Consider the following 62,000-nt stretch of genomic DNA (forward strand, 5'->3'; position numbering starts at 1 on the left):
AAAAATTATAGCGCATTGGTGACAAGTAAGATATACATGTTATAGGGGCAAGGACCACAACTGCACTGGAAATTTTACTTCAACACAGACAACAGTTGTGGAGTTACAGTCAAAAATGAGGGAAAACCAATATTTGATCAATAAATCAATAACTACTTGCCATGAGTTGCTGAATTTTCAGTGCAGTAGTTGTAGTCCTTGCCCCTATATACATATCTTACTTGTAACCAATGCGCTATAATTTTTAAGAAAAATGCAAAAATAGGCACAAAATTGGCCATGGGTGTAGTACCCCCTTAAATAATCAGGGACAAATCTTGGATGGGGGGACAGGAGCCTCTGGTCGGTCAAAAAGCAGGAAGAACCTAGGGTAGCATGTGCAAAATTTTCGTTGCCAAGGGGACCCCCACTCCCAGCCCTCCATTAGGCCAAGAAAAAAAAAAAATTGTTTGCTTGCCCTCAATTGAATTTTAACAATTGGGTCGGTCGGTCGGGATTTCCTTTTTTTTTTTTTTTTTTTTTTTTTTAATTACTAGGAAACTCTAATGTTTGTATTAATTAAGGCTCAAAATATGAAAAATCAGACAATTTTAGTGTCAAAATGAATCAACTAATATTAGAAAACAACTAAAATGTTGAACACAAGCTCTAAAATACATTTTTTTTTACATCTTCAGAATGCAAAATTTGAAAAGAAAAAAAAACTTTTTCAGGAATTTCCAAAAATAGGGTCGGTATTCTTTTGTACAGTAAATAGAAAAAAAAACCTTTTTTCTGATTTCCAAAATTAGGGTCGGTCGGTTGAGGGCAAGCAAACAACTTTTTTTTTTTGGCCTTATTGATGAAAATTAATTTGTGAATGCGTACTGTTTGGTACGCAGCAAGACTCAGTGCAAGCGTAGGCCTACACACGCACTAATATCAGCAATAATAATAATAGGAAAAAACCTGTGGCCTCTTGGGGCCCCCGCACAGCAGTGCTTGATCACCAACAGTGGCGGTGCCACGGGGGCAGGGGTGTGCATTGGGTGCCGCCAGAACTCTTGCCCCTGTTTCCCCCAATAAAACTTAAAATTACAAAATTCCCACTTTTGCCCCCCCTAAAATAATTCACTTTGCCCCCCCATGCCCCCGAAAAAAATTATTGGTGCCGCCACTGATCAACAATGATACGCAACTCTGTTGTGGCCACAGATGCAGATTTGACGCCATTATTTATCAGTATGGAGAACAATTTGGGTGTATTCAGGTCTTGCTTGAGAAGTGTGTGATATGCACATCATCTTAACCACGCAATGAAAGCTTGAGATGCACACCAAGTTTATCATGTGCACAGTGGTGGAACCAGGGATTTTTTGGGGGGAGGGGGCAAAGTGAATTCCAGGGGGGAAATCAACAAATGTTTGCGCAAAATGCCGCAAAAAGTGGAAATTTACATAATTTTGGGTTTTTGCCTCAAAAGTGGGGGGGGGCAAGAAAAAAATATTGGGTTGGGGAAAATGCCCCCCCCCCCACTACTACACCACCAACTTGCTACACCTCTGTTACTCTGTAGACAAGTGGCTATGACCTGAATGCAGGTTGTTTTTATTTGTTTTCTTGTTTATTAATTCTTATAAATACTTATTTACTTATTAAGTCAAGCTCAACAGAGACGGGGGCCGGGATCTTACGAGAATTTACGACTGTCTTCTAGAAACACCAAAATCATCCAAGTGTGAAGAAGGCAGTCAACCAGTCATTACTGCCTGAGAAGGTTAACATTTGCCGAAAATATTAGCAGGTAAATATTTATTTATTTGCCTTTAGTTTCCGTTGAAAGTTTTAAAATTTTCTTGATTATCTTATTTACTTCTTTACTTTTTTGTTTATTTATTTTTTAATGTTATAATGTTTATTTATTTATTTATTTATTTATTTATTTATTTATTTATTTATTCATTGTTTATTTAATTTGTTTAGATCAATTTACACTATTTTGTTTATCTTTTTATTGATTTGTTTATGTGTATGTTTACCTGTTTACTTGTTAATCTATTATTTACTTGCCTATCAATTATTTATTTACATGTTTATATCTATTGTTTGTAAACATAATATATTATCACATTTGTTTATTTAGTTAATTTCATTTATATTTGTTTGCTTGTTTATTATTTATATGTTTGTTTAAATGCTGATATATTTACTTGTTTTCATTATTTACTTATTAGTTTATTATCTACTTGTTTGTGCATCTATTTATATGTTTACTGATTTGTTAAAACTGTGTTTATTTATTTATTTATTGTATTTTCTATTTACATGTTTGTTTAGTTGTTAAGCTATGTTTACTTGTTATTTGTTTGTTTATATGTTTGTTTGTTTGATCTTTTTTGTGTCAGTTTTTTCATGTTTGTTTGTTGGGTAGTGATTTATTTTGTTTGTTTCTTGATTTGTTTAAGTGTTTGTTTATTTATGTGATTGCTTATTTACTTGTTTATTTTTACATTTGTTATTATCCATTTATTGATGTCTTTGTTTATTTACTTACATAAATATATTTATGCTTAATTCTTTGTAAGCATTTATTATCATTATATTTGTTTACTTGTTTATTTAGTTGATTGTATTTATTTGTTTGCTTGTTTATCTTTTGTAATATTGTGTTTATTTTCCTATTATTTTTTGGGCCTAAAAAAATTGTTTGATTGGTGTAACCCGTCCTACCCTAAAGTTATTTTTGCAAAAAAAATTTAAAAAAATAAAAAGGAAATAAAGAATTTAATTTTAAAAAGAAGAAAATCAGATCCAAGGCTTTATCAAACGCAATTTACCGCTTTAAAAGTTGCATTGGTAACTTTTTATCACAAAGAATGTCCTTGAATATACTGAAAATAAAAATTATAAAAAAATCCCTACCTACCTACCCTAATTTTTTTTTCATTCATATTATGCCAATCAAACAATTTTTTTAGGCGTTATTATTTATATGTTTGCTTGTAAACATGTTGATATATATTTACTTGTTTTCATAACCGGTATTTATAAATGTGTTTACTGATTTGTTTATTTATTAACCTGTGTGTTTATTTGTTATATATTTCCATGTTTGTTTATTTATTCTTTTTTATAATTTATTTACATGTTTATAAATTTGTTACGCTGTTTTCTTGTTATTGGTTTGTTCATTTTTTTGTTTATTTATGTGTTTTTTATATTTTTGTTAATTTAATTGCTTATTTCATTCAAGCTTTTTTATTATTTAATGATTTATTTTGTTTGTTTCTTGATTTCTTTAATTAAGCGTTTCTTTATTTATTTATGTGTTTTTTTATTTACTTGTTTATTTTGCATTTATTATTTATCTATTCATTTATTATATATTTATTTATGTTTTAATATATATTTATGCTTAATTGTTTGTAAGCATTGGTATCATTATTTGTTTACTTGTTTATTCATTTTAATGTGTTTACTTTTTTATTTAGGCACCTGGGGTATTTCTATTTATTTGTTTCCTTGTTTATTTTTTATGTTATGTTTTTTATTTGTTTATTATTTATTTACTTGTTTATCTACTATTTGTGTTTGTTTACTTGTGTCAGTTTGTTTACTTATTTTGTTTATTATTAAATTACTTTATTTTGTTTGTTTCTTGGTTTGTTTATTTACATAAATATAGTATTTTTGCACTATAATTATTTATTTATTTATTTCTTATACATATTTATTGATTTGTTTATTCATACATTTATTATTTATTTGTTTAAATATATTTATCTATCCATTGATTTGTTCTACAAGTGTCTATATCTAGGAACACTCTCACAGCAAGATCATACGTATGAACAAGCAAGTGATTTTATTTGTTTATATACATAAGTATAGTATTTTTGCATTATAATTGTTTATTTCTTTATATACATGTTTATTGATTTGTTTATTCATACTTTGGTAATTTATTTGTTTAAATATATTTATCTATCTGTTTATTGATTTGTTCTACAAGCATCTATTCGCTGTCGCAGTGCACGTTAGTAACCATTGGTTACTGCTCCAAGCCTTGGTTCATACACCTGTTCCGAATTTTGATATGCCATAGGCTTTGTGTTGTGATCATTTCGATCAGTGGTTCATAACAAAGAAAGCGTGATCCAGTTGACCTGGCAACGGCCATATTGTAATGTGCACTACAACAGCGAATATCTTGGAACACTCTCACAGCAAGATCATACGTATGAACAAGCAAGTGATTTGGTTTGATTTAAAAGCTTATATTCTTTGACAGAGCCATTCTAACAATATTAGGTCTCTGCAACTCTTCCTCTCCTAAACAGGTGGTAGTACAGGGTGCTATGGGGTGATATTAAAGTTATTTGAGCTATTTGAGTTTACATTTTGTCTTGTAACCAAGGTCATGCGTTTGTGTTGTAGTTTGAAATATGCGAAATACAATCAGGGTTGGACGAATATAGCTGTTGAAAGCTGTGTTCATTCATTTGAATTTGCTACTCCTACAATGTAGTATAATTTGAAAATGGTAAATATGAATATATGTGACATGATCTGGTCCATGGGGGCCAAAAGCGGCAAATTTAAAACTGAGATAAAGGTAAAAATATGGAGTAAAAAAATACATAAGAAAATAGACATCAAAAAAGTTCAGAACCAAGTATGCTAGATGTTTGGTGTTTTCAGTAAATGCTAGCTTATTGTATGTATAATGTAATAATTACAGTAACTCAATTTTCAAAAATGCCTCCTTTGGCCCCATGGACCAGATCATGTATGAGCATGATCTAGTTTATGTTAGCCGAGTATCACAATTCAATGTCATTCACCAGATGAATGTGGTCACTATGATTTCGACTGACTGTTCTGCTTCAAGGTCTGAGGTTCAGTGTCTACCTAATAGTCGACTGACTCGACTCAGGTCCAGGGTACACACAAAATACCACTTATTCATGCTAGGATGACTACAGAGTTATGATACTAGGCTAGGATTACTGTGTAGGGTTATGATACTAGGCTAGGATGGCTGTACATAGTTATACTAGGCTAGGATTACTGTTTAGAGTTGTGATACTAAGTTAGGATTACTTTATAGGGTTATGATACTAGGCTAAATACTGTATAGGGTTGTTACTGCTGTAGGGTTATGATTGTGCTAGGATTACTGTGCAGGATTATGATACCAGGCTTGGATTACTGTAGGGTTATGATACTAGTCATAATTGCTGTAAAATTTTTCCATAAATCTGACAATAGTAAAAGTATATATTTTCGGATAGCTTATAATATAGGGATAATAACTTTTTGAGTTTCAAGTTGATATACAGGGTTGCCCAAAATATATACAGGGTGAAACAAAAAAAAAGTGCTTGAAAACTTGTCCATGTAATTTACCTATTTATAATTCACTGAAATGATTTTAGCAATAATTGTGATATATTTGAATAGTATAATGATAAAGCATTCACAAAATATACAGTTTGTTGAAGTTTTACCTAAAGTTAAAATATACAGGGTGTGCCAAATACCTGTACAAAATTTATATAAAATATTTAGATAACTGTTTTATGTACACATTTAATGAAGGTACATTTTGCGCATTAAAATAAAAACACTCTGTCGCTTTTTCAAAAATATTCTTTGGGCTAGAAAGGAAGATGCACAGGGCAATTATTAGGCACAACATCTTTTTCGGTCCTAGAGCGCTATCGGTGCCCGAAGAGGTACCGATGACACTTTTTATCGTACCCTGAACATTTTTTCAGTGCATTCGTTTTTTTATATTTAAATGAAAAACAATTACACTATGCAACTGTTAATTATTATGCTTGATACAATTTATTACATCTCCAGGGAGTGATGTTAACAGCCATCGGTACCTAACCGGGCACCGATAGTTCTATAGGACCAAATTCGATGTGGTGCCGTACTTGAAATTATCTTCTATTATGATTTTAAGGGGGACGCCCTCAACTCCAATTGATTCACATTACAATTTTGGTAAATTTTGTCCCGGTATTTCGAGCCAGGGAACAACTTTCACCCCCTGCACCCTGTCGGTATGCCTCTGTTCTCGTCCCGAGGCATTCCTTACGAAAAATACAGGGAGACACAGAGCAAATGTTTGCCTATAGGCTTACTAGAGGCATTGTAACGAAGTTTTTGGTGGAATAAAAATGATATTGTTTACTGAGAGGAAAACTATACTAAATATCATTCTTATATAACATATTATTATTTGCGACTTGATCTTACCTCGCGGAAGAACTTCATTTCCTGGTCATTTGACTGGGTCGAATCTTAAATGGCTTATAAATATTTTAAGCACAGGTTTTTAATTCTCACTGCACGGAGTTTTAATCTCACTGCACAAACGTGCCAGGAGGCACGTTAAAATAGCCCCTGGGCCTATTAGAATTTGGAAGTTCAAAAAATAAAAAAATATATTTTGAAAAGATTAGGGCCTATTTTGTGATACATTACGGTATACTATTTATACAGGTAATTCTAGATTCCTAGAGTCAGCCGGTTTCGAAAAATGTATACTCTTACTATTCTAGGGTGATTGGCTCAAAATATGAAAAAAATGTGTATGCAATGAAATTTCGCAACTTCACACTTCAAATTACTGAGTCTTGCATAAAGACAAACAAGATGGTTATGTGACGTGTATTTTCTTAAAAAATAAGATAAATAAAATAAAACAAATTTTGTTGTTTATATAGCACCTTTTCCCAGATCTCAGAGGTTTGTAATTTTGCTGCAATTGAATCACCACAATCAGATCGCACTAGGCTGGTTATCCCGAACCTGGCACAAACCTATCCACACGTAGATGGTAACATCCACCAATTATCTGTGCATCTCCCCAAATTCCATTGGGTGAAGGAAGTTTTTGATAACCAAATAACTAATAACCGATTTTTAGCTCATTGCATAATGCAATGAACTATAGGCATAGTCCAGATTTCTGTATGTTTTTTTCTTTCTCTTGCTACATCGTTTGAGCAATGGATCTGGTAATTTGAGGCGGCGATCTTTGCATGATTGTTCATGATTGTTACTTATTTAGCTAGGAAAATTCGGACGGAAAGTGTCATTTTTGGAGCATTTTGTTACGAACATTTTTAACAAATTTCATGGAATAGTCTCCTATGCAGACTGTTTGTGGTGCTTTTCATATTACAAACACTGTACAAACTCCTTGATCTGGCGATTTTGTAAAAGAGATGTTGAACTTTACTGCTTCAGTGCGGCTACAATGTTTGCTTTTCAGTGTTGCTTTGCCTTACATTCTGTAAGTCAATAGATAAAGCACCAATTGGGCTCGTGCTGTGTATAGGCCCTTACTTCTGTGCACGAGCCATGAGCAAATAGTGTCTCAAATTCTCCTAATTTGGGCTACCAAATTGTTGGTTGGCAACCCTGACTATGAACAAACATCTCACTCATTTATCACACATCTTGACCAGTCACTAAACCCAATTAGTTATGTAAACATTTACTCAAGGTGAGTAGCACTTTTTCAGTGCCTGGTATATCAGTATATGGGACCATGACAACCTCTTTCTGAGGTGGAATGTTTTAAAATTATTGTTATTCGATTTGTAAGGAAAAGTAAGTATGTTTTGCCGTTTCAACAAATGAAAACGAGCAAGTATTACCAAAGTTATGTTTGAACTAATTATGACTTTAAAAGTTCTAGGTATAGGCCTAAATGTAACAATAATAGTTAATATACAGCATCATATGGTCAGCAGAAGAAAATTACATCACCTATGATGTCATATCAGTGTCCTTACTCCTTGACCACTGAACAACGTGATATCATGTTGATAACAGATCTATAGAATCAAAATCTTCATCGTATCACAGATTCTCAACAATCTGTGATCATATGGACCCTATTGATGTGAAAGTAGTTATCTATCATATCCTGTGTCGTTTTATGGATAAAAATGACTCAAAATGTTATTGATGAAATGGTTGCTATCATAAACATCAGTTTTGTCTTTTCAACAGGAAAAATCCGATACAAAATAAAGTTTTTAGGGCCTAGCTATAATATGGGCATAATTTATTCATGTAGGCCTATAGTATTGAACAATGTACCCCATTTGACATGCACTTATAGATAAATAAATTGTCTTACTTTATTAATTTAATAACTTCTTTATTATAAATAAAATGACACATAACTTATGTGAAGTCACTTTCTATCTTTTTTATTTGATTCATAAAATTACATTCAACAAAATAATTGAAGAGAAAACACACAAGGCACTGGGCAGACTGTTATAGAATGGAGTAGGTAAGATGCCATGTCCATAGCTTCGCAGGAGTTTCTGACTAGCAATCAACATGATCAGCACATTCAGAAAAACACAGTTTAAGAGTGAAGATTGTAGTGAGTAATCAGTCCTTTATAAATGTGCTGGCCACTATCTATTATAATATAGTCCCAGGGGGAGGGACACACTTTAGAAGTGATGGGTATGTGCCTACCGGCGTCGCGAAGTAGGGGCCTATCAGGTACAAAGCGTCATTTAAAAAAGGGGGTCATTGGGTACAAACAAAATAAAAAAAAAGGGTGTCATTGGGTATAATATTTTGAAAAAAGGGGGTCATTGAGTATAAGATTTTAAAAAAAGGGTCATCGGGTAAAAATATTTGAAAAATGGAGCAATGAGGTTTGAGAATACTGAAATGTGTTTTTCAAAGTTGGCAGCCCTGTATACATAGCTATACATGGCTAGTTTCAAGTTTTATTTGGAAATTGCTTTTACATCAGTGGCACTCATCTATCCGATGGTGCATCCAAGGCATTAAATATACAAACAAAACTGTATTAAACAAAATAAAATCAAAGGATACTTGACAAGCAAAAGGTACAAATAAATAAATGCCTTGAATAAATAAATATCTTGAGAACCGTAAGTATATTTTCAAAATGCTGATTTGTGCTTGATCACAGCACTATGGTGATTTTGAGGTTTGGGAATACTGAAATGTGTTTTTCAAAGTTGGCAGCCCTGTATACATAGCTATACATGGCTATACATGGCTATACATGGCTATACATAGCTATACATGGCTATGACATGGTTACATATGGCTATACATAGCTATGCATGGTTATACATGGCCATACATACTACATAGCTATCCATGGTTATACATAGCTATGCATGGCTATACATAGCTATGCATGGCTATACATAGCTATGCATGGCTATACATAACTATGCATGGCTATACATAGCTATGCATGGCATTTACCATGAAATTGTTGTAGTTTTTAAGTTTTTATTTGGAAATTGCTTTTACATCAGTGGCACTCATCTATCCGATGGTGCATCCAAGACATTAAATATACAAACAAAACTGTATTAAACAAAATAAAATCAAAGGATACTCGACAAGCAAAAGGTACAAATAAATAAATGCCTTGAATAAAGAAATATCTTGAGAACCGTAAGTATATACATACATGGCTATGACATGGCTATACATGGCCATACATAGCTATCCATGGCTATACATAGCTATGTATGGCTATACATAGCTATGCATGGCTATACATAACTATGCATGGCTATACATAGCTATGCATGGCTATACATAGCTATGCATGGCTATACATAGCTATGCATGGCTATACATAGCTATGCATGGCTATACATAGCTATGCATGGTATTCCTGACCATAACCCATAACAAATGAGCTACAGCACCAGTGGTGCTCTTGTTGAAAGCAGGAGGAATTCAGAGATCCTGGAGAAAACCTGTGAGAGCGAGCATGGATCAAGTGCACATGAGTCCTTGGGCCGCGCCGGGGCTTTAACCCAGGACCTCGGTGGTGCAAGGCGAGAGAACAACCGCTGCTCTCCCTAGGGGTTTTGTTATAATAAAATCAATTTAATAATATCTAGCTCCAACATTTTCCCTTTAAAATGATATTTCCATAAAGGCTTGCTAACAAAAATTAACAAAATTAAAAATGATATAGTGCAAAAGTGTGATTCTGCATAGACTTTATACAGTCCCTCCTCCTAATCCTCCTCCTCCTCCTAATCCTCAACCACCCTTAGCACGTTTCATTTAAAATGTCACGAAAAAATAATAAAAGATGATTTGAAAACAGCACTTTACATGACTAATAATAAAGAATAAATTAGCTTAAATTTAAGACATTAATGAGCCTTCTAGGTGAAGAAATACTCAAGAGACAATGTTTTGTAATTCATACTGCACATCAAAATGTAACAAAACCACCTTTTTGGATACCCCAGTATATGGCACAGGACCAACTATGGGAAATAGCAGGGTAGACCAGATTGGCTGTTACAGTACACCACTAATATGTGACAGCTGAGTGACCAAAAAATTGGGCTTGTTGCTAAGCAACTCTGAAGTGGGTTTGAGAGGGCTCAAGTGGAAAATGAGAGGAATAAGCCTCGACACTCAGATGCACTTGATAGCCTAGGATCCCCTGATGCTGAGACAATCTAGTTTTTAAAAGATTTGCAACTTTTAAAACCGGAATTGAAATATGTTATATACATTAACCATACATTCATGTGACTAATATTATAAAATGTTAATATGTATGGCTATTTATTGAATACCATACTTGACTTTTGAAAAACATCTGTAGAATTCCATTCTTTTTATTTCTCAAAAATTGACTATGGCATAATTTACATGTATATCCTTCCATGTTGTCAAATCATATAAAGCAATTTTAATGTTTCACCATTCTCAATACATATTTAGCTATAGTGCATTTAGGTTGCTTGAGGGCAGTGACATCAGTATTTGGTTGCAGTTATTTTGCATGTACACATCACATGCACACACACCAGATGCGATTTAATACTGTGCAAACTGGAGCACCCACTGCCCAAGGGAACCAAAATGTACTGTAAACTAATTTTGTAATAGATTGTAAGAAATGATATATGATCAAATAGATTATGAAAGTTAAGTTACTAAAATTTTATTTTGTGAAATTTTGTTTGCAGTGATTGACTTTCCTCTTCAGGCATACAAAGTTGACAAGTGCCATGCTTTTGTAGGAAAGGTAGACGTGGCAGAGATGGCGTCAAAGTCGATGGGAGAGTACCCAGGTTTTAAGGGAGCCGATCTTACATTGATTAATGTAGACAATCAGGTAAGCAATTTTTACAGCAGGGGAGTTTTTTTTATCTTTCCTCAGCTGTTGAAAAAAACAACTGTATAATTCGTCGGGTTAATCGCAAAGTGACGTATCATGATTTTTGGTAATTTTTGAAATGTTGGGTATATATATATGTTTTACATATCACCCTCTTCAATTATACCAAATCCCAAAGCTGAAAATTAAGTAATTAATTTTAATTTTAAAAATTAACTAAATTGGCGTATGGTAAGAAAATGGTAAAGAATGTAGAAAAAAATGCACCACATAGTGGCGTATCGTATGATTACCCCGCTATGTGATGCACCTTTTCATAAATGGGATAAAAGGCATCACACGATACGTCACTATGTGATACGTTTCTAAGAAAATGTGATGCATTTTTTTCCTATTTACGAAAAAGTGCATCACATAGCGGGGTACTAGTATTGTACGATACGCCACTATGTGAAACACTTTATCCTATGTTTACAGTATTTTTCGTTTCACTTACTGACGTATAACTACCCATTTAAAAGCTAAAAGATGAAGTAAAACTAGTACAAGAAGGTGCTTTGAACACTTTGAACAGTTTTCATACAGTAAATTAGAAATTAGTGCAAAAGCACAACAAAAAAAGCGCAGTGATTTACAGTGCGCTACACACAGGCACAACGCTTAGACGTTGATCCACAATCCTCAGCACACTTTACAGGTTGTCGCTGACCACTACGGCCCCACATCATTCCATAAACCATTAAACAACAATTTAGGGACTTTGCTGCTTCAAGAGCGCACACCCTAGACATTCCACAAATAACCATTGCAACCAGGATCAGCTCCCCAAGTTTCTTACGGGTTACAACAAGACAAATTAGCAGTAAGTTCCTTGTCTAGGGGAACTTCAAGCTAACTCAATTTTTTCACGAGAGCATACTAGGCACCGCCAGGGTTCGAACCCGCAACCTCTCGCACCATAGTCGAATGCCTTATCGATTGAGCTAACTTGACTGATCACAACCTTATTACAAATCAGCATTTTTTCAAACTCATATTTTTCTCAGGAATACACTTTCCTGTTATCCTCACGATACATCATTATGTGATGAACCCAACAAATTATACAGAGCCTCATGGGTGACATGTAACAAATATTTTTTTCGAAAATTATCCTGAGATAATCAGGTTATCTCTGGATATTTATCCCGAGATAATCATGTTATCCCAGGATAATCAGATTATCTCGGGATAATTATCCCGAGATAATCATGTTATCCCGGGATAATTATCCCGAGATAATCATGTTATCCCGGGATAATCAGATTATCTCGGGATAATTATCCCGAGATAATCATGTTATCCCGGGATAATCAGATTATCCCGAGATAATCATGTTATCCCGGGATAACATGTTTATCTTGGGATAATTGTACATGTCGCAATCTCTTTAACACAGCAATGTTAGGCAAGTAGCGTCAATTTTGTAATTGACGTCCGTACAGGATGTACGGCGGTGGAGTGTACATCTGGGTAGGAGACTGTATAACCCCTTCGTACCTATTGTGTACATATTGTGTATTGTATACATGAACTTCTATTGTCACTGGCTACATGGTGCGTAACCATCCAGGAAATGACATTTCGGATGTAAACATTGCCGAAATTGAATGACAATAGTCACAAAATACAGCCTTTTATTTTCATCAGAAGTACAGTTGGATAAAACCAATAACATATTCATGAAAAGTGAAAACAAAATTATATATGTGCTGAATGATTTGGCTTGATTTGTTCAAATAAAGATAAAATCGACTCGACAGTTTTCCTCACACAAATCACGCCGAAAAATATTACTAAATTTCGCGCGAAATTGCCAACCAAACTGGTCTATCGTGGCCTCCATTTTTGATTTTGAAACCTGAAAATTAAAAATAAGCTTTAATAAGGGTTTTTATTTCAACCATAACTTGAAACGCAGGACTGGATAAGTAAAGTTACGAAGCAAAATGAACTGCAGGGTCATTTCAGACCACAGCACCCAAGTTTAACGCGAGAGTAGTCGAGCGAGCATGCACACATGATACATCGTACGGGGACCGGCCAGGTAGTTGCCCCCACGGGCTGCCGGCTGGAGTGCCGTTACACTTCTGACTTTGCATTTTACACTTTTGCATGAGGCACCACATTTTTTACACCAAGACTTAAAAACTTGTCTAAATTATGGTTCCGAATTCCCTGCATTGATTCGAACACGATTTGAACAAGCACGCTTATTCACAAGTTTGATCACAGCCATAGTGTATGATCTTAGGCCTATAGGCCTAATATAAAATTGGGTTATTTTTTGGCATATTTGTAATACATAAATGGAATCAGCCACATTTATTGTGTTTGTAGGTCATGTTGTAGGCCAACCAGAGCAATTTAAACGGCCAAAATAGCCAGTGTGATTTCTTTCACTTTACCTCGTTATTTCAGCTTAAGGGATAAAACCCTTCCCTATTAATAGCAGATTAATATCACTATCTTCAGTAGAAAGCAGTTTAACATATAGCTATCTTCAGTAGATAGCAGATCAATATAGTTATCTTCAGTAGATAGTAGATCAATATAGGCCTACACTCTAAATTCCTAAGATTTAAAAATAAGTCTAAAATGACAAAACCTTTGAAAGACTTAAAATTCAAATCTTTATTAGAGTATAATTTAAATCCATTAGATTTGAATTTTAAGTCTTTTCAAAGTTTTGTCATTTTAATAAGTCCCTGGAATTTAAAGAGTAGGCCTAGCTATCTTCAGTAGGCCTAGAAATACAGATCAATATAACTATCGTCAGTAGATAGCAGATCGACATAGGCCTAGCTATCTTCTGTAGATAGCAGATCAATATAGCTATCTCCAGTAGACATGGTAGATAGCAGATCAATATAGCTATCTTTTGTAAATAGCAGAACAATATAGCTATCTTCAGTAGATAGCCGATTAAGATAGCTATCTTCAGTAGATAGCCGATTAAGATAGCTATAGATTACAGATGAATATAACTATCTCCAGTAGATTACAGATGAATATAACTATCTTCAGTAGATAGCATATCAATATAGCTATCTTCAGTAGATAGCAGATCAATATAGCTATTATCAGTAGATAGCAGATCAATATAGCTATTATCAGTAGATAGCAGATCAATATAATTATTGATATCTTTTGTAGACAGCAGATCAATATAGCTATCTTCAGTAGATCAATATAATTATAGCTATCTTCAGTAGAAAGCAGATCAATATAGCTATTTTGAGTAGATAGCCGATTACTATCGCTATCTTCAGTAGAAATCATGTTAATATATAGCTATTTTCAGTAGAAAGCAGATCAATATAAATATCTTCAGTAGATAGCAGATCAATATAGGCCTACTCTCTAAATTCCTAAGATTTAAAAATAAGTCTAAAATGACAAAACCTTTGAGAGACTTAAAATTCAAATCTTTATTAGAGTACAATTTAAATCCATTAGATTTGAATTTTAAGTCTTGTCAAAGTTTTGTCATTTTAATAAGTCCCTGGAATTTAAAGAGTAGGCCTAGCTATCTTCAGTAGGCCTAGAAATACAGATCAATATAACTATCGTCAGTAGATAGCATATCGACATAGGCCTAGCTATCTTCTGTAGATAGCAGATCAATATAGCTATCTCCAGTAGACATGGTAGATAGCAGATCAATATAGCTATCTTTTGTAGATAGCAGAACAATATAGCTATCTTCAGTAGATAGCCGATTAAGATAGCTATCTTCAGTAGATAGCCGATTAAGATAGCTATCTTCAGTAGATAGCAGATCAATAAAGCTTTTGTCAGTAGATTTCAGATCAATATAACTATCGTCGGTAGATAGTAGATCGATATAGTAATCTTCTGTAAATAGCAGATCAATATAGCTATCTTCAGTGGAAAGCAGATATAGCTATTTTCAGTAGACAGCAAATAAATATAGTTATCTTCAGTAGATAGCATTTTAATATATAGCAGTAGATAACAGATCACTATGGCTATCTCCAATAGATTATAGATGAATATAACTATCTTCAGTAGATAGCAGATCAATAGCTATCTTCAGTAGATAGCAGATCAATATAGCTATCTTCAGTAGATCAATCAGCTATTATCAGTAGATAGCAGATCAATATAATTTTTGATATCTTTTGTAGACAGCAGATCAATATAGCTATCTTCAGTAGATATCAGATCAATATAGCTATCTCCAGTAGATTACAGATGAATATAACTATCTTCAGTAGATAGCAGATCAATAGCTATCTTCAGTAGATAGCAGATCAATATAGCTATCTTCAGTAGATAGCAGATCAATATAGCTATTATCAGTAGATAGCAGATCAATATAAGTATTGATATCTTTTGTAGACAGCAGATCAATATAACTATCTTCAGTAGATCAATATAATTATAGCTATCTTCAGTAGAAAGCAGATCAATATAGCTATTTTGAGTAGATAGCCGATTACTATCGCTATCTTCAGTAGAAATCATGTTAATATATAGCTATTTTCAGTAGAAAGCAGGTCAATATAAATATCTTCAGTAGATAGCAGATCAATGTAGCTGTTGTCAGTAGATTGCAGTTCAATATAACTATCGTCGGTAGATAGCAGATCAATATAGCTATCTTATATAGATAGCAGATCAATATAGCTATGTTTAGTAGAAATAAAGATCAATATAGCTATCTTCAGTGGAAAGCAGATATAGCTATTTTCAAGTTCTTCAGTAGATAACATTTTAATATAGATAGCAGATCAATATAGCTATATCCAGTAGATTATAGATGAATATGACTATCTTCAGTAGATAGCAGATCAATATAGCTATCTTCTATAGATCAATCAATATAGCTTTTTTCAGTAGATAGCCGATTAAGATAGCTATCTTCAGTAGATAGCAGATCAATATAGCTATCTTCTGTAGATAGCAGATCAATATAGCTTTTTTCTGTAGATAGTTGATTAATATAACTATCTTCTGTAGATAGCAGATCAATATAGCTATCTCCAGTAGATAGCAGAACAATATAGCTATCGTCAGTGGATAGCAGATCAATATAGCTATTTTCAATAGATAGCAGATTAATATAACAATCTTCAGTAAATAACAGATTACTATCCCTATTTTCAGTAGAAAACAGGTTAATATATAGCTATCTTCTGTAGATAGCAGATCAATATAGCTATCTTCAGTAGATAGCAGATTAATATAGCTGTTGTCAGTAGATAGCAGGTCAATATAACTGTCGTCGATAGATAGCAGATCGATATAGTAATCTTCTGACGATACCCATATTGATCTGCTATCTACCGACAATAGTTATATTGATCTGCTATCTACTGACAACAGCTATATTGATCTGCTATCTACTGAAGATAGCTATATTGATCTGCTATCTTCAAAAGATAGCTATATGGATCTGCTATTTACTGACGATAATTATATTGATCTGCTATCTACTGACGACAGCTATATTGATCTGCTATCTACAAAAGATAGCTATATTACTGAAAATGGCTGTATTGATCTGCTATCTACAGAAGATAGCTATATTGATCTGCTATCTACAGAAGATAGCTATATTGAACTGCTATCTACTGAAGATAGCTATATATTAACCTGCTATCTACTGAAGATAACTATATTCATCTGCTATCTACTGATGATAGTTATATTATTCTGCTCTCTACTGAAGATAGTTATATTCATCTGCAGTCTACTAGATATAGCAACATTGATCTGCTATCTACTGAAGATAGTTATATTCATCTGTAATCTATTGGAGATGGCCATAGTGATCTGTTATCTACTGCTATATATTAAAATGCTATCTACTGAAGATAACTATATTAATCTGCTATCTACTGAAAATAGCTATATCTGCTTTCCACTGAAGATAGCTATTTTGATCTGCTATCTACAGAAGATTACTATGTCGATATGCTATCTACTGACGATAGTTATATTGATCTGAAATCTACTGACAAAAGCTTTATTGATCTGCTATCTACTGAAGATAGCTATATTGATCTGCACTCTACTATTACTATTATGATTATTGACATGATTATCCCGGGATAACCTGATTATCTCGGGATAATTATCCCGAGATAACCTGATTATCTCGGGATAATTTTCAAAATGAGGCTCCGTAGAATTATGCTGTCATTTTGCTACAGAGTTTTTTCATCATGTAATGGCAATGATAAGCAATGGCTGCACTCCTGCTGCAAGGATGTAAAGATTTTCTGTTGACAATAACAGCAGAGCAAATATTTTACAGTGCAAAAGTTTCAAGTAAAATATATGTGTTTTTTAGGTTCGCCCAGTATGTTAGATACATAGTTCAAAATCTAATCCACATAATACTTGATGTTTTGTTGTTGTTTACAGGAAAAGCTCTGCTCAAGTCAGCAACATCCCCTGCTGTAATTGGTGTGTGGATATTTCATCAAACGATGCCACCCCAACCACATAAATAAACAGCAGAGCAGTGACCTGTTCACAGGGGAATGGATGAAGGCCTCATATGCCAGAGCAATAATTGGGCAAATGATAAACAGGTTTTCCAGTCAGCACCAGTGGGTCTTCACTAAACATGAAGTTGTGTAAGTTTTTCTTAATTATAAATATTACTAAGAGTGTTTCATAATTTTCAGAATTTGTGTTCTTGCTGCAACTTATCCGAATTGTACCCACAACCCTGGCGAAAAATGTTGCCACACCAAAGCATTAATTGGCCAACATCATTTCCCGCTCCCCTATTGCAATCTTGATTTGGACAACATCGTCATCATTACAGTCTTCCAACATCGAAAAATGGGGGATGGGGAGAGTGTAAGCTGAATGTGCATTTGCAACTTTTTATATTATACATATTACCCATGATAAAAGATGTTGGTACAGTTAGTTTCGATCAGTGTAAGAAGCCTGATTTGTCCTGTAAAAACGCCCCAATCAGCTATCTATGGCAACCCTCTTCACCAGGTCACTTGTTTTTGGCCAAAGTTATTGCGCATTATCACCTATATTTCAGCTGTTAATACCTAGATATGCTTGACTTAAAAAAATATTTTTAAAAATGGTCTTCTGCGGCAAACATTTTCAGCCATACAAGCCATACTTGTAATAAGAATATATTGCATAATTTTTGGTGTAGAAGTTCTATATGATATTCAGATATTCATTCATAATCATGGTCTTTGATTTGATAATATACAGGGATGCAAGTAACCCTACCAATAGAGCCAACCTCCAGCACTGGAGCTCACTTCAACTGTGAAGCCAGCCCTGATGCATGAACTCCAGCAATGAAGCAACTGATTGTGAGATGATATTGCTAACTGGAAATGAGGAGCAAAGTGATGATAACATTGACACTGAAAATGCTTAACAGCCGATGACTGCGTAGAAAGGTAAGCTTGAAAGGCACCTTGCTTTGTGTTTAATCACTAATGTTTGCTTTGATTGTAATTATGATATATTATACATTTAGGGTCACAAAACAAGTAAGAGACCTTTTTAAATGAGAACAAATCTGGTCAGCTTTTACAAGCAAATAGCATGACTGCAATTTTGTTACTTTTTTTAAATGAGAAAATATTGAAGAACAGTTAGCAAACAAATTAAAGTACCAGTTATTTATGTTCACACTTGTATTTAAACAAAGACATATGTTAGAATTAAAACCAGCAGCCAATACAGCTATTACAGTGATCAAATACCCAAAGCAATGAAATCAGAAGTTGCATTTTAATGTTCTGATCAATGTAAATCATAGCACTATTATACCATTTATCGCCCTGACGTGGTAGTGATGTCAATGCTGTTTTGTGTGCATTTTTAAGTGAGTTAACTGTTTTGTGTGTGTCTTTAAGGGTACGTGCATGTGTACAGCATCGCTTTGAGCGAACGATTTGAAGCTGCACCCAATGAAATGTGCACTGACGTCACTGCCACATCAGAGGGGAAAATGGTATAGTTCTCTTGTTCAAGAACCCTTTTTTGCAAATTCAATAGAGTATCCAATGGAGCAATTATTGACTTTTGAATTTCCATTTTCCTTGGGATTTTGGATCACTGATTTATTTCTTGACCAATTTCAGTGAGTGAGGTATTAAGTCAGCTAAAAGATGCAGCTATCAGCTCCTGGTAAATTGTCTTCTTCCAAACAAGTCAACAAAAATGAAATCTAAATGTGTCATTGGCTTTGAATTTACACCTCTTAATTTACATCTTTTATCTTAACAGGTGACCAGAATGAAGATGGCAGCCAATGATCAAGTGGCCAGAAGTAAGGTGAAAATAATATCTCATCAACTACACTTTGGTTCGCCTGAAGTTCAGAAGTAATACCACCAATGCTTTTATGTGGTTGCAGGTGAATGCCAACAAACCACCTGTATACACATGAGTGTATGCTCTACGATTGGATTTTAGGACCAGCGCACCTGCATCACTAAGCCTATAGTGAGCCTATAGATAGCAGAGCTGTATAATGTGATATTGGAATAACTGTAGTTCTAACTATTTCTTCCATACAAGTGTCTCATGACTATGTATGGTATGTAATTGTTACTACTGGACTTGGGTGCAATTCAAATTTGCGATCCTCAGCAAAAGCCGTTGTGTATTTCTTTGATTAAATGTGTTCCCAAAAAGGGTGGTAAATTCAAATTGATTGTGGATCTCCATAGAATAAACAATCATTGTGATGTTCCAAAATTTTGCTATGAAGACATTAATGTGGTGACCCAATTAATTCAGGATGATGACTACATGGTAACATTGGACTTAAAGAATGGTTTTCATCACATTCCTATTGCAAAAGATGACCAGGGGTATCTTATATGATGTGCCTTTTAATAATTGTATATAAGGCGTGTCATCTCTTTCTTTAGTTGCTCTGAAGATAGCACTCGATGCAAAAGCCCAAAAGATTACACCCTAATCATGCTTACCGACCAAAATATTAGTCCAATCTGTAAGGGATGTTAATAACACTGTGCGTATGTGACATACGGGATGGTCATAAAATATCGCATTGCCGTTTTCGGGTCAAAATTAAAGGGGGACATGTCTGATAGTGAAAACTAAATAACTAATATTTTGTGGAAAAAAAATGCTAATCTATTTTGATGTAAATGTTAAAATATAGATTTTAAGTCTGTCATTTTTACATGGCAAAATCTTTGTCATGTGTGCTACACATGTACATGTCACATCGCACATACATGTTTATGCAGGCCTTGCCGTTTGAGGCGAGCGATCCCTTTTGCTCACCACCGCTCGCCCAAACTCAATTTCTAGCGAGCGATTTTCCACTCACCATAGACAATAAATATCGCTCGCTGCGAATTACCCAAATTGAATCTAAATTACATTCAAGTTTTAGCACTTCCAATGTATTCAATTCATCTCAATAAATTAGTCTTGATTTCTGAAAGACAGGATGTCAGCAGTGCGTAAGTGCGTCATACTGAATGCTCTGTCAGACCTAGAGAGTGATTCGACCACTAGCGAGTGATTCGACCACTAGCGAGTGATTCGACCACTAGCGAGTGATTAAATTACTCGCCTAGCATCATAAGGTAGCGAGCGATTGACCACTCGCCTTTGAAATCTAGACGGCAAGGCCTGGTTTATGTGCATCAAATGTCCAACAAGCAATTATTAATTTTATAGGGTAAGCTTTGGCAAAATTAACTGTACCATAGAATCAGAAGAACATTGGCTTGTCATTTATTTCAGTGTAGAAAGTGACTGATGTTGCCATCCCCTGTAAAAGTACAACATGCTTGCAAACTAAACCCATGGTGTCATTGGCATAAAGCCAACCTCAGTCACACCTTATGTTGACAGAGTAACTGAACAAATGGAATTGTTTCCATGTGTCATACCATGAATCTGTTGCTAACAAGAGTGGTATCAATTATTTCTACCCAAGGTATATTGATGAAAGAATTTGGGATTCAATCATGTTTCACTGTTCGTCATTTTTTAACAATGATGCGAAGTAAACCACAGAGATTCGTCCGGCGCAAGTTGTTAAACAGTGGTGAACAATGGTGAATCATGATCATATCCTTTCAACAACAAATACGATCATTAATAATTGTTTATTGACAGTGTTTGTCTCATGACCATTATACTGTCAATAAACAATTACGCTTATTTGTAAGTGTGGGTCATCATGACCCGCGCATGTACACAAAATGAGGAAGAGTTGTTGAAACACTATAAAATTGCACTATAAAATTATACTTTGGTTTAATTTAATCATATTAGTTTACATGAAAAGAGGGTCAACCACATGAAACTAATTTTCATTATCATTAGAATTGGGTTTCTGATAATTTAACAGGCTTGTAAAATATTTATATAAAATTGAACCCAATACACAAATTTATTGGTCAAGTTACAAGTTTTAAAATATTGGACGAGATGTAGACGAGTCCTATATTCTAAAACTCTGATAGCGAGACCAATAAATTTTGTATCAGATGAATAGAAACATCAAATTGTATAATTGTGTTTGCAGAATCTTTTCTTGGTCAAAAACATGATTTTTTTGGTCAAAATGTGATTTTTTGATTAAACAAAATGTGGAAAAGTGAGCTTATCCAACACATTCAAGTGTTGATTATGGGACTCTTGAGCGCTGTACAAAGTATAGTGTGAAAAAAAAGTATCCAATTTTATCATTATGTTTTCAGAATCTTTTCTTGATAAAAAAATTTGGTTTTTGGTGTGGTTATGATTTTTGGTAAAAAATGTCAAAATGTGACTTTGGGTCAACAATTTGATTTTTGGTTAAATAATTATGTGATTTTGGTCAAAAAAGTAATTTAAGGTCCAAATATGACTGGGGTCAAAATGTGTTTTGGTCTAAAAATTGTTCACAGGAGGTTAAAAATCGTTATTTGAGTGTTGCTCCGTGGAAACAATGAGACACAGAAGGTTGAAAATGTTTGTCTTTCTGGGTGATAGATTCCATGGAACACTCTACACAGAGGGTTGAAACTTTTTGACCAAGTGATAGATTCTATGGAAAAACTTGTACACTAAAGGTTGTAAATTTATGTTTGTCCTTCAGTGATAGATTCTATGGAAACATTGTACACAGATGGTTGAAATCAATGAAATGTTTTGTCTTTCAGAGTGATGCATGTTAGATTTGATTGAAACACTTACAGGTAGACGGTGTATTGGGCTATTCCAGACAATCAGTGCACACCCCCTATAGAGGAGTAACTTTTCAATCAAAGGAAATGTCTGGATTTCCAGGTTTGCTTCCTGAAAACGACTGGAATTCCAGTTGCTAATGTTACTGGAAAAAGCTTGGAAATGCAATAAAATGAACAGAAATGTCCCAAATGAACTCTCAAATTGAGGATTTCTTATTTTGAACTATTTTTAGATGGATATTTTTCGCCTTTTCTAAAGGCAAAAAAAAAAGTCTGGATTTCCAACAATCGCGACTGGACAAAAGGTCTGGAAATCCGAACTCCTCTATAGGGGGTGTGAATGTTTTGCAAAAGTTAATCCTACAAATCATATACGCTGAAAACTTGCTTGATTTATTGTTGTTGATGAGTTATGTATGTTTTACAAAAGTGTTGTTGTTTCAGCCCTCTTTACAACATAACTCAAGAGCCACAGGACCTACAAAAGTATATCTGCGATATTTAAATTTTTCTACACACTAGCGATGAAATGATCAATGCAATTTTTGCCAAAGCTCACCACCATTTGCAAGATGCTGTGACCTACCAAATCACAATAGTTTAAAATAGTTGCTAACCTTATTTAGTGGATGTTTCTTAATGCATGGAAGATGTGGAAAATACAGGCTGGAATTGCATACATGGGTGCAAATTTATTTTGTTCTACCAGGTACGGTGAAATATTTTTACCCTTCATGGTATCAACTGATATTGCTATTTCTCTATATCATGTTTGTTAAAAAAATATGCATGAATAAATAAGTTTCATGATTTGGGTTCTATATATAATGCAGTGATTATTTAGGTTTTTTACTCTTATCATACATCTTACTGTCTCTATGTTAAAGAATTAAAGAAATGTGCATGAATAAAGAAGTTTAATCATTTGATTTCTATAAAGCAGAGTTGCATGTTGATTATTTAGGTGTTTTCGCTTACTATACATCTTACTGTCTCTATGTTCAAACCAAAGTGGAGGATTTACCGCTATTAATATACATTCATCTTGAGAAGTAAAGAAGTGGTCGATATCATTTCTACTAATTGGTCAAGACCTGCTGCATTCATTTGGTCCCCGAAATAAAGGTTTATTGCTTGAATACCTAGTAGACAATGATTTAAAGGGGGTGTTTCAGGCTTCTTTTTATCATGTACTACTCTGACATAGTAATGGACGTTACAAAGTGCCCGATTTGTTCACTGTTATTCAAACGTCAATATTGCAATTGATGATTTTAATCAATTCTTTTCATAATTGGAATTTCTAAATTGCAAAACGCATTAATATTTTGCAACATGATTCCCGATTTTATTGAAAATGTTCCCAAATTATTGGTCTTTCCATGATAATAAATCAGAAAAATAATAGTTTGTGCTATGTTACACGTATGTTGTCCTTTACACCTATAGCCCCCTATTCACTAACACAAGTCAAGTCACCAAAAAACGGAAGGGTAGAAAGTACAAACAAAGCAATGATGAACAAAACCAAGAAACCAAAAAAGAGATATAGCAAATGAAAGAATAAACAACGAATAGACTAAGGAAAGCTTGGAGGAAAGAAAGAGCAAATGAACAAAAGAAAAGTGGTAAAATGTTTAGTTTCTGTGAAATGCAAGTCGGGCAGCAAAATGCCATCTATATAATAATACTGGTAGTCTGTCTGTGACTCTGTCTGTGCCTCTGTCTGTCTGTCCGCCTATTTTCTCGGAGACTAGGGGTCGCACGTTCCTCAAACTTGGTGGGTGGGTGCATCTTGACCCCAGACAGAACAAGTTTGTATTGGTTAGTGGATCAAGGTCACCCAAGGTCATCCAGGGGTCAAATTAGTAAAAACTGTTTTTCTCAGAGACTGGGCGTCGCACGTTCCTCAAACTTGACGGGTGGGTGCGTCTTGACCCGGGACAGAACAAGTTTGTATTGGTTAGTGGGTCAAGGTCACCAGAGGTCATCTAGGGGTCAAATTCGTAAAAACTGTCATACGGGCATGCAACTTGGTGGGTAGGTACATCTGGACCTAAGACGGAACAAGTTTGTATTGGTTAGTGGGTCAAGGTCACCCAGGGGTCATCTGAGGTCAAATTAGTAAAAACTGTTTTCCGCCTATTTTCTCGGAGACTAGGGGTCGCATGTTCCTCAAACTTGGTGGGTAGGTGCATCTGGACCTCAGACAGAACAAGTTTGTTTCGGTTAGTGGGCCAAGATCAACCAAGGTCATCCAGGGGTCATCTGAGGTCAAATTAGTAAAAACTGTCGTATGGGCATGAAACTTGGTGGGTACAATCAACTTTTAGAGTCAAATTTTTGGACGGTCATTTTGGGGTCAACCAGGGGTCATCTGAGGTCAAATTAGTAAAAAATGTTGTATGGGCATGAAACTTGGTGGGTACAGTCAACTTTTAGAGTAAAATTTTTGGACGGTCATTTTGGGGTCATCCAAGGTCAAGTTACTAAAAACTGTCGTATGGGCATGAAACATGGTGGGTACAGACAACATTTAGAGCCAAATTTTGGAAGGTCATTTCGAGGTCACAAGGGGTCATCTGAGGTCAAATTAGTAAAAAATGTCCTGTGGGCATTTAACTTGGTGACTGAGTACAGTCACCATCAGCCAGGTAATCGCGACAGCCGAGAACCGCCAAATACGGGTAACTGCCTAGTAAAAATGAATGATGATAATGTTCCATCTTTTTAAATTTGTTTAATTGTATGAAAAACCCTGTTTAAAGTTTTGGCTTTTTTTTATGTTTACACATCAGCCAAATCTGTGATTTTTATAGGCAAACAAAGCGATTTTTAATTAATGTCTTCAAGGGGTATTTCGTGATTTCAGCATCCCTTTTTAGAATAATTATGGTTCAGTGGGTATCTCACCCCCCCCAAAAAAAAAAAAAGGCTTCTTGCCAAGATTGGAATTCATTTTATTTTGACACTGGTGAGTTAGGCCCTGCAACATGTATTACAGCGCTCCATTCCTGAGCTGGGGATGGCTCCTCACCCTCTTCCTCAATCAGTACGCCTTAGCTGTTGATGGTATACTGTCAACGTTTTTGAGGGATGAGGCTGTGGATCACGAATTATTGGAATTATGGCAAAAAGCGTATAGGCCTATTCCAAATCCCCGAGGCCTACTCATAGGCGGGAAACCTGCAGTTTGTGTGGGGAGGGTGGGGCCAATCAAAGGAGACGATCTGGTCCCCACTCTCGTCACATCCCTCATGCTATATGGTGAAGTCGCGATTAAGATATCAGACATTAGACACTCATTATTACGTTGTTGAATATTAATTTTTCTGCACCGATCTTGAGTATTGGAGTAATTTCAGAACATTTTTGGACGTTCAACAAAATTTTAAATATTCGTTATTTCGCCGTATTTCGATCCAATAACTGGTTTTCTATAGGCCTAATGATCACTTGCTCTCGATCATTCACACCATTTTTGGGCGTTCAAAAATGTTAGCCAAAAATGTCAAAATATTGAATCTTCGTTATTTTGCCAAATTTCGATATAATCACTAGTTTTATATATCGATCACATGTTCTGGAGCATTTTCAGACCATTTTTGGTGTCATATGACTTCAGGACACGCAATCGGTGTAGAAAATTGAAGAGAGAAAAAAATGAAGGTGAAAAAAGTGTAGAGCAGTGGTTTTAAGGTCAAAATTTGCCCAAAGAATGAAGATTCAAAATTTCATAATAATTTATTTTGGGCTTAAATTTTCGAATGTCCAAAAATGATGTGAAAATACTCTAGAACACTTGATCGATACATAAGAGTAGTTTTTAGGTCGAAATTTGCCCAAATAACGAAGTTCAACAACTTTTAAAATTGTTGGGCTTAAATTTGTGAATGTCCAAAAATGGTGTCAAAATATCCTAGAACACTTGATCGATACATAAAAGGGGTTGTTATGTCAAAATTCACCCAAATAACGATGATTCAAAATTTTGAAATTTTTGGATAAAATTTGTGAATGTCCAAAACTGATGTCAAGCCTCAAAATACTCTAGAATACTTGATCGATAGAATACTTGATCAAATTTCGCCTAAATAATGACAATTTAAAATGGTGGAATTTTTGGCTTAAGGTGGTACTACACCCCTTGATAAATTTGTGACTATTTTTGCATTTTTCTTTTTAAAAAATAACACACTGGTAACAAAAGTTATGTATATTATAGGGGCAAATAATCCACTGCACTGGAATTTCAGTGACTCAAGACAAGCGGTACGTATAAGAAAAGAGGTACCACTAAAATGTTCCACATTTCTTATAATATATAATGAACCACTGGTCTTGAATTACTGAAATTTCAGTGAAATAATTGGATTCCTTGCCCCGGGATGGAATCACCGACGACTTCATAATTCAGGCTGGAGTACTGCAGGGGGATACACTTGCACCATTTCTATTTGTAACAGTCCTCGACTATGCTCTCAGGAAAGCACTACATAGGAATGAAGATCGTCTAGGGCTCACACTAAAAACAAGGAAAAGTCGGAGGATAGGCCCGCAAACAATTACAGACCTCGACTTCGCTGACGACATAGCACTATTGGTCGACAGTCTCAGTGATGCCGAAGAGCTACTCCATCTTGTTGAGACTGCAGCACTAACAGTCTGTCTCAGCATGAACGCCAAGAAAACCAAGGCAATGGTTTGCAATATGGCTGCATCCCCAATCCAAACACTTGACGGAAGCGAGCTTGAAGTAGTTGACGATTTCAAATACCTTGGGGCTTGGATTGGCAGTAGTGAAAAGGATTTTAACATCAGGAAAGCCCAGGCATGGAGGGCCTGCAACAGCATGAACAAGATATGAAAGAGCAGCCTGCCTAGCAATCTTAAAACCAAGCTTTTCACCACCACAGTCGAATCAGTTCTGATGTATGGTGCAGAAACCTGGACAATTACATCAAAGTTTATAAGAAAGCGCTTGATGGTTGTTACACAAGACTACTGAGGAAAGCACTTAATGTTACATGGCAGTCGCACACCACCAATAAGGAGCTGTACGGCAATCTCTCCCCAATCTCCGAAAGGCTGAAAACAAAAAGGCTGAGATTTGCTGGACACTATGCCAGAAAGCTCCATAAGTGAAACAGAGGCAGCTTCCAGAGTTTTGCTGTGGCAGCCTACGCATGGTAAAAGATCAAGAGGACAACCACGGAAGGACTACATTAAGCAACTAATCGAGGATACTGGACTAGAGAAACAAGACATTAGGAACTGCATGCAGAACAGAGTTGGGTGAAGAGCCATCAGCGGATTCCGACTAGACAAGTCGACATAAGCAAGTAAGTAAGCAAGTCCGCCCGGGGGCAATAATGAGGCGAACACGCCCCACCCTCAAAAGGGCGAAACTTACCCCTTGTGCACATCTTTGTATTTTCCTCAGGGTATATGCAAAATATAAATCGAATGTCAAGTTTATTAACTGCATTAAATCTTTGACAAATCCCATGTGTTCCCGATACAGATTTCCAGTAAAATCATGTGTATTTATGTATTGATGATAATATAACATTATTAATGCAAGAAAAAAATATGTTTTGGTCAACTCCCCCTCCCCCCAATAAAAGTTGCCTTGCCCCCTTTCCTCCCCAAGCCCCTGAAAAAGGCCTGGCCACGCTACTGGCTCCACACTTTTGAAAACTGCCCGTCATATGATCATTTGAATGCCCCTCCTCCCCGGCCCCTCCCCTGATGGGAAGTGGGTACGGTGTATATAACCCGCCATCCGCCGGACGTCACCTATGGGGGACATCCCCCCTCACGCCCCCGTGGCAGTAGGCCTATATATATATATTGACAATAGATAGGCCCATTATTCACTAATCCCCCCTCCCAAGACGGATTAACGGCCACAAAATCCGCGGCTTTCCGCTTGCGTCTTACGGATCATGGGTTAATGATCTATCATGGGCCTAATAGCACTCTTGTGCTGATAGCAGTGGCGTAGTCGGCACTTTTACAGAGGGTGGGCAAAGCGGGGGGGGGGGGGGGGGGGGGGACAAGACAACTTTTAAGGGGAGACTCTGACAAAAATGGGCTAAAAAGTACAAAAAGGGCTAAAAGCCCCTCAGAGTGGGGGAAAGACTTCTCATAGGGGAAGCTGCCCCTTGCCCCCCCCCGGCTACGCCACTGCCTGATGTGGCTTATTCAATTATCCTGTTAATTTGGTTCATTCTATGCGACATTTAAGACCGTCTGGCGACGCCATGGAAATACTATTATCGAGTTGACCCATTTTGGCATTGAACTTTTGCTGTTTTATACCCAGGTGCGATGATCACACACAACAATCACATTTAAACACGTAAACCCTAACATAACCCTAATGTATAAATAATAATTATGTAGGCCTAGGGCCTATGGTACCAAATTTCAACAAAATCTCACTGGGGACTCTATATACCTTAAAATCACTTAATTCTGCCAAAATGACACTATAGAACGGCTTTTTGTTTGGCTCCATATTCACTGTAAAGCTACTTTATTGTCAAATTTGGGTGGTAAACACTTAATACGATAACCTTGGAAGCTGTTGTACTCAAAATTACATTTCCATTGGGCTTAAATTTAAATTTTGGAAACTATTTTGGACCGTTTTGCGCATGCGTGACGAGTTTGGACACGTTTACATCATTATTACGTAACAATCCATATGGGCACCCATGTATTGTAACTTACACGGCTTACCATGTCTATCTAGAAGCAAACGGCGAAGATTGTGTAAAAATCTATCAACCTGTATTTAAGCTATATCGTTTTGTATCAAAATCGATGAAGAACCACTTTTTTAACCAATTTCGGCTGATTTTACAAAATCCCTAATTTGGTTGGTAATCGATTTCCAATTGATTTAGAAAATTAAAAAATGATCTTTACGGAACAATTGAGCCTTCAAACCCGACGATCAGGGGGTGTAAAGACGTTTTTAGGGGGGTACAGATACAGAAAAATCCTGTCGTGTTCGCACAGGGTCTGGTGTTCGCATATTTCGTTTACACTGATTCGATTCATAAGCGTGTATCATCATTAGACTTACACTATCGTAATTAAAATGAGTAGTTGTGATTTCTAGCATCTATTTTAATGGTATAAAGCCTATGTTTGAGTATTTTGCGAAATTTTCCCAAAGAAAATTGGTAAAAACTAAGGCAACTTGGGTTAAATTTGGCCGAAAATGTTGACCGTTTGTATATCGATGGGTCTCGAAAAACTGGTATGGGTCCATATGCAATTTCTCAGCAGCACACCCATACCAAAACCAAACTTGAGTCCCCCCACCCATGGGCGTCAATCATGGGGGAACCCCACCCCCCATCTTTTGGCAAAATTACCAATTTTTGTTTTTTTCAGCCACTTTTTTGACAAGGCCGATTGTCCCCTCAACATGTCGGTGTGCTGATTGTGCCATCTGTGCTCAAAACAAAGTTTGAGTATTTTGCGAAATTTTCCCAAAGAAAATTGGTAAAAACTAAGGCAACTTGATTTGGTAGGCTGATGATTATTAACATTTGGTGGGATGAGGTCATTTAACTTTTACACAGGGGTCAAGTTCAAAATTGCTTGGACTTGGTTAAAAATAATAGGCCTACTTATGAGTTCCTCTAGTCATAAGATTCAGAAAAAGTATAGTTTGACCTATATCTCCCGCTATATCTACGACGTAGTTGTTAAGTCGGCGGTAACATTGCAGCACTTTTTCAGAGGATGGGCAAGCCAACTTTTAAAAGGGCATTTCGTGATCCACAGCCTCATCCCCCCACTTTTCTAAAAAAAGTTGAGATGTTTATACCACTGGAAACCTCTGGCTACATAATGTTTATCATGTTTATATGCCAAACAATTCTTGCAGATTAATTCGTTTAGCAAAAATATCGTCAAATTTGAATTTCGTTATATACCAGAACGAAATTACAACACATTGTCTATGTGGAGCAGTGAAATACACATAATCATTCATAACTCGCAAACGTAAAATCGGAATCAACTGAAATTTTTGGAGTAAAGCTTTTTTTGTGTATATCTACTGAAAAATGTCATAAAAAGGGGTAACATAACACTCCTCATAAGACCTGGGTCAATGTTCATATTTGGGGTCAATGTTCATATTTGGGTTAATGTTCCTATTTTGGGTCCTTTTCATATCACTGGGTCAATGTTCATTATGTTGGGTCCTTTTCAGGGGCGTAGCCAGCTTCATTGGTCAGGGGTGGCAAAATAAAATTTCGGGGGCACAGATGAAAAAAAAATGTAGTTGCATCATGTACATGTCTTCAAAAGTTGACAAAAATTGTAAACAATAATTTCCCTACCGGGGGTAACACTCCTCATAAGACCTGGGTCAATGTTCATATTTGGGGTCAATGTTCATTATTTTGGGTCCTTTTTTGCATCATACAATACATGTTATGTACATGTCTTCGAGCTTCCGAAAAGGCTTTATTGGGGTAATGTGGCAAAAATCTTGTATTTTACACTATTTTCGCCCATTATCAGGATAAAAAATGGTTTTATTACGACAATGAGCGCCCGCAGCTCGAAAAATTTGTGTATTTTACACTATTTTTGCCCATGATTGTTGGAAAAGGGCCTCTTTGCCCTTTTTCTTTTCATTTGCCCTCCAGATATTCTCTTTGATTTTTTGTCAGAGGGGCACTTTTTTCTTTCATTTTGCTCCCGACCACCACCCCCCACCCTGCTGACGCTAGTACTGGTCCTTTTCATATCTCGAAATTCCAACACTCACTAACAACTTTTCTGGCAATTTTACTGGTACTGTTTGTTTGTTTAAACGGTCGCTGCGCGTGGAGACACGCTTGGGTCCTGATGGGCCCAGGCTCAAACCAGGCTTTCGACACTGTTGACCATGTCATTCTTTTGAAAATATTAGGCCTTGGGCATGTTGGGAGTGTTCTCAGTTGGGTGGTTTAGATCTTATTTAACTGGGAGGAGGCAAATTGTCAATGTCAACTAGGTTGCGAAGTTCCGCAAGGCAGTATTCTTGGTCCACTTCTCTTTCTCTACTATGATGACATGCCCATCAGTGTCGACTGCAAATCACTTTTATACGCTGTGCTGATGACAGTACCTTGCTTGTTTCTGATAAAGATTCCAAAAAAATCGCTGATAAATTGAGTTACGAATTAGACTCTTGCAGGCAATGGATGATTGATAATAAGCTCCCCCTTCGTCTTGGTAAGACTGTTGCCATCTTATTTGGTACCAAAAGGAAGCTAAATTCAGTTGATAGTTTCACTGTTTCTTGCAATGGGAAGTTAAAAAGTACAGAATATAATAAAAAAATAATTTCCCCACTACTATAAGATCAGCAGTGGTGGCAGAAGCATTGCAAACAGGGAGATAAGTTTATCAAGTTTGTTCTGATCTTACTAGGACATTTGCGTGCAAAATAAATTTGTAATTTTAAAGCATTTGAGCCCAAAATGAAGGTGAATTTTGCTATGTGAAGGGCTATAATGATATGTGCAAAGCGTCAAAATTGAGCAATTTTACCATATCCAAAACATGGTGTTGTCTGGCTAAGAGGAACATGCATCTAAAGCAATTTTGGGAGCCCCTCTGACCCAATGGTAAATCCGGCCCTGCTAAAAGGGCCCACACTTTTTCTTGTCCATGGGCTCCCGAAGCTCTTGCTACGCCCTGGTTGATTAATAATGGTATAGTCTACTTTTCAAGTCGTTATCTAAGGACCCGAGGGAGGGTATCAGTAAAGAGTAAAACAGACTACCCAGTTGGGATTGTTTCTTGACTTTAAAAAGTATTCCTTCAATTGAAAAGATTTTTGGCATGCATCATCAATTGACTCATACGCTGACGAAGTGATGTAATAATCGTATTAACTATAGGAATAGGTGAAAACAATTTTTGAATATACCGTGCTGCACTGGTACGTTCACGCTATACCTCTGCTTTGAACCATATCACGCTGATCACTCGCCCCTGTATGATTAGCATCTTTGAAAAGACCGGTATTGTATTCAATCTATGATTGCAGACATACACAGGTGATGAGTGCAATCTGCTTGTAGTGCAGCACGATATATTCAAAATTCAAATTCACCTATTGCTAATCCGGTTTATTACGTCACTGCGTATAGCATCAAAGACACCCATTTCATACCTGTTGTTGACTTCATGTTTGAATGAGTACACATTAAAATTAAATGAAAGCATTCACTAACTTGCAAGAACTCAAGTACTAGATTATAATGCACGTTTTGCTGATACCGGGTGCTCGATTATAACCCAAATGTACTTGCTAATAATAGTTGCCGATTAATATAATGCAAGTTTTCCAGACACGGGGTGCCTGATTATATATATAATGCAAGTACTCGATTGCAATTGCCCAATTCTGACCATGCACAAAGTGGATGTACATAGTGATCCTCCTGTAAAATGATACTCATTTTCACGACTTGAAATCAGCAATCTCTCCATTCATGTGTGATTACTCATGCATCAGAACACCTGTGGGATTAGAACTACTGGGTATGAATAGCTATGCTGGTGGAGGCTATGAGTCTGCATACAGTGGAGTCTGCAGATGATGCATGTCAAAAATATCTTCAATTAATGAAATGCTTTTTTACTCTTTAGATATGTTGAATAAAAGCACCACTCACTGAATACCAGGATAATCAGTTGAATAATTGTAAAATCATTAATAACTTAATAATACATGTAATTGCATTACTTTGTATTGATTACAAATGCATGTACCCACTTACTAAACAAAGAAAACATGATGCAGACGAAAAAGAATTTATATTTGCAAACTTGATATTGTGAAATTTATTATATTTTGTACTGCAACTATCAACATTTTCCATAATGGAATTCTATATTGCTTTTATTTCATCAAATTAAAGAGACTTTCTTTGTTGTTGCCCTTAGATTCATATTGGAAGTACCTCTATATCAACAAATCAGTATTCATATTTTATACTAACAAAATCATTCTTTCATTTTTGATTTGCCACTGAGGGCTGGTTTTCCGAATCATGGCTAGAGGTCAGGCTTCTAAAGCCATCAGGCTTTAAAGCCCAATTGGTCCTATATACCAGTACTTACAATTGCACATCTTACATCACCACAGAAATAAATCCATAAAATAGATCTACATAGGTAGGGCTAGTCTGCTGGCTTTGAAAAACTGACCACTAGCCAAGCTTCGAGAAAGACCCGGTCTGCAGTTTTATCACTAAAATGTGTTCATCGCTGCTTGTTTGGTTGAAAAACTTGCTTTTATCAAAACTGTGTCTATGTTGTCAATGTCCAATTCAATGTGTCTCTTATTGTTCTTTTATGCCATCACTGTTGAACTCCTCTGCATTATCACACATTTGTTGTTATGCACACTCAATGTGTAATGATGAGAATACAAAACATAATACCAAGCGATGTAAATGGGCAACATATCCATTACCTGAGCATCCATCTGGTTCTTGGACAGGTGGCCGAGGGCTTGCATGTGGTATTGAACATTAAGGGCGGTTTGTCCAGGGAATAGGCTGCGGGGAATCACCACCTCCTAAAAACTTTTTTTGGCTCTTTTTATGATGAAATATTATCATCCAATTCCGGATTTTTTTTGTTGCCAAATTTCCGGAATTCTGTCAATTTCCGGAATATTTACATCCCTGAATACCACAATCTCTTATGAAACAAGACTTAGGACAAATTGATTGATTCCCCCCTGTTTAAATGCATAAGTCAATTGCATACTGTCTGTTCAAATAACATGGGTATATTTCACATGACAATATTCTCAGCAAGGGAATGGAAACATGTCATATTAATCTGGTATGTAAAAGCCATTCTTAGTCAGTGGCTGTGGCTTAGCTTGTTAATGCTAAATTTCATTGGTTTCTGCATGCCATCTATCACACGGTAGACGGCAGCAACTGTGTTGTCATGGAAGACACTTGCCAAAGTGCGGGTATGTAGCGCATTCTATAATAATACGCAAAAGAGATCGCAGTACGCACAACTAAAACTGTAATAGTTCATTTTAGAAAAAGTGGAGTTTTCATGACGGTCATTAATTTTTACTCAATATAACAGTGTTTAGTTATTAAAATAATATTTAACTGACTAAGAATGAGAATAAACGATAGGAATTTTTGTTTTTACTATCCTCTACCTATGATAGACGACAGGAAGGTGCAATATTTTTATTGTCTATCACATGGTTATGGATAGTAAAAACAAACATTCCTATTGTTTATTTTCTAAGCATACATCATGTGTACCATGAATAAACTGCTCAAGGCTGTGGTACTGGTGTACACATACAATTTCTTTGCAACCCCCAATAAATGAGTTTATTTTACATCAAATTTGAGTTATGAAAAGCTGAACCTTTTTTGACTCAATATACCTACAATTTTGAAATCTACTCTAAACAAGTTGAACAGCTTCAGAAATAGCATTATTTAAAAAAATCAGTGCCCCCCTCACTAAAAGTATAATTAAATACTTACATATAGAGTCAATATACTGAATAATGGAAACAAAAAAAACAAAGTCATGAGACGCATTAATGTAAAATGTTCAGCAATGTCCGTATTACATAACAGTATAGACATGTTCTTGGGAACTTCATGATGTTCATCATGTTGATTGAATTTTATGCACATACCAAACTAAATCTTGGACTGTACATGACCTTTTTGCAACTCTCTATTAAATCTGTCATCAGATTTCATCAGGCATCTGATTCGTCATGTTGTGCAAGGTGACAATGAAGTCATACCTTTTATGTTAGGGCCCTTACAAACGAAAGTTAGAAGCGGAATGCCCGTTTTGCTTTGTATACATATAGTCAGCTGTTACACTCTCCCTCAGTAGGATTCTATAACTCCTCTCTCAAAAGTCAAAACACCTCTCTCCTTGCCGAGGATAATCACCTCACTTGTAGGTGTTCAATGTTCTTACTTGAGTACACTACAGAAGTTTCACCTTTGCTGGAGATTGGGCATTCATAATGTAGATGACATGTTTTGAAGGACTGGACAGTCCCACCAACACATGAATCACTGGTTGGAGGCAGTGCAGGTGACACCACATAGTATATTGCATTATCTCATCTTATCTTTTCAGGGATGTGCAGATTATCCTTGATGTCTCCACAGATCTCTCCACAGATCCTCCAGGATCTGTGATGAAAAATGTTAGCAGATTTATAAACAAGTTGAAATTCTCAATGTCTGAAAGGAATTTCCCAATCTCTTGCATAAATCAGCAAACATAAGGGTTGTCAACTTGTCACCCACCTACGGTATTTGTCTGTGTTAAGCTTTGCTCTTTTGCATGTCCAACAGGGTTTCATAGTTTCCAACTGATTTCTGGATGTGAGCTTTTTCTTCCTGTATTTGCAAGGAATTACTTCTGATGGTTTTCACATGGTACAAGGCTAAGCTAAACAGGTCTTCCTTGCCCCTTGCATATTATCACCAATCATAGTACTGAAAAAGTTTGATGTCAGATACAATATAGCAGGGTCAGTTGCAAAAAAAAAATACAGCACTAAATTTGATATTCACAATAACATGAACTGCTTGATATATTAACTGTTACTGTATGACTATTAATGGTTCCAAATACAAAACCAGTTTACTCATTTATCAATAAAACATCGAATTTGCACACAAAATTAGCCAATTGGCACACAGACATTTGATACATCTCTACTGGTTCCTTTGTCTCATCACTTCACAGCCTTAACATGGCAAAACAACATAACTCAAAATTGGCCACTTGAGAAAAACACATTTCCAAACAAATTTGATGCTAGTTGTTGTGCTGAATTCAAAATGTGCATAATGTTTTATTTTCATTCTCATTCAATTTTTGGGAGAAGTCAATCAAAAATACAACCAATTTTTTAAAGTTACATTGTTTTGCCCTTGTTAGTCTACAAAAATATTATCGTTCTTCAAAGGCAAATTAATATGACAAAATATCTCTTAACTTTAAAATGCTAAGTGCATCATGTAACTTTCTGACAGTCAACTATTTAAATAAAATATATATAGGCCAATATAGAAAAGTTTCTTACTCTTTCTATCTGTTAGTACAGATCCTTTCAAATGTCTATTCAATACCCAATTATTTGATACAATGGGATTAATTGTCAGTAATACAGGCTGTATCAAAATGATTGGTACCCATCAGTTACCAGTGATATGGACATTACTGCCATATCAAATGCAACATAGGATCCACATAATTTGTTGATTAATGTCATAAACAGTCAAGAAGACCTTATGGTGTATCTGGAGGAAGCAGGCCTTTAAATAACCATCAAAACTGATACCAATCATTTTGATATAGCCTGTACATGTTGCGATACAATTTTTAAACACAAACAGAACAGAAATAGACACATATTAAAAACAGCCTTATTATACAAATAAACCCATTTCCATACTATAATCTTTCACTGTAAACTTTTGAAGAGAGCATATTTTAAGCGTACATCACATATTTACTGTCCTGAAATGTACTTGTCTCTGATTGGCTGCCAAGGCGATCTGCTGTTGCCAAGTGGAAATTTATGAATGAACTTTGAGCCGTACATGTTGCTGGCTCTGATTTTGCATCCTGGTAGAACACGCACATCAAATGTTTACAGCAAAATATTATACCATGTTTTGTGCATGATCATTGTGGAGTTTCCTCTTTGGCTATGCTAATATCCTTCCAAATTTTGCCAGATGAAGACTGTTGCTTGCATATCTGTGAACATCATAGAGGTGGGAAATAACAGTTGCAGGTTAAAAATTGCCCAACTATTTCTGGTGCTTTGGTGTATGACGCATCATGGTGTAGAGCTATATTGCTTTGACTCTATACCACTTCCTGGTTATGACAGTCATACTGTTCACTGCATTTATATTTAATAATATCGTAATTTGTTTTTATCACTTCTTAATGCTTTGATTGTTTATCGAATATCTTTGACATTTTGTTTGATTAATTTTTGGATGAATGTTAAAACAAAATTCTATGCATTTAATGTTGCTGCAAAGATTAGGCATTATTCTAAATATAAGTAACATAATATATGATCATGGACATGAGGTAACTAGGTGAATCTCAGATTACTATAAACCATGATACATATCAGATAGCAATGTAGCAACCAATGAATAGTGGTCAATATTCAAGTTTTACATACCACGATTAGCATAATGCAGATGTGATATACCGTCTATAAGCATATAAGGTTTTTTTGATAAAAGCTAAATTAATATGAAAGAGCCGAAAATATGCCAATAAAATAGATTGGTCTTACAATAGTACTTGTTTGTATTTGCTTGTAGCGGTCATTTATTTGCCCAAACTCCACAATTTTATAACGTTGTCGATGGATGGCACCTGGATTAAATAGCTTTCATCAAAAGCACTCTATATGCTTGTAGACGAGGTTTTACGGTAGTTCACCCAAGTGATACACATTCCAATCACACTCTTTGCCACCGCTTATCTGGTTTGACTTAGGATTAGGGGCCCACATAACAAGAAAACGCTCAATTTTTATGTATTGGTCCCTCAACTTGGCCCACGTGGAGGTTAATAATATTTACGATATCAAATTCACTTCTAGTCTCGATGGGTTATCAAATTGTCTGATTCCATGCTAACATATCTTATTTTTTGGAATTTATGATAAAAAATAAACAAAGTCTGACTTTTTGACTTTTTACAGTAAGTGTCATATTTGTGCACATAGTCTTATAGGGGGACTTTCACCAAAACTCTGGGCGAGAACTAGTCCCGTTAGGTAGGGGTATGCTTTTCCGGATTGGGGGGGGGGGTCAAGGATTTTCTGGGAACCCATTCTAGATCCGGGGTTCCTGGAGGTAACCCCTACTTAGTGACTAGGTTTAAGTAAAAATATACCCCCATATGATGACTCTTGAGCTACGCCAAGTTCCATGACCTTTTGCATATGGATCAATGAGTTCATTCTTTTCTGTATTGCTGTTTCTGTTAACAACTTCCACCCCTCTGGAATCAAGCACACGAAAAACCTATGTAATAACCATAAGGTCAAATTTGGATCATGTACGCTAACTTGCTTCAGTTTAAGTGAATTTTGGTGTCACCCAATAAATTGTCACCCATACTTGGTATCACTTGATAGTGATTACCCTGCATCTCACTTCAACCAATCCATTTCTACTATCACCATTCCTGCAGATTACCTTGCATCACCCACCAATCCTTTGCTCAGTAAAAAACATGCTTGACTTCAGATGACCTTGCAATGAAATTCAGAAGTGTTCACATATGGTAGTACAGTAGACAGCAAGTTGTCTGGATTGCTATCTTCAATAAATAGCAAGTTGTCTGTATTGCTATCTTCAGTAGACAGCAAGCTGTATGTATTGCTATCTTCAGTAGACAGTAGGTTGTATGCATTGCTATCTTCAGTAGACAGCAAGTTGTCTGTATTGCTATCTTCAGTAAATAGCATGTTGTCTGTATTGCTATCTTCAGAAGACAGCAAGTTGTATGCATTGCTATCTTCAGTAGACAGTAGGTTGTATGCATTGCTATCTTCAGTTGAAAGCAAGTTGTATGCATTGCTATCTTCAGTAGAGAGTAAGTTGTCTGTATTGCTATCTTCAGTAAACATCAAGTTGTCTGTATTGCTATCTTCAGAAGACATCTTCAGTAGACAGTAGGTTGTATGCATTGCTATCTTCAGTAGACAGCAAGTTGTCTGTATTGCTATCTTCAGTAAACAGCAAGTTGTCTGTATTGCTATCTTGAGTAAACAGCAAGTTGTCTGTATTGCTATCTTCAGAAGACATCTTCGGTAGACAGTAGGTTGTATGCATTGCTATCTTCAGTAGACAGCAAGTTGTCTGTATTGCTATCTTCAGTAAACAGCAAGTTGTCTGTATTGCTATCTTGAGTAAACGGCAAGTTGTATGCATTGCTATATTCAGTAGACAGTAGCATTGCTATGCATTGCTATCTTCAGTAAACAGCAAGTTGTCTGTATTGCTATCTTCAGTTGACAGCAAGTTGTATGCATTACTTTATTATTCCATCATCTTTATTCAAGCAATTTAAACATACAAATTTAAAAGAATAAAGAAACCAACAAACATCCAAGACAACTGGGGCCTTTACTGACCACCAGGCATGGCGTGAACGAAATACATATTACATTATACACAATTCTTAAAACACCAAAAAAAAATATTAAAAATTTTTTTTTTAAAAAGGTTAACCAACAAATTAATGACATTGATCATCAGGCGACAGATACGCCACCCTGGTAGGATATCTGAGGATATTGACATTCCACTCTTTTTCATGTCTTGCCTGAAAGATGGAAAAAGAAGACGTGAGAGCCATTTTGGAGATGTCATTCCTTAGATCTTTGTATTTGATGTGCGACTTGGCTACATGCAGGAGGCGGTTAAGACGAGTCTTGTTCGACTTTGTAAATTAGACCTCTTGAACCAACCTCGAATGGAATGTAACTGCAATTGTAGCCAGTGTCAGTAATGTCGCCTACCAGGGAAGCATATCTGTCAACCTTAAGCTTGTGAGACTTATCAATGTTCGTTTCAAAAGGCACGGTGAGTTCTAACAGAATGATTTTTTTCTCCTCCGGAAACGTTAACACAATATCGGGTTTTTGAACTGTGGGTATGACGTCAGGGGGAACCGTCCCCCCTGCACTAAGGTACCCTTCAATGTCCGCCGTGATGAGAACACGTTTATTGAGAAAAAGTTCGCTGTTCTCCAGAGCGGTAATTATGATGCGGATGATGTTGTTATGACGCCAGAGGTACCGATCAAGCATATGGTTGCAGTTGTTCAAGATATGAAGAAGGGTACCCTTACATGCACAGAGGGGGCAGTTCCCGTTCAGTCGTTTCCCCCATTTATAGAGATTTGTGAAGGTGGGAAGGCTGTCAATGGCTGCATTGATAGCAAATTTTAGCACGCTCTCCGGAAGACTGTACATAATAGATTTCCAAGTAAGATTTGTATTACATTCGTTTAAAAGTTTAGCTGTATCCCCTGAGTCACGAGTGGTTCCACAACCGACTTCCAGTAAATACTGGTGTCCTCTTTCAGAGTACTTTTGATCTTGGGTTTTGTTATTTTCCAAAGGTGGAGCTGATCGCCATCAGTAGATCTTTGATGGATCTGATCACATAAAGCGACGGTGGAAGATTTTTTTTTCCAAATAGCTTCTCTTTGCAGTTTCAGATCAAGAGCTTTGTTGGTTGTGGAGTCACCCAGACATCGGGTTCTGCTATACACTAGGCAGTGCGATGTATAGTAAATATTAGATACCCTGGGGATATCAAGCCCCTCGTTCATATGGACCAGCGCTATGTTGGAACCGTTTTTGGGCATCCCAAGCCATTTTTTGACAAAAATATCAGTCTTTCTATCTAGCATAGACAGATAGGACTTTGTGAGTTCGTGCACCGTAAGGCAAAAATGCATAGATGGTAAGCAATATCTACTATAAATAGCAACCTTAAACTCATTTCTTACCGGACAATTGTCAATATTCAGAAGGCTATTCTCAAATTTGGCCTTGATCATTTCATATGTATCGATTTGACTGCCAGAATGAGTAATCAGAGATCCCAGAAAGCGCTGAGGATCTTCTTTAACAGGGGTTACAAGCGCACCATTAATATCAAATTCAACCACTTTAGGAACACCACTACATATTGACAGAGAACGACATTTACTAGGTTTTAAAGTCAAACCCATACTCTGGGTTTTGCATTGAAGTTCATTAATGATCTTTTGATGTTGAACTAGACAGTAGGTTGTATGCATTGCTATCTTCAGTTGACAGCAAGTTGTATGCATTGCTATCTTCAGTTAACAGCAAGTTTAATGCATTGCTATCTTCAGTAGACAACAAGTTGTACTCACTACTATCTTTAGTTGACAGCAAGTTGTATGTATTGCTATCTTTAGTTGACAGCAAGTTGTATACATTGCTATCTTCAGTAGACAGCAAGTTGTATGTATTGCTATCTTTAGTTGACAGCAAGTTGTATACATTGCTATCTTCAGTAAATAGCAAGTTGTTTGCATTGCTATCTTCAGTTGACAGTAAGTTTTATTTATTGCTATCTTCAGTAGACAGGTTGTATTCATTGCTATCTTCAGTTGACAGCAAGTTGTATGCATTGCTATCTTCAGTTGAAAGCAAGTTGTATGCATTGTTATCTTCAATTGACAGCAAGTTGTATGCATTGCTATCTTCAGTTAACAGCAAGTTTAATGCATTGCTATCTTCAGTTGACAGCAAGTTGTTTGCATTGCTATCTTCAGTAGACAGCAAGTTGTACGTATTGCTATCTTTAGTTGACAGCAAGTTGTATGCATTGCTATCTTCAGTAGACAGCAAGTTGTATGTATTGCTATCTTTAGTTGACAGCAAGTTGTATGCATTGCTATTTTCAGTTGACAGCAAGTTATTGCTATCTACAGCAGACAGCAAGTAGTATGCCTTACTATCTTCAGTAGACAGCAAGTTGAATATCTTGCTACGTGTAACGTGTTGTAAAATATTTTCAACTATTGCAATTAAAATTTTGATCACATTTTATTCATAAACTTGAGATGAAAAATTCATTGATAATTTGTGAGCAAAACCCATTATGAAAGTTATGAATACTTCATGAAAGAGGTCAGGACTATCAAAATTTAATTGGTAGCAACAATTTGCTGCTGTAAAGCACCATCTCTGAAGACAGAAAATAATCTGTTCCAACTTCAGTAGTCCCACAAGGTTTACAAAGTACAGTATTTTAAAACTGCATTTACTCAAAAGGAATTTCTTATCTTTAAGGGAGTACTACACCCCTGCCCAATTTTGTGCCTATTTTTGCATTTTTTTCTCAATTGATGACAAGTAAGATATGTATATTATAGGGGCAAGGACTACAACTACTGCACTTGAAATTTTATTTCAGCACAGACAACAGTTGTGGAGTTACAGTCAAAAATGAGGGAAAACCAGTATTTGATCAGTAAATCAATAACTACTTGCCTTGAGTTCCTGAATTTTCAGTGCAGTAATTGTAGTCCTTGCCCCATAATCTACATCTTACTTGTCACCAATGCGCTATAATTTATGAGAAAAATGCAAAAATAGGCACAAACTTGGCCAGGGGTGTAGTACCCCCTTAAGTATATGATGTATATTTGTTTTCCATACATTTCATTGTTTTTGGAATAAAGGAAACATTGTGCAAATGGCAAATGTGTAAATTATAAAGACAGTACTGTAAAGAGATCAATGTGTTGATAAAAAGCAACCACACAATTGAAATCATAGAGTGCAAAACCAGACTTGCATCTACAAAATCTACAAATCTTGCCTCAAATTGCAGCAAAAAGTGGAAATTGACATAAATTTGCCTCAAAAGTGTGTGTGTGCCCCCCCCCCCCCTAGTGTCGCCACTGGACTTGCATGTAGTGTTTTAAAAGCTCAAATGTGACCAGATAATCAGTCTGATAATTGCAAATTTGTACACTGTTTAATTCACTTGTATCAATTGTCAACAACTGGAAGTTCCCAGAATACAAAAAAAAAAATGTTTATTACTCTAAATTACATTATGTCCTATTGCTCTTGGTATATACGACTTGGAAATGTCTATTCAGGCATCATCATCATGACTGTCACTCCATGAACATATATTGTATGTGATGCCGTCACAAAGTCAGGGTGCTGACAATGCGATGTAATATCTTTTAGTGAAGCAGTAAAATATACAGATTTCAAATGTTGTTTTGCTGGTGACACGATCTCGCCACTCCAATGGCGATATATGCCTCAAAATTTGTTTCATGCTCTGTAGTATACAACTGGGCTAGACCACATTTCACAGTCCAGGGCCTTGTTCACAGCAACACACCAAGCCACATATTGAATGTCATTATCATTCCTGTCCTTCCATTTGTGTTACTGATTCTTCTTCGCTGTCAAGAACAAAAGATGAAACTGAGTTAATGTAACTTAAATAATGCCAATGGTCTAAAATGCTTGTAATATCTTTTAGTTAAAGGAGTATTTCGTGATCCTAGCATCCTCTATTTATGTCATTTTTCATTAGATATCCACGAAAAAAACCTATTCCCAAAATTTCAGTTGATTCCGATTTTGTGTTTGCGAGTTATGCATGATTATGTGTATTACACTGCTCCATAGACAATGCGTTGTAATTTCGTTCTGGTGCACCAGAACAAAATTAAAATTTCACGATATCTTTGCTAAACGAATTAATCTGCAAGAAATATTTTGTACATAATCATTATGTAGCCAGAGGTTTCCAGTGATATAAAAATCTCAACTTTTTTTGAGAAAAGTGGGGGGATGAGGTTGTGGATCACGAAATGCCCCTTTAAGCAGCAAAATAGATGGATTTTAAATGTTATTTTACGAATGTATTTAAGACTGAAATACTATAAAAAAAACACCTTGGTGGGCTTAAAGGCCAATATTGGAATGTCATCTTTCCCTGGGTAAGATCTGACACCAGGCCAGCCCATGGCCAGAGGGTAACATGAGTAGGTTTGTTTCACCTTGAAGGCAAGGATAGTCTTGCAAATATGGGACAACTTTCCCCTAGGCCATCTAATATGCCATGAATTAGTTGGACTACAACTGGTATCTACTGGTCAGTTTATACTCCTATTTCCACATCTGTTATTTTTATATGGGCCTTTAAAGCAGTTATGTTCTAAAGATGTTTAGAAGTGTGAACAACTATTTTATCAAACTTGTAAAGATCAAAAAATCTGGAATTTCAAAATCAGGGAAGGTATTCTTTTGTGGTTTTCTAATTTGTTGCAAGGGGTAGAGCTCAGCCAACTAATCTTCAACAGAGTAACCTATTTACCTTACAATCAGAGGTATCCCTTCTTACATTCTATCCACATTGGCTCAGTGAATCATCCATCCCATCAAAGCTATTATTAATGCTGAAAAATTAAGATTAAAACAAGTATTTGAAAATGTCAATATTATTTGCATAGGACACATCTCAGGTAATAATCTCAGCTGATATATATGCAAGCAGGCGACCATTTGCCCAAATCCCATGAACACACCATATGTTAATTTATCATTTCAGACTGCTTTCAGGGGGTCGTTGAGTAAAGTTTGTTGAGCCTAAAATTGGCAAGAATTATTCTGTATTATTATTATTGCACGCACCAAGAAAGTCCTAACTTACGCTTGTGTAAATTCACATAAAATGCACAAGCCATGCATTATGCAACACACAAATAGCATAAATGCTCCACCCAACTGCGTGCATGCCATTCTATTTCAATACATGATGTTATAGAGCGTATGTGGGAGAGCGTGGCGCAATGGTTAGGGTACTTGCCTTTAGTACATGAGGTCCCGGGTTCAATTCCCGTTGGAGGTGATTTGCTGGGATATTGACTTGGAAAAAAAAGTCTGAAATTAATTTCGGTAGATTAAATTCGGACTTCCGCTCTCCCTATGGTTCATTTAGAATTGGGTAAATGAATCATGAAAATACTCCGTCCTTCGGAGGGGACGTTAAGCTGTCGGTCCCGTGTGCAGAGAGCCATACCTGTACATGTATTTCGCAGACAGTTTCGAAAAGAGTAGGGTGTTAGTTAACCCCTGACTGTTCCCAACCCGTCCCGGTATTCAAATGGACCCCAATGGAAATAAGCTTCAATAGAGGTTTTCTTGGGTTATCCGGGGTTGTCAGAACCCGAACAAATCAAATCAAATAGGTCTCTATTTTTCACCAATTATAAGCCAAACAAATATATAATTTATAAATTAAACTCTGCGTTGTATAGCATGAAAACTCTCTCTTCCTACTATTTCTTGAAGCATATCATGATATCATTAGTAAACAGATGTAGACATGCATGGTCAACACATGGAAGAAAGAGATAAGATTCATCCATAGTCAAAAGCAGGCCCTCAATAATTATCAAAAGTAAATAGATAAATAGCACAAAGAAGACATAGACCAGTGACATGTATGATATCAAAGTAAACAGATAGAAAGCATGAAGACTAAAATGCATCCTCTCTCTAATCATCAGGGTAACAATATCCTATATGGTCCAAATTTACAAACATGACCACTTTTTCATGTTAAACGGGGTCCACAGACATCTTTCAATTTACCTCTCTCCATTTCAAATTTGAAGTTCATCATTGGGATCAGCAGCACATGTTGCAGAACCACCATTTTCATGTGTAAGGAATGGGATGTACCAATCCCAGATCCAGATGCATGATCAATGTTCTCAAGGGCTTACTGTAATAAAAAGAATTGAATTCAATCTTATTTTGTTAATAATTGTATTTACCTATTTCTCTTCAAATATTTTGCATGAAAGAAATAACATTGATGCTTCTTTATGCCAAACACTTACTGTCTTGTTCCTAATAAATGCACCCACTCTAATAAACACCCCCACAATTTTTTCATTGAAAAAGTGACCAAAATTTACATGCCATGTCATGAGAATAAGCTTAAAACTGGCATATGCCTTAAATTGCATGGACAAATCTTCAACTTCCATCCAGTTTATTACCAAATTATTATAGTAGAATCCCATTCTTGCATAAAATGCACCGCTACAGATGTTGTATTTACCGATATTAACCTGCTACTTGTCATTGGAAATTTTGCTTTAAAATTGTCCCTTTTGATAAACTTCACAATAGACACAAAATAAGGACAAAAATAGTACAAAAACAAAGGAAAATAGGCAAACAAAATGTTCCTAACTTTCTAACCAAGTAAAGCAGTGACTAGGGATTTCAACATCAATAAGCTTAGCTACTGAATAAGTTAGTGATGGTGATAACTCAATTTTCTAAATTTCCAACTTTGGTTTGAGTAGATCAGATCATAATTGGTATTTGTTTTTATAGTCTAGAGGAAAATCTCTAATATATAAAATTGTTGAAACATTTTTAGTAAAAGTTGATCACCTAGGTATCTTTACTAATTTGGACCTGCTGAATCCAAAGATAGGTTTCCACTATCTGTGATGTATAGTTACTGGGTAGAACTGATAAACTGATTTAACAGGACAATTGCTATTAGAACCTATAGACCTATAACTTTTTTGTCCCATAACATTTTAACTATACATCACCGATAGTAAAAACCTATCTTTTTCACACAGCCTGAAGCTAAACAAACAATTTGGTACAAATTTCATGAAAATTGGGGCAACTTTAATTTTTGAAATTCAAAATTGACATATGACCCTTTTTGGTACATAACTGGGCAACCACAGATCGTACACACACAAAATGTATATTTTTGTGATCCTTATAACTAGACATATTAATTTGATATGCTAATGAGAGAAATCAGAGCATGCTTAATTTTTGACCCCTGTATAACCCTATAGGGTCATTTTGAGGGTCATAGACTCAAAATAATGCTTGTTCGCCACCTTTTTTTGGATCCACCATGTCAAAATTAGTAAATATACCTAGATTAGAGGCCATCCATTATTTTCGTCATTTTCACTTACGTACAAAGCGTACAAAAGAGGGAGGGGCATCCTGAGCATATTTGTTAGAAAATGGCGATTTGTTTAAGCAATAAAAAAAATGGAAGTGACAAATAATGGTATTTTCCAATTTTAATTCATAAGTTATAACCAATTGACCTAAAATTCAATTTGTTTTAACAATATTATTTCTATAACATGCCATGTAAACAATGATTTTCTCTTGAATTTTGAGTGAGTCTAATATGCACCGTGGTCCTATTTTACATTATGCTTAGTTTATTTCAAACCAAAATACTTAAAAAAGTATTTACTATCTGCGCTAGGATCAATGGCAGCAAAGGCTCTAGCGTGGATTGTGTTGCAAAACGCTGACAAAAGACATGAAATCCATACTTTAATTGCAAGAACATACATCAAACATGCCAAAGGGATGTCCCCTGGATCCCCCCTATATATGATGTGATCACGGGGGGTTCTTAGTGGAAAAGAGAGTACCGTAGATTGGGGTGAATAGGGACAGTTTTGGCACTCTCTAGATAGTAACTTTTTTCCTGTAGCCCCATGAGCCAAACTTTTGAGGGCATATTATGTCCACCCATGATGCCTTTAATCCACCATTATAAAAAATTTAATATATGTGGGGGGTATATATTTTTTTAATAAAATTTTGGTGTCCCTATTGACCCCCGACTTCGGGGTTTCGATAACGAAAGTACAACTTTGAAGGAGTGTACTTGCATTTTTACCCCCACATGGAGGGAAAAGGGACACCAAGTGAGTTTAAAAAAACAATAGAAACATGTCAAGGTAATTCATACCATCATAACTGATTAAAATCTAATTTCTTGACAACATTGATCAGGCTCGTCAGTACAAGAAGAGGAGGGGTAGGGTGTGGTGGGGTAAGGATGGCTGGGGTAAGGTTCTGGGTGGTAGGGAAGTAGGTGGGTAAGGTAGCGTGTTGGGGTAGTGGGATCAGGGTGGTGGGGTATAAGAAAAGGTATCATGGTGGTAGAGGTAGTGGATAGGATGATGGTGGTGGAGCAGTGGATAGGGTGGTAGGGTAGGGGATAGGGTGGTGGGGTAGATGGGTGGGGTAGGATGGTAGAGTGCTGGGGTAGGGTGTGGGGGTAGTGAGTTCTGGCAGTGGCATGATAGTATTAGGGGTGGATGAGGGTGGTAGCCTGGGTAGGGTGGTGTGGTAGTTGGGTAGGGAGGTTAGGGGTGGTAGGTTTAATGAGGCTAGTGGGGTCAGGGTGTGGTATAGTGATCTAAGGGTGGTGGTGGTAGGGTTAAGGTGGTGGAGTAGGTTCATGAGGGTAGTAGGGTAAGGGTGGAGCAGGGTAGGGTGGTAGTGTAGGGTGTGGTGGGGTAAGGGTGGTTGTGGCAAGGGTGTCCCTATTCACCCCGTATTAGGTGACTTTTACCTGAAAAATATTTAAAAAAATTGTTATAAAAATTCCTGTCAGAATTAATAAATAATCTTTTAGAGAAAGTTGTAAGACCTAACAGGCTAGGTCCTGGTGAATTTCCAGCTCATTTTCTAAAATAGTGGCCGTGGGAGCAGGAAAGTTTTGACCACCCCATTTTTTGAACTTTTTTTAGATAATTTTATTTTGGACACCCTGTATCCTAAATTTATTCTGTAACATCTGCTGAACCATTTTCTAAACACTGTTTGATTGCTCTTTCAATATGTGGAAATAAAAAAAAATAAGTGTTAACCAAATGTGAAAAAATGAGATTTCAAAATTTTTTCTCCATTTTGTCCCTATTCACCCCTGCGTCCCTATTCACCCCAATCTACGGTATAGGATGCTCAGCAGATTTTGGAGTGCATTGGTAATTTAGTTTAAATTCGGGCTGCATTTTAAGCTATATTTTAATCTATTAATGGCTTTCGTTTTCATGGAAATATGGTTTAAAAAGGAAGTTTTTTTCAGCATTTCTAATACTTATCTGTAAAAACATTAATCCAGAACAAACTGTCCTGCTGGAACACTAATATAACCCTAAACCTAAACCTAATCCAACCCTTAACCTAAACTCTAACCCCAACCCCAACCCAATACCTCAATTTTGCTATTAGTAGTAGGCCTACCTATGGAAACCCTTCGCCTGTTTTTACATAACTTGAGGGAGGAAGGGGGGAAAAAGTTACATACGCTTTGTACGTATGTGAAAATGGTGGAAATTATGGACGGCTCCTTATCAACTTTTACTTTTACTAACAAATGCCCTACGAAACCTGAACTATTGAAATTTTATCTAGTCTATTAAACTTGTACATTTAATAATTCTATAACATGCTATACCATACATTACAAATCTAATCATATTTAATAATAAACCTCTTTACCTGCATGCTTTTTCTCTAGCAGCAGCTTCAATCAAGCTCATCTGCCTTTGTTGAGCACCCCAAGGGCTTTATTTGCCCTTTCCTCTGTCTTTACCAACTAGATACAATTCCTTGTTCAATCAGAACAGGCAATAACAGCTCCAAGATCTAAAGAAGAGAAAGGGAAAACGAATTGTTGACCATTTAAAAAAATTGAGATGGCTGTCCAAAATAGGTCGTCCGAAGATACAGGTAGTGAGCACCCCATATTATCTCGTCGCTCGCAAGACAGAGTGGCGTATCACTATCACGAAAATGGTCATTTTGAGATAATTGCATCTGAATTTTTAAACTTTTTTAAAACTGTTTGTCATACACTGCTTCGATTAAAATGTCCCCTTTTCTTGAATGGATATGAAAATATGAAATATTTAAGTTACATTTAATGTATAAAATAATTGTAATTGGTCATTAAACTTCTTTTTTGAAACATTATTCTCCATTCATACACTCCTATATCAAAGCAGCCAATCAGAAAAGCTGTTAGAAAAGTGCGAAACATGCATTGATTGTGTATATTGTGCACTCCGCGTACTACTCGCAGTGTTTCGCGCGCGTTTGCAGCGCGTAGGATTTATTCACTTTTCGGGCGGGTTGATGCATTTATATATGGTTCTGTTTTCCAAAATGTTTAGTGATAATTTGTTAAAGTAAAAATCACGAGTTTTCGGGGCTCGTGCATTAGACGCATCAACATCAGCGCAAGTGCATTATTTTGTCTAATTTCTCTCCCAATAAGTAATACGCGTTCATTAACCTATAATTGTAAATTGACATAGGACATGTGATACGCCAGTATCAAATAATAGTTGAATTCATATCCATATTAGCCACACAACCGCGATATACCAAAATAGTGGTGTATGTCACATATTTACGACATAATGGCTTACATGTATGTCATTGATACGCCACTATATGTCATCTAAAACACGGGGAATGTTGTACACAATTATTTCATTGAGTGAGATACGCCAAACCTAATAAGTGATAATACTTAATTAATTGGGTACAGGGCATTAGTCCAACACGCCGCAAGTCCGACACTCCGCTAGTCCGACACACTGCTAGTCCGAATCAGAAATGCACTGCACCAGGCCGAAACGCCGCTAGTCCGAATATAAAATACACTCTGCCAGTCCGACACGCCGCTAGTCCGAAATTGAAAACCACTGCGCTAGTCCGAATCTGGATAACACTCCTTCAGTCCGACACTGTGCTAGTCCGAATCTAAAAAACACTGCGCTAGTGCAAAACTGAAAACCATTGCACTAGTCCGAATTTGAAAAACACTGCGCTAGTCCGAATTTGAATTGGGGGAAACACAGCGCAGTGTTTTTTAGATACGGACTAGCGCAGTGTTTTTCAGATTGGGACTAGCGCTGCAGTTTTCAGTTTCGAACTAGCGCCATGGTTTTCAGTTTCGGACTAGCGCAGTGTCGGACTGAAGAAGTATTTTCCAAATTCGGACTAGCGCAGTGTATTTCGGATTTGGACTAGCGGCGTGTCGTACTGTTGCAGTGATTTTCATTTTCGGACTAGCGAATGCTTTTTTTCGGACTAGCGCCATGCATTTTCGGACTGACGCACCTCTAAGTAAGGGAATTTGTGTTGTCGAACTAGCAGCATGTCGGACTAGCGGCGTGTCGGACTGAGCAGTGCACCCCAATTAATTAATGACATGCATGTCTTGAACGTTTGTCAGAATGTAGAGCTTTATACATAGATTATGAATCTGATCTTATCTCATCTTGTCAAAAATGGCTGATACACCGGTATGTCTTGGAGCAACGATATAGTGCAGCTATGCCCAAGTTTGATTACACTATTGGATTTGAATATTATTTTATTTTCAGCATATTTTACAAGTTGACAACTAGGTGATACTTCATGAGAGAAATTAGACAAATCAATTCATGCAAATTAAGATGTTGATGCATCTAATGCATGAACTCAACAGGGCCAACATGTGGCAAATTGTTAAGCTAAACTTTCAATTTTCCCTGATTTCCCAGAATGGCTGTGAACCCTTGACAATGATGGGCACAGACTATCCCTTAGTTCCTTGACACAGGCATGAGACTGCACTTTCCTAAAAAAAACTGAAAAAACTGAAAATGCGCGTGAAATTGGGCAAAAAGTACCAAAAACAGGCTGAAATTAAATAAAGTTGCGGAAATTTTGACTATAAAAAAAACTGAATTCAGTTTTTAAACTGAAAATTCTCATGCCTGTTGACAGTATCCTGCATCAATACTGTGCTAGTAAATGATGTTTCCGCTTATGTTATAAACCTACCATTCTGCAAATTGATACCCAGTATCCACTGGTTCTAGGAAGAAAATATCAGTCTCATCTTCTTTAAACTGTATGCTCTCCTGGTCATGAGGCTAGTAGAAGTCCCTTTCCTAGGTAGAAAGAAATATCATCCAATGATGATCATTGAAATAACACACTTAATGAGACAAATTAAAGTAACATTCACATTTGCCTTTATCATACCCTAGGTTTTTTCAGGGAAACTATTATATCATTTACTGAAGCTACTGATATCACATCCACAAAGTACAATATAATGGTGAGCAATTTCCACACATCCATCACATTCACCCATATCAGCACCATGAAGCTATTCTTATCTATGTGCAGGTCAAGAGAAATAACATCTCTGATTTGTAAAGAGCCAACATCCTAGGGCAGATAAAAACAAAACACCATTTCATTTTGTCGAAATAAGAAAAAATAAATACAAATGTGATACGTCATAGAAATTCTTTAGCTCAACAAAGGCTTCATAAGAGCTAACGATTCCTTTGACAATCAAGGGTCTATGTTTTCTGTGCAAGATATCTAGCACAGTATCCCTCAAAATCCAAGGGTCTTCATTGACTACTTTGTTGCTCATGATAATATGTATTTTTGGTAGGCAACACATTCGATGCTTGCTTTCTTTAGTAGACAGCAAGTTGGTATGTCTTACTATCTATAGTAGGCAGCAAGTTGTTTTCTTACTATTTTCAGTAACAGCAAGTTGTATACCTTGCTATACACAGTAGACTGCTGCCTTTATCTTTGGTAGGTAACACATTATATGCTTGCTTTCCACAGTAAACAGTTCTATGCCTTGCTAGATGTATTGTCAGTAGTCAGTAGGCAACTTGTTGTCTTCTGAAGCAAGCAAGCATGGATCTTGTTGCATACTGACCATACATACACCTTGCTGTCTACTGTAGATAGCAATGAATGCAACTTGCTGTATACTGTAGATAGCAAGGTATACAATTTGCTATCTACTGTAGAAAGCAAATGCATGTAACTTACTGTCTATTTAAATTAGCCCTAACACCCAAAAATCTTACAAAATCTTACGATGAAAAAATCTGTGCATGCATGAATCCCAGGGTCTGCGATGACGCAATCACCCTAAGTGTTATATTCGCACGGAATTGCTGGCCGGGCAGCAATAACCCGTGTAGCTACCGGTCCGTGATCGTGTGCTTGGCATGCGAGGGGTCAAAGGTTCGAATCCCGGTGGTGCCAAGTCAAAAATTCTTCTTCTCCTTGACTTTTTCGGATCTTCTTTGACTTCCGATCCCAAAAAGCAGGGTCCAATGTTAGGGTTAACTGCGATGTATTTTTCCAGATTAGAGCCTACCCTAACCCTAACACCCAAAAATCTTACAAAATCTTACGATGAAAAAATCTGCGCATGCATGAATCCCAGGGTCTGCGATGACGCAATCACCCTAAGTGTTATATGCGCACGGAATTGCTGGCCGGGCAGCAATAACCTGTGTAGCTACCGGTCCGTGATCGTGTGCTTGGCATGCGAGGGGTCAAAGGTTCGAATCCCGGGGGTGCCAAGTCAAAATTCTTCTTCTCCTTGACTTTTTCGGATCTTCTTTGACTTCCGATCCCAAAAAGCAGGGTCCAGTGTTAGGGTTAGTAAGGTATACGACTTGCTGTCTACTGAAGATAGTAAAGTATACTATACAACTTGCAGTGTACTGTAGATAGTAAGGTGTACAACTTGCTGTCAACTGAAGATAGTAAGGCATACAACTTGTTGCTTACTGAAGATACTAAGGCATACAACTTGCTTTCTACTGTAGATAGCAATGCATGCAATTTGTTGTCTGCTGTAGATAGCAAGGCATACAATTTGCTATCTACTGTAGATAGCAATGCATGTAACTTGCTGTCTACTTAAGACAGTAAGGTATACAACTTGCTGTCTACTGAAGATAGTAAAGTAAAAAAACTTGCTGTCTACTCTAGATAGTAAGGCATACAACTTGCTGTCTACTGTACACAGTAAGGTATACAACTTGCTGTTTACTGAAGATAGCAAGGTATACAACTTGCTGTCTACTGAAGATAGCAAGGTATACAACTTGCTGTCTACTGTAGATAGTAAGGTATACAACTTGCTGTCTACTGTAGATATCAAGTATACAACTTGTCGTCTACTGTAGACAGTAAGGTATACAACTTGCTGTTTACTGAAGATCGCAAGGTATGCAACTTGCTGTCTACTGAAGATAGTAAGGTATACAACTTGCTGTCTACTGTAGATAGTAAGGCATACAACTTGCTGTCTACTGTAGATAGTAAGGTATACAACTTGCTGTTTACTGAAGATAGCAGGCTCATTCTTGTATTATGGGGTCCAATGGTGTCCGGTTATGACCGACACATAATTTGCCCTGAATTTTGAAAACTGTAACAGGTATTTGGCCTATTTGTAATTTTTTATACAAAACAAGTGGGTTATTACTAAAAACTTTCAAAAAAGAAATTGTTAACAGCTATTTTTAATTTTTATTACATGTAAGGTCTCGAAAATCATGGACACCACTTGTGACAAAAAAGATCATCTACATCTGGTTGCCTGTTAGTTTCATTTATATATGACCATTGCTTATTTTTTTTGGTCTTATTGAGTGAATAGGATGTATACTAAAATTGTATCATGAAAGAAATGTTAGCGACAAAACATCTGTTAACAAAGACAGCGCTTACGCAAAGTACATATTTTGGTGTCCGCGTTATGCGCGACGTTATGACCGACATGTAAAAATGCAAAATGTGCTATATTTTTTTGAAAATGGGGTAATTTGTAAACAACAAATACTTCAAATGATATATTATGACATGTTTAAATATGACTGACAAATGGAAATTGCAAAATAAGTTGAATTAAAGTTAAAGCTGGATATTGTACGACAAACTGGACACCGAGTTATGACCGACACATAAAAATGAATAATATGTCATAATTTTTAAAAATTGGGTATCTGATAAACAATGAATACTTAAAACAACAGTGTGATATGTTTAGATAAATTTGCAGGTCAAATACACTTTTCAAAGTATGACATAATTACAGATAGCTTGTTATTGTCAGTCATAACTGGACACCAAATATTTTGGTGTCCAGTTATGCGCGACACCACTGGGCACCTTAAATTCTCTCATGTGCACAAAATTGATGTTATAGAAAGTCATCCACTTATCTATTATGCCACACTTGTGCTGGCCCCACATAAAATGGCAACTTTTAATCTAAACTGACAGAAATTGTACAAAACAGGCCCAATAATTAACTTTTGGGTCAATTTTTGACCATGTATTTTGACCAAAATGCAAATATGCTGTTTTGAAGGTTACAGCAACTTCTTATAATGTTATTTTAGTTTTACATTATAAAAGCTCCTAAACCACATTTAACTTGCAACTTTTTAGCCATTTTGGCATTTATATTTTTTGTTTAGCAGGGGTTAAAACATGTTTGGTGTCCGGTTATGCGCGACATTTTAGAGTGATTTCTCCACAGTTATGTGCTTCATACAGATTTCTGGGCAATCATCGCTGAAAATATTTTGCAGATTTTGAAAGAGTATATAATTCCACTCAATTTAAGCTAACTTTTGACATTAATATTCAATTTTGAAAATTTGACTGTATGTCACACCATTGGACCCCATAATACAAGAATGAGCCAGCAAGGTATACAACTTGCTGGCTACTGTAGATTACAATGCATGCAACTTGCTGTCTATTTAAGATAGTAAGGTACCGATTTTTTGCAGTTTGTATTTGGTTGGTTTTGGTGCGGATATCTGGCGTTTTTAACACGATTTTTTAACATAAAAATATAGTTGCGATAGTCGACTTTTGCTTTTCAATTGTCGTAGTCGCGACTACCAGTAATTAAGGTTGGGAGTGCGTCCCAGGAGTCCAAGTCCCGCTCGTGAAGCCTATTACCTGAAATTGGTGTATTTGCATTTCGCAAATACACCAATTTGGAACTGCAAATTTCAATATGTTAATGAGAAAAAAAGGATCTTTCATTCGATATCAATTTATTACATGATCATGATGATCATCATTAATACAAGGCGGTTCTCGAACCACGAGTCTCGCCTGATTTCGCGACCACCTGCTTTTGCGATTACTTTTGGTAGAGGTTTTGTCTTAATGAATTTGGCGGTTCTCGGCTGGGCACGATTATCTAGCTGATGGTGACTGTACTAATTTGACCTCAGATAACCCATGGTGACCAGAAATGACCTTCCAAAAATTTGGCTCTAAATGTTTACTGTACCCACAAAGTTTCATGCCCATATGATGGTTTTTAGTAATTTGACCTCAACTGACCCCTGGATGACCTTGGATGACCACAAAATGACCTGCCAAAAATTTGCCTCTAAATAATGAATTTACCCACCAAGTTTCATGCCCATATGACAGTTTTTAGTAATTTGACCTCAGTTGACCCCTGTGACCTTGGATGACCCCAAAATGACCTTCCAAAAATTTGTCTCTAAATGTTGATTGTACTCAACAAATTTCATGCCCATACAAAAGTTTTTAGTAATTTGATCTCAGATGAGGTAATCTCGGATGACCCGGATATGACCTTCCAAAAATTTGGCTCTGAATGTTGAAAGTACCCACCAAGTTTCATGCCCATAAGCCAGTAATTTGACCTCAGATGACCCTTTGGTGACCTTGGATGACCCTGAAATGACTGTTCAAAAATTTTACCCTAAATGTTGATTGTACCCATCAAGTGTCATGCCCATACAACAGTTTTTAGTAGTTTGACCTCAGATGACCCCTGGGTGATCTCGGATGACCCTAATATGACCTTCCAAAAATTTGGCTCTAAATGTTGACTGTACCCACCAAGTTTCATGCCCATAAGCCAGTAATTTGACCTCAGATGACCCTTTGGTGACCTTGGATGACCCTGAAATGACCGTTCAACATTTTTACTCTAAATGTTGATTGTACCCACCAAGTGTCATGCCCATACAACAGTTTTTAGTAATTTGACCTCAGATGACCACCGAGTGACCTTGGATGACCCCAAAATGACCTTCCAAAAATTTGACTCTAAATGTTGACTGTACCCACCAAGTTCCGTGCCCATACGACAGTTTTTAGTAATTTGACCTCAGGTGACCCTGGATGACCTCAAAATGACCGTCCAAAATTTTGGCTCCAAATGTTGACTGTATCCACCAAGTTTCATGCCCATACGACAGTTTTTAGTAATTTTTACCTCAGATGACCCCAAAATGACCTTCCAAAATGTTGGCTCTAAATGTTGACTGTATCCACCAAGTTTCATGTCCATACGACAGTTTTTAGTAATATGACCTCAGATGACCCCTGAGTGACCCCGGATGACCCTAAAATGACCTTCTAAAAATTTGGCTTCAAATGTTGACTGTACCCACCCAGTTTCATGCCTATACGGCAGTGTTTGCTAATTTGACCTCAGATGATCCCTGGATGACCTTGGGTGACCTTGACCCACTATTGATACAAACCTATTCTGTCTGGGATCAATATGCACCCACCCACCAAGTTTGAGGAACGTGCGACCCCTACATGTAGTCACCGAGAAAATGGTATTTTGCTTGTTACGCATTAATTATGCAAATTAGGTACTTAATTACCATATTTTGCGCTGAAAATCTAATCAGGTTGAGAACCGCTGGCCCTGCTACTCCCCACCAAGTTACATTACTGTACCCCATATAGTTTTTTGCTTGATACGCATCAAATATGCATTTTATAAAAAATCAAATCAGGTCCAGAACACCTGGCCACGCTACTTCCCACCAAGTTACGTCACTGTACCTCATACTCATCTCCAGATAATCTGTTCACAAGGTATTTTACTTATTATGCATAAATTATGCAAATTAGGAACTTTTAAATTTAATTACCATATTTTGCACTCAAAATCTAATCAGGTCGAGATCCTCTGGTCATGCTACCCCCATTAAGTTTTATCATAGCACTTACGGTTCTCAAGATAACACGTTCACAAGCTTTTCAGAACACACACACACCCCCACCCCAGGCAGCAGGCGAGACAAAAAACACGGAACACTACCAGTATCAAGCTGTATGTCATTGTCAATGTCAGTAATTCCACAAGGAATTAGTCACATTTCCAAGGACTATGTACCTGTTCTTTTTGCATTAAAGGGCATATATATTGCTCCTCGGACAACATCATATCATTGGCAAGCTAATATTAGGCCAAAAAAAATATTGTTGTGTTGCCCTCAAGTGGGAAAATGGGAAAGTTGGGTCGGACGGTTGGATTTATTTATTTATTTATTTTTCAAACCTTCAGTTTTTTAAAAATCCCCTCAAATATTAAATAATGCTTCTTCAATTAGGAAACATTTGTCAATTTTGACTTCTGGATACCTGTTGGACATCAATTAAAGACTAGTCTTTCAATAAAATATTAATTTAAGTAAAAACATTGATTTTTTGAACAAATCTGTAAAAATCATTATTAAAAAAATAAATAAATAAATAAAAATGCCGACCCTGATTTTTCAGGATTTAGGGTCGGGCAGTTGAGGGCAACACAACAATTATGAGGACAATGAAAATAACTCCTTTTTTAGAAAATAAGACGTTTAAACTTGATATTCTGCAAAAACCAACTGTAAGCGGTGAGTCAGAGATAATAGACTATGAGATAGGACACTCCGTACAATTAACATGCAAATGGCCTATACCGATGTGAGGACAGTGCAAGAGTCACATTTGTGACACAAGTGTCAGGACCACAGAATTAACTGGTTGTATAGGAGACTAGCACGAGAGTCACATTTTCTGTCCTCAAAGTAGCTCCGGAGTTCCGTGGACCTGAAGGTTGTGCATTATATATGAATGAACATCAAAAGAGCTCTCTGAGGACTCGTGTTATGTACTGCTCGAGAGATGTGAACATATAGTGTCCTACACAGCCAGTTTGGTTACGCATAACCAAACTGGCTCGGAGGAGACTACTCTTCATAGAATGTACATCATCAGTTTGCTGCATTGGAAATCAATTTCGATTCGAACGCTGAAAAGGGCTGTGCGAGTCAGCATTTCAACAACACGTTTTGTCTTTTTTCAGAAGAAATTTTTACAAATAAAAGAATTTGCAACAAGTGTCAACTTGTAATGTAATAATTATTCTATTCGAATGGAGTTAAACTTGTTTTTGCAATAGATATGCCCTTAAGGGGGTACTACACCCCTGCCCAATTTTGTGCCTATTTTTGCATTTTTCTCAAAAATTGGTAGCGCATTGGGAACAAGTAAGATATGTATATTATACAGGGTGTCCCAGAATGATCTGTACCGGGAAAGATGGAATTTTTTAGGTATGAAGGGCATGTTGAATGGTCATATTGCCTTGCATTTTTAGTTCTACATATATTTAGCTTTCTCAGATTTTTTAGATTTTAAAAATTGGATGTTTCTAGTAGAAGTTATAGAAGATTGCGTAAAAATGGTGAATTCTAAGTTTTGACAACGCAACCTAAACACAGCCAAAAAAGAAAGTCTCCAGTAGTTCCATCCCCATTTAATCAGATTCTGATGAGTTTATGGCAAAATAATTTATATAATAATTTTCTATACACTCTCCTTCGAAGATTGATACCAAATTTAATATCAAAAGTTTAATCATCGTGAGCATAGAAACATTTGTTTGGAAATTCATGCAATTTTAAAAATGACATAGGGAATTGTATCACGTAGCAGAGCTAGCGTGAGTGCCAAGAATTACGTCGCCTGAATAGGCCGGCAGGTTAAGGGGGTACTACACTCCTGTCCAATTTTGTGCCTATTTTTGCATTTTTCTCAAAATTATAGCACATTGGTGACAAGTAAGATATGTATATTATAGGGGCAAGGACTACAACTACTGTACTGAAAATTCAGCAACTCAAAGCAAGTAGTTATTGATTTATTGATCAAATATTGGTTTTCCTCATTTTTGACTGTAACTCCACAACTGTTGTCTGTGCTGAAATAAAATTTCCAGTGCAGTAGTTGTAGTCCTTGCCCCTATAATATACATATCTTACTTGTCCCCAATGCGCTATAATTTTTGAGAAAAATGCAAAATGGGCACAAATTGGGCAGGGGTGTAGTACCCCCTTAAAGGTTTGCCCATGCATTTCAAAATGCAAATCAAATACCCCGCTCTTTCAATTGTGCGCAGGCAAGTGTACAATGATTCCTGTACGGGCATGCTTCAGGCCACATAATAAGCTGATACCATGCATTGATTTTTGCGTGGTCAATTCGTAATTTGTCATTTTTAAAATTGCACGAATTTCCAAACAACGGCTCCTTTGCTCATGATGATTAAACTTTTGATATCAAATTTGGTATCAATCTTCGCAGGAAGGTGTATCGAAAATTATTATATAAATTATTTTGCCATAAACTCATCCGAATCTGATTAAATGGGGATGGCACTACTGGAGACTTTCTTTTTTGGCTGTGTTTATTTTGAAAATCTGTAACATTACTAACCGTTCAGCACAAAGTTATTTGGAAAAAGTTATGCAGGTATATTAGTTGTGCCCTGTTCATATTTCCACTAAATAGTCGATATCTATCTATTATTTATGACGTTACGAAGCAATCATTATATGGAATTAAGGATTTGTGGCCTAATCCCATTCTCTCTTTGGCGGTAGTTTTAAATATAGTTAATGTGGTGTGAGGTCCATGTCTTTTGAAATGCTTGCAGAGATCGAACTGGTTGTGGTACAGAAAAGACGGCTCCTTAATTTACTGTACAGTAGCGTGGATTTCTTTCAAAAACTTACTGGCAAACCGGCAGCTATGTTGAGACGCAAAGAAGATTCATTCGACGATAGTGTATAACGTAAAGAAGTTTGACGAGCACGGAACTGTCAGGAATCGGCAGAGTGAAGCTTCAGGTGCTCGTAAGACTGTAAGAACTAGAGCGAACATTGCAGCTGTCCGGCAAGCTTTAAGGCGTGACCCCAACAGTAGTTGTCGTCGAAATGCTGTGCCAAACATCCCACGTTCTTCATTTAATCGTATCGTGCCATTTTTCAAAGGTATGCAAGTCATTTTTCATCGATTTTACATTATTGCATGACACGCCAAAACAAATAAAGGTAGCGTGCTGAAATTAACAGAATAAGTAGGAGACATGTCCAACATTATAATACTGGTATCAAAAATAGATACACTGTCCGTCTTCTATTTTTAGTTATTTTTTTTTGCAAACACGGTACAAATCATTCTGGGACACCCTGTAGGGGCAAGGACTACAACTACTGCACTGGAAATTTTATTTCAGCACAGACAACAGTTATGGAGTTACAGTCAAAAATGAGGGAAAACCAATATTTGATCAATAAATCAATAACTACTTGCTTTGAGTTGCTGAATTTTCAGTACAGTAGTTGTAGTCCTAGCCCCTATAATATACATACATCTTACGTGTCACGAATGTGCTATATTATTTGCGAAAAATGTAAAAATATGCACAAAATTGGCCAGGGGTGTAGTACCCCCTTAAATGTTGGAAAGGGATGACATTTATGTTATGTAAGTTTTAAAGAATATGATTTTCCAAATGAAAAATTTTGAAAAGAAATACAGTACGGCCTTATGAAGTCTATGCCACAAGCAAAATTATGATCACACAGATGGGTCAAAGTAGTCTCTCTGCAGCCAGTTTGGTTCCACTCCCTCCACACAAACAGGCTGCCCTATTTAATTGTCCGTTAATTGCCCATTGTGCAGAGCTACATAACATGCTCGATCTGAGGTTGAGGGTTCCCTGTACTAGGTCGAATCCCGGTCATCATGCATGCATCAGGACAGGCATTGCATGTCACGTCACATTGTCATTGCCATTGCGTTGGCATTTTAAAACATGTAAATATTTAAAGATAAGACTCGTGAATTTAGAGTTTTTTAATTAACCAACCATGCGACTGCATTTAAAAGGAAGTAAAGGAAGTTTAGACGTACCTGTGCGTGCTGCTCGCTGGGCACAATCGTGGAAATACTCCACTTTCTGCCCCAATTATGGACTGTTTTGTTGACACTGATTTTTAACTTTCTTAAATGCAGTCCGTCTTCCAGATGACGTCATTTACTAGAATCCTGATTGGTTCAACTTTGCCGATATATCGATTAACTGTCATAGGTCACACGCTTAGGAAGTGACGTCACATGATTCCGAACCGTTTTTGTAAGAACCATGCTGATTGGT

At 36.4% G+C, this 62,000-nt stretch overlaps 2 long non-coding RNA genes across 2 annotated transcripts; one reads left to right on the forward strand and one right to left on the reverse strand.

Annotated features, from left to right (window-relative positions):
• Window positions 1-1,552: 1,552 nt before the first annotated feature.
• LOC140145463 (uncharacterized) lies at window positions 1,553-17,816 on the forward strand. The gene is made up of 3 exons (XR_011858065.1): window positions 1,553-1,783; window positions 11,019-11,167; window positions 17,606-17,816. It is a non-coding gene; the product is annotated as an uncharacterized lncRNA (long non-coding RNA).
• A 23,770-nt stretch (window positions 17,817-41,586) lies between these two features.
• LOC140145464 (uncharacterized) lies at window positions 41,587-61,946 on the reverse strand. Its single transcript, XR_011858066.1, has 6 exons — window positions 61,757-61,946; window positions 51,719-51,828; window positions 49,382-49,528; window positions 45,671-45,803; window positions 44,391-44,472; window positions 41,587-43,470 (listed from the first exon to the last, which is right to left on the reverse strand). It is a non-coding gene; the product is annotated as an uncharacterized lncRNA (long non-coding RNA).
• Window positions 61,947-62,000: the final 54 nt, after the last annotated feature.

The sequence above is a fragment of the Amphiura filiformis genome, unplaced genomic scaffold (assembly GCF_039555335.1).
Source record: "Amphiura filiformis unplaced genomic scaffold, Afil_fr2py scaffold_297, whole genome shotgun sequence".
Classification (NCBI taxonomy): domain Eukaryota; kingdom Metazoa; phylum Echinodermata; class Ophiuroidea; order Amphilepidida; family Amphiuridae; genus Amphiura; species Amphiura filiformis.